The sequence below is a fragment of the Trichomycterus rosablanca genome, chromosome 10 (genome assembly GCF_030014385.1).
Source record: "Trichomycterus rosablanca isolate fTriRos1 chromosome 10, fTriRos1.hap1, whole genome shotgun sequence".
Lineage (NCBI taxonomy): Eukaryota > Metazoa > Chordata > Actinopteri > Siluriformes > Trichomycteridae > Trichomycterus > Trichomycterus rosablanca.
In genome coordinates, this window is record NC_085997.1 from 1805868 (window position 1) to 1877956 (window position 72089).

Genomic DNA, 72089 nt, shown 5'->3' on the forward strand with positions numbered 1-72089 from the left:
TGCACAGACAGATGAGTGTGAACGTACAGACAAGATAAGATATCTACCTAAATATATGCATATACACTATACAGCCAAAAGTATTTGGACACCTACGACCTAGGACCAATGGTGCTGTGTGGCACTACATTCAACACACAATCTATAAACAACACACAATATAACATCTATACTCTTCATATAAAATTATTTTATTTCTAGAAAAAATACATTCTTCAGGTGATTTCAAACCAAAATCATAAATAATATCAACATAAATATTAGAATTTAACTATTATTTACATCAAATATGTACAGAGTTTAAATGCATTTAGCAGTGCTAAAAGAAAACAAAAGTCCAAATAAAAGAGGTGTCCACTTGTATAATGACCACATTGTGTTTTCACGTTATTATCCACAGCCTGTGTAGTGGTATTGTGTAAATGACTTAAGTCCATTATAGTGACTTATGTAGGAAGATAAACATCCACTGTCCTGCACAGAGCTTTAAAGTCTTAAACTATGCTCAGACTGCAGAAAACAATCAGATTTCCTCACAAAATCGCAATTTTAGGTCAATTTAACACACTGCAAACAAATAAAGTAAACAAATTTAAACCGTCTCGTCAGACTCAAGTCAGTTTAGCGCGGTAACCGGCTTGGTTGCTACGGTAACCACGCAGGCGCAGAAGTGGTGTAAAAGGTTAAAGGACGGTTAGCTTCTAGTGTACCAAAAATTTGATATAAAACTCTTAATTTTAACTCAGTAAAACAAACCTTTTGGTATATATAAAGATACAAAGGCAAACATTTCGACATGTTGCGACTCTAGGAGGCGGTAACGGCCTTCCATAGAGCTGATAAAGCTCAAACTGGTCCATATTAAAGAAACAGTAAATTGTGCAGGATTGAGGCTCCATTGTTTCCCAAGTAGTATTAAGATAAAGCTGGAGTCCTAATGGATTACTGTAGGATGTTGTGAGCACACTGGCCAACCAACCATTAATATGTAGTGGAGTTAGAACCTGAATCCATTAGGACTGCCTTTTTTACATGAGACACAGTAGTACAATACCAAATAGCTTTCTATAGGACATGTAGTGCACTACATAGGGTACATGACCCAGTACTTTATACCCTGTGTAGTGGTCTATTAAAGGAAGAAGAAATCTGAAGATGTAGTGCACTACTTTAGATGTAGGAGTCATTACTTGTATGATAGTTCCAAATAAAATACATTTAAATGTGGTATAAGGTCCAGTGAAGGTCCGACATCTGTAGAATTCGATCTTTCACATTGTCACATTGCAAATCCATCAGTGGCATCCACACTCCTCCACCACCATTTCTTCATGGTGGCGCAGGATCATCTCTCCGTTCTCATAGTAGAGCATGCTGAGGGCGCTGGTTCGGGTCGGGGCGCAGCACGGCGAGGGCACTCTGCCCGGCTGAAAGTGTTTCAACAAACTCTAAAAACAAAAAGAAAGAAAAAAAAATCTTAATATTTTAGTTTGATTCTGTACCAGGCACTTTATATCAAAACATACAGCCCAGGAACCCTCAGAACCAGAGTGTGTTTTGGTAAAGGGCAGCACTTACCTGCATGTAGGCATGGTTTGTAGGGTGAAACTCTTCACCGAGTGGATTGGGACAGGACCCTTCACAGCGGTAGGCATTATACTTTTTAGGGAAAACGATCCAGGAGCCCCATCCGATCTGATTAAAGTCGACGTGCATGTCAACCCTCCTGCAGAGATTTTTCCTCTCGCTTTTATTCTCTCTCTCGTTCCTCTTATCAATCTTCTCGATCTTCTCGTTCCTCTTGTCGTTCTTGCGTCGCCCCCTCTGCCTCTTCACCCTCCTCAGAACCTGACTGTCAGAGCTCAGCAGGAATTTGGAGCGCTCCGCAGTCCGCAGCAGACTGGCTTTATCCTGCGCTCCCTCCTTCGACCGCTCGTACGAGAACACCACCAGCAGGGCTCGGTTGCTCCCCACGTTTCCCACTTTTCCTACCGGTAGGGTGCGACCTTTGACCTGCGGCTCTTTTTTTGCCCTCATGGTTCTCCTCCTTTTCTGTGAGGGTGCGTTGTTCTCCATCCAGCGCAGCAACCAAGAGGTGACGTTATAAACCCTCCAGTGATTAGACGAGCTGATCAGAGAAGATTCTGGGAGAAAACCGAGCGACTGGTTCTCCATACACGCACCCCGTTTGGGACACAGACGGTCCTGATGATGCCGTATTTCCACTGTAATGTTCAACTTATTGGTCGCCATGGGGACACGGATCCTCAGCTCGATGGCCTGGATGTGATGCTCTGAGAGTAAAGCTGAGAGGTCGAAGGTTGTGATCCAGTTTCTGTCCTGAAGGGTCAAACCTAAAATGTAAAGAATAGAAAAAAATTTATTAAAAATGTCATTTAAATATATACAATCCAAATTCTAAACATTTATTACAATATTTCTTTCTTTATTAACATGTTTTAATGATTAGTTTAGGAATCCAGGACCCCCGGCTTCTGCCTTTCTTGTTCATGTGATCAGCACCGAACTTCAAGGTGCCGGTTTTGCTAATAAAGCTTGCTTGACATGGACAGTGACCCCTGTGTTCCAGCAGCTTCTAATATAAATTCATTGCAGATTTGTTTTTGTTAGTTGTAATTACATCTGACCATCCTAACAAACTTCCTTTTCAACAAAGTTTTGTCAGACCTTTTTATATGGGCACAGAGAATTTACCAGCTGTAGCCAATTACTATTATCGCTAATTGGGAATTAGGAGGGCATGACACGAAGTGAGATTTTTTACTGTCATTCACCATTTATACAAAATTATGTTCATTCTAGATAATTTCTAATAAAAAAACATCAGTATCAACATAAATATTAGAATTTAACTATTTACATTAAATATATACATGTTAAATTAACCTACAATTTGTACAGTTACTTATTATTATTAATAGTAATATTATTATTATTGTTGTTGTTATAAATATTATTATAAATATTATTATTACTACTATGATTGTTGTTGTTATTTTTATTATTTTATTATTGTTTTTTATTATTATTATTATTATTATTATTATTATTATTATTATTATTATTATTATTGCTCTTGTTGTTATTACATAAAAGGTAAATCTGTGTTTCATCACTTTGCTGTAAATCAGATGTTCAGCTCAGGTTTCAGCTTTTCTTATTAGATGTAAAGTTTCTATGACATTTAAATCTTTATATAACTTAAAATACATAATAAAGTAGATAATGTTGAATAAAAAACCAGGCTGGATGTGATGTGGTTGGAATATTGAAGGTGTGGATGGTACAGGGCAGGTGGATGGATGAAGGTGGATGTATTTACAACAGAAACCAGAGCTGAGATGATTAATAGGCAGAAACTGAAGATTCAGAACAAAAATTATGAATTTTTCACTGATTTATCTTTAATCCCCTCAAACAGCCAAAACTCAAAAGCCTGAAACTCAGCCAGTGAAACCAGCTCAGATATGATCACAGTTTCACATTATGGAATTATAATCATATAAAAACATTTAGAAAAGACTATTAAATTTTAAAAAAATATGGTAATATTATTAGTAGTAATATTATTAAAATTATTGTTAATACTATTATTATTATAATTTATTTAGAGAGGTAACTATATGATTTTGCCCACTAAACTCTTGTCCTGAACATTTCCTCAATTTACAGCACCCCGATTTAACACACTCACACGCCCTGGTGCTGGTTCGGCTTGTGCATATCCTCCTGCTCAAACACACACACACAGGCTGGAGCTTTCTCACCCCCCGGGTTCCTAATCTAATCAGCTTGGTGTGTGAAGAGGCGACATGTTGATTTGGGTTTAACAAGTGATTTGTAGGAGGGATGTCTGGCAACCGGGACAATCAACATTCATGTGTTCAAACACACATACACACACACACACACACACACACACACTAAGAGGTAAGCAAAGCTGGTCTCTGATCCTCTCTCAGACTGTTATTTATTCCTCCTGATGTGTATTTCACTCTACACACACACCCACACCCACACACACGCACACACACTGTACACTTTACAACACGCACTTAACACAGTCAATTAGTAATTAATAACACAAGCTCTATTATTATCATTATCATTATCATTATCATTATCATCATTATTATTATTATTATTGTATAATTATTATTATTATTATTATTATTATTATTATTTTATTATCATTATTATTTTATCATTATTATTATTATTATTATCATTATTATTATTATTATTATTATTATCATTATTATTATTATTATCATTATTATTATTGTTCTTTTGCTTTATAATTTAGTAAAGAGGTGAAAGGTCAGTGTCATCACAAGTCATTTAAACCAAAGGTAAAAAATGTAAAATGAATACAACACTATTATAGAATTCCTACAATAAACCGTAAATAGAATTAAATAAACTAAAATGTGTTTGTTAGTAAATGAAGGATTTGTGAGTGGATCTTACTGCTGGGTGCGATGCTGCGGACGGTGTCGGCTCTCTTGGCTCGTTCCTGATCCATGTGAGCATGATGAAGGTGGTGAAGTGATGAGGATGAAGATGGTAATGATGGAGGCTGGATGGTGCTGAAGCTACGGTACAGGCGCATCATGTAGGAGGGAAAGTGTTGACTCTCGTTCCTGTGAGTCCCAAAACCAAACCCAGTTCCAAATAAAGATCCAAATCCAGATCCCAGTATCATGATGTGAAGCAAAAACACTCCGGCTGTCTTCATGGTTCTGCACTGACAGGTCTGAGGTTCAGACGCCGGGTATTTATACCCCCCCTCCATCCTCCCCTCTACCCCCAAACTTCCCACCCCTCTGAAAGCAGGGGGCATTAAAGGGCTTTTCATGTGACAGCTCATCTACTATTCAACTGGAAATTAACATGAACTAACACAAACTAATACACTAACACAGTAATACACACTAGCATGTACTGTAGTAATACACACTAACATATACTGTAGTAATACACACTAAAGTATAGTAATACACACTTACACACAGTAATACACACTTACACACAGTAATACACACTAAAGTATAGTAATACACACTTACACACAGTAATACACACTTACACACAGTAATACACACTAAAGTATAGTAATGCACACTTACACACAGTAATACACACTTACACACAGTAATACGCAGTAATACACACTAACACAGTAACACACACTTACACACAGTAATACACACAGTAATACACACAGTAATACACACTAAAGTATAGTAATACACACACACAGTAATACAGTAATACACACTAAAGTATAGTAATACACACTTACACACAGTAATACACACTAACACACAGTAATACACACTTACACACAGTAATACACACTAACACACAGTAATACACACTTACACACAGTAATACACACTAACACACAGTAATACACACTTACACACAGTAATACACACTAACACACAGTAATACACACTAACACACAGTTGTACACACTAACACACAGTAATACACTAACATATAGTAATACACACTAATGCACTGTAATAACAACAGTAGTTACACACTAATAATGTTAAAGTGTTAAAATGACATGACACAGTGGTCTCTCCTCAGGGTTGCAGTTTATTCACTCCTTCATTAATTCACTCATTCCTTCATTCATCCTGGTCATCGTCGCAGTGGGTCTGATACATGGGGTGAAAGGCAGGATACACTCTGGACAGGTTGCCAGTCCATCACTGGGCAGAAACACTCAGACAGACACACACACACACACGTTCAACTACACTTAGGGCAATTCTTAGTTGCTCCAGTTGTCCTGAGTTCATGTCCTTGGAGTTGTGGGAGGAAACTGGAGCACCTGGAGGAAACACACATGGATGCGCACACACAAAGGACCCTGGATGTACAGTTACACTAGCTTTATTTATATGGGCACCGGGAAGTCATTAGTAGTAATTAATCATAATTATAATCAGTATAATCTGCATTATAGCGTTTTTTACATCATGAAATGTATCTGTTGGTCTGTGTGGTTTTGAGGCAGCAGATTTTCAGAAAACCCACAAAAACTTGCAGTATAAACGAACCCAAACTAGTGAAAGATTCTTTTGTGGATGAAGATGTGATTCAGTCAGATTTAGTTACAGAAAACTGCTATAAAATGCATGTTTTACAAGTTTACGTAAACTTTTGACTTCAACGGTTCCTTTTGTTATCAGGCCGTTTTTATAAATGAATTAAATAAACATTATACAAAAATACTGTTACAGACTTTTCTTGTATTTCTAATTAAATCCTGATGATAATAATACATATTTTTTTTATAATATTCTGCTTTTATGGTTCTTTCAGATTTATTTTGTAATATTTTATTTGCAGCAATGCCACCAACTCATCATTGCTCTCTCTCATTTCTTTCCATTTCTTTTTCCTCCTTATTATTGTTTCTATTTTGAGTTTTATAGATTAAAACTTTGTGTGGATTAAAACTTTCCACTCACATTCATGCCTGTGGACTGTGGTGGTTGCGGGTTCGGCGCAGTGCGCATGCGCAGTGGCAGCCGCAGCATGCTTGTGCAGACACTGCTGGAGGAGCTGAAGTGAGCTTTAGAGAAACCGAATCTGGTTTTATGATCATTACAGCATTATAAATCTAATTCATCTCATTAATCCAGTACTGAACAACTCTGCACTCATTACACACCTCGACATTTACTGTGAGTGTGTGTGTGTGTGCGGGGGGTGAGGGAGAGAGGAAAGAAAAGATCCGGATTTGGTGAGATGGTGAGTCCTGAACTTTTACTACTGAATTTTCCAGACTTCTGTTTTCACACACCGTTTCAGAACGTGTGAGTCGGTTTTGTGTGTGTGTGGGTGCATACCGTTACTCCGTGTGTGTGTGTGTGTGTGTGTGTGTGTGTGTGTGAGTGTTTGTAAACGTGTGCACACTGTTACTCCGCGCGCGTGTGTGTGTAAAGTGTGCACGCTGTTAGTGTGTGTGTGAGTGTGTATGCTGTTACTTTGTGTGTGTATTTGTAAACGTGTGCATACACACTACACACTGGGTGTCTGGTGAAATGTGCATCATGCTGTTACTGTGTGTGTGTGTGTGTGTGTGTGGTGAATTGTGCTTGCTGTGTGTATGGTAAAGTGTGTGTGTGTGTGTGTATAGTGAAGTGTGGAAGTGCACATGCTGTGTGTATGGTGAAGTGTGTATATTGTGTGTGTGTGAAGTGTGTATACTGTGAGTATGCTGAATTATGCATGCTGTGTGTATGGTAAAGTGTTTATATATATATATATATATAGTGTGTGTGTGTGTGTGTAGTGAAGTGTGGAAGTGTGTATACTGTGTGTGTGTGAAGTGTGTATACTGTGAGTATGCTGAATTATGCATGCTGTGTGTGGTAAAGTGTTTATATATATATATATATATATATAGTGTGTGTGTGTGTAGTGAAGTGTGGAAGTGTGTATACTGTGAGTATGGTGAAGTGTGTATATTGTGTGTGTATAGTGAAGTGTGCATGCTGTGTGTATGGTAAATTGTACATGCTGTGTGCACGGTAAAGTGTGTATATTGTGTGTGTGTGTGTGTGTGTAGTGAAGTGTGCATGCTGTTACGTCGCTGATGGTGTTTGAGCAGGATGTTTACATGTAAACACACACAGCGGGGTAACAAACACCCCTACTGTCATGTGTTTTGTAGCACCATTGGTTCATTTAGAAAGAACTGAAGAGAGAACACAGCTACACTGGTGTGCACTGGTACACAGTGCGGCTTGGGCTTTGGGAATGGACGTCATTGCTGTGGTGCATTGTGGGATAAACTGGTTTGCAGGAATAGTCTGGACACCCGACGCTGGCTAATTTCCTGCAAAGCTCAGTACAGCGTTTCTATTGATTTGATGTATTAAACATATTGGAAGGAGCTTGTCCCAGATCATGCTGATTTTTGGACAGTTTAGGAACAGTAGTGTGGAAATCCCGGCTGCTTGGCGGCATTGCTTCGTGGTGTTGCTGGTGCTGCTGGTGGTGTTGAATGCGCCGGTGCTGGTGCTGCTGTTGGTGGTGGAGTTGGGGGTGAACGTGGGTTGGCGGGGGTGCTAAACGTGTCGTGTGTTCTGCAGCTACTTAAGTGGCAGAATTGTCGCACCTCGCTGTATTTACATTACATCTGGAACATCAAAGAGGCGGCACAGCTATTCACACCGCGGTAATGACAGGGCCGGTCGTCAGCAGTATCTACAGCCCGCGCTTTATTAGCTCCTTCACTCACTTTTATGCTAATTAATTACAGGAACACAACGAGCCCTTTGAAGCAGGCAAATCACATCCTACACCGAAAAATATAAACCAGCACCAGACCAAAACTTCTGGGGTCCGGAGGGACGGGGCGACACGCCGCAGGGCGAAACCGCCGGCCGGAGATCTTGTCAGGAGGTCCGACATGCTAACGCTGGGTATCGGCAGTGAGGAGTTCTGAAGATTAACGATGATTAATACAAATCGATACCGAGCTGTGGAATAAATTTTGATCAGGGATTCTACCAGACCAAGTGTGGCTGAAAAAGGAGAACATCAGACCCCAAAAAGGAGAACATGAGACCCTGAAAAGGAGGGCATCAGACCCCAAAAAGGAGAACATCAGACCCCTATAAAGAAGAACATCAGACCCCATGAAGGAGGACATGAGACCCCAAAAAGAGCATCAGACCCCATAAAGGAGGGCATCAGACCCCAAATGGGAGAACATTAGACCTGAAAAAAGGAGGACATCAGACTCCATAAAGGAGAACATAAGACCCCATAAAGAAGGAAATGAGACCCCATAAAGGAGGACATCAGATCCCGAAAAGAGGACATCAGACCCCAAACTGGAGAACATCAGACCCCCAAAAGGAGGGCATCGGACCTCAAAAAGAAGGACATCAGACCCCATAAAGGAAAACATCAGACCCCAAAAAGAAGGGCATCAGACCTGAAAAAAGGAGGACATCAGACCCCAAACAGGAGAACATCAGACCCCAGAAAAGAGAACATCAGACCCCAAAAAGGAGGACATCAGACCCCAAAAGGAGAACATCAGACTCCAAAAAAGAGAACATCAGACCCCAAAAAGGAGGACATCAGACCCCAAAAGGAGAACATCAGACCCCATAAAGGAGGACACCAGACCCCCAAAAGAGGGCATTAGACCTGATAAAATGAGGACATCAGACCTCAAAAAGGAGAACATCAGACCCTGAAAAGAAGAACATCAGATCCCCTACAAGGAGGGTATGACGGTGTAGTCAGGATTGTGTCTACAGCTCCCAAAATTAAAACCTTAATTGCTATAATTGTGATGCAACCAAACTGAAGTGACTGATTTTATTCACAGCAAATCCACCTGCTGCAGTGATCATGCTACTCTCACTGTGTTTCATCTACAGGTAGATTTTAGTGTGGCGTTTTGTTTATCATGTGTGGATAAATAATTTTGAAGTGGTGAAATGAAAAGCATTTCCTAAGAAACCTAAACAACTTCAACTGGAATCCACCTTGTGGAAAGCCTTTCCAGAGGAGCGGAGACTGTTATGGCTGTAAAGAGTAAAAAGCAACTCGGTGTTAAAGCCCATGATTTTGGAACTGAATGTCCAACAAGCTAATGGTCAGGTGTTTACATATTATTACCCTATGACATTAATATTCATCTGTACACACAGATGTTTCCAGGTGTGTATTAGTGTGTGCTGGAGTGGAGGGTCTCTCTGCAGGTGCTGTGTGTCGAACTGATTGTGGGTGTGTTTTAATCTGTCGGCGTTAGAGTAGCGCACTCGGGGGTTTGGATTAGGGATTAGCGAGCGGGTTTCCATTAGGTCCTGCAGAGAGGAAGCGCTGACTTCATTAGAGCGACTCTCCCCCGGCTGTTAGCATGTCAAGATAAGACGGAGTGGTGCTAATGATCTGAAGTGCCGCGTGGATCTCAGATTAACTGACGTCCTAATATATATGATCTTCTTCATCCACATAAATCTGAGCGCTTTTTAATTAGAAAAAAATCATACAGAACCAAGCAGTTACACCCGACATTATACCCGACACTGCTTACATACTGGTGCTAAGTGCACCCATCAGGTCTGCCAGTCTGACCAGCATTTAAATCACTCTAAACCCATCAAACCAGACCAACCTCACCAGCTCAACCTCTGACCAGCATCCAAAACCCAGACCAACCAGATCAGCCACAACCATCAAACCAGACCAACATAACCAGCTGGAACCAGCCTGACCAGCATCCAAAATGACTAATAATCAACAACCCTCTAAAACCATCAAACTGGACCAAATAACCAGCTGGACCTGGCCTGACCAGCATCCAAATATTCTCTTAAGCCCAGGCCAACCTGACCAGTTAAAAGCAACCTGATCAGCATCCAAACCCCCTCTAAAACCATTAGACTAGACCAACATGACCAGCTCAAAACAGCCTGACTAGCATCAAAAATCCAGACTAACCTGACCAGCATCCAAATCTTCTCTTAAGCCCAGGCCAGCATGACCAGCTGCATCCAGCCTGACCAGCATCCAAAACCCATTTAAATCCATCAAACTAGACCAGAATGACCAGTTGGAAGCATTCAAAGCCCAGACCAAAATGACCAGTTAAAAGCAACCTGACCAGCATCCAAACCCCCTCTAAATCCATCAAACCAGACCCAATGACCAGCTGGACCCAGCCTGACCATCATCCAAACCCCTTCTAAAACCATAAAATCAGAACAATCTGACCAACTGGAAGCATTCGAAGCCCAGACCAACCTGACCAGTTAAAAGCAAAATAACCTGTTGGAACCAGCCTGACCTGCTGAGACTGGTTACCAGTCAAAACCAGCTTGTTGTCCTAGTCTGTTTGTTTTCTAATAATGGTTCTCAAAATCCATAACAAAGTGTTTTAGTCCTTATGATTCTCTACTACTGATATACAAACTATATACAATATATAACCAAAAGTATCTGGACACTTGACCATGAGTTTGTTGGGCATCTTATTCCAGTTCCAGTGAGCATTAAGATGATCAATAGAAAGTAGATCTGCTACAGCGCCCCCTTGCTGCAGTGCTCAGAATGCAGCTTGTGTTGTAGCTGCCTAGTGTTATGTTCGTTCAACACAGTGTGTGTGTGAGTGTGTGTGTGTGTGTGTGTGTGTGTGTGTGTGTGTGTGTATGTGTGTGATTTTAAATCGGAAGAGGATGTTTAACAAACTTTCATCCAAGTAGAACAGCTCACAGGAAACTGTGTGTGTGTGTGTGTGTGTGTGTGTGTTGCTCAAATTTTGCTGGTACTTGCACAATAAAAATGCCCCCCCCACACACACACTCACTGCACTGTGTAAAAGTGCAGAATGCTTGCACACATTACAAGTGCAAAATGCTTGCACACTGTAAACACACACACACACACACACTGTCAGTGCATTATGTAAGTTTTCACACCCCTGATTATATTCAGTGATTTGTTGATTTTCTAAGCAGTGATTCTACACAAGAAATAAATCCAGATAAACACATTAGTTTTACAGACAAAAACGCCACATTTTGTGTTTTTATGTAATAAATGAAGAGTAAATGTGCAGTAAAATCTACAGAAGTTTGTTTTCTGATTCACATTTTAGTCTATCAGATAACAGAAGAGTTATTTTGACCATACCTGTTTCACTTTAGATAACAGTAACTGTAACGGTAACAGTTAAAATAACAGTAAAAGTAACAGTAACAGCAATGGTTACAGTAAACGTAACACTAACAATAGTGGTAACAGTGGTAAAAATAACAGTAAAGGTAACTGTAACAGTAAAAATAACAGTGAAGGTAACTGTAACAGTAACAATAGTGGTAACAGTGGTAAAAATAACAGTAAAAGTAACTATAACAGTGAAAATAACAGTAAAACTAACTAACAGTAAAAATAACAGTAACTGTAACAGTAAAATAACAGTAACAGCAATGGTTACAGTAAACGTAACAGTAACAATAGTGGTAACAGTGGTAACAATAACAGTAAAAGTAACTATAACAGTTAAAGTAACAGTAAAACTAGCTGTAACAGTAACAATAACTAACTGTAATAGTGAAAATAACAGTAAAAGTAACTGTAACAGCAATGATAACAGTAAAAATAGTAATAACAATAACAAGAATGGTAACAGTGGTAAAAATTAAAAAGTAATATAACAGTAAAAGTAACTGTAAAAGTAATATAACAGTAAAATAACAGTAAAAGTAATATAACAGTAAAATAACAGTAAGACTTTTAGATTAAATCAGGACTGGACTGGTACAGTTGGACTGGTACAGTTGGACTGGTACAGTTGGGTTGGTGTTCAGTTTGTGTTAATCAGACATTAGTGGGTAAAATGTCATCGTTGCTCTTCATCATTGTACTGACTGACCTGCAGCCGGTGATGCCAGAGTCCTGCAGCTCCTACAAGCTTCATTCTCTTTAGCGCCACCTGGGATTCGAGCTCAAGAGCTTCAGATTTCAGGTGAATGAAGAGTTTATAGGAGAGGATTTTATTAATGAAGGTATTAAAGCAGCGCTGCTGTGGACGAAGCCACTGAGATTAATATTAAACATCATGTGACCCGCCGTGAGTCTGATAGAGATCTGATGATGATTATTGATGCTCTGTAACCTGATCATGATGCTGCGGTTTGTTGGAACAGCTGAATAATGAGATTATTGCAGAAATCTGATGTGTGTGTGTGTGTGTGTGTGTGTGTGTGTGTGTGTGTAGAGGGTGGTGCTTAATTAATTGATGTGTGCGCGCGCCCTTGTGTGTATTAACGTGTGTGTGTGAATTGCGTATCGTAATCGTACATCCCATTAGCTTGTGTGTGTTATTGACGCTCCTGTGCGTGGGTAGAGCTTTACACACTCACACCTTTTAATTCATGTGGTAATCCCTCTCTGTGTGTGTGTGTGTGTGTGTGTGTGTGTGTGCAGGAAGCTGCTGTTGCTCCCAGAGCCAAAAGTATGTGGACGCCTGACCATGAGCTTGTTGGATGATGCTATGGGCCAGCCTCCATAGAACAGCCTCCACTTTTCTGGGATGGCTGTCTGTGGGAATTTGTGCCCATTTAATCAAAAGAGCATTTGAGAAAGCAGGCACTGATGTTCCAGTGTACAGTTCCAATTCATCTTCGTCAGGTAAAGTGATATCTCAGTGGTTCCAGTACTGGACTAGTAATCAGAAGGTTGCTGCTTCAAGTCCCACCACCGCCAAGCAGCTACCTTAATTTGTGTGCATGGGTACAGTCATGCCGAGACAGGACCGGACCTTCCTCAGACTGTTGGCACAAAGCTGGTGGCATATAATTTATTTCATATAATAATCAGGTATTCAAAAGAAATTGTGTCAACAGTTTAGGGATGGCCCTTTTTTGTTTTAGTATAAAAGAATGGGCACAAATTCCCACAGACATACTCTTGTGGAAAACCTTCACAGGAAGAGCAAAGGATATTATGGCAACAAACTATAATAATAAGGTGCATCTGTGTGTGTGTGTGTGTGTGTGTGTATGTATTGGGTGTGTCACTGTGTGTGTCTGTGTGCTGGGCTAGATGGCAAAACAGAGGTTCCGCCTACACATCCTCCACACACACACACACACACACACACACACACACACACACACACACATAGATTTACCATGCTTCCTTTGCTGACATAGACACGTGTGTCTTCCTTTTCTAACCACACACACACACACACACACACACTTAAGCTGTATGATGTGTGAGGACTGTGCTGCCGTTCTTCAGAACTGGAGAGTGGACGCTGAAAACGGAGACAGGTACCGACTGTGTGTGTGTGTTGGGTTCAGACTAACAGTCTTTATATGATTGTTACCATGAATCCTGGTTCCTGATTGGCTGGCAGGCGAGGTAAGTAGATGGTGGAATCTCAGTGGTGTTTTGGGTGGTACTTTGAAGTTTTGGGTGGTACACTGGTGTTTTGGGTGGTACGTTGGTGTCTCAGGTGGTGTTTTGTCTGGTACACTGATGTTACAGGTGGTACAGTGGTGTTTTGGGTGGTACGTTGGTGTCTCAGGTGGTGTTTCGTCTGGTACACTGATGTTACAGGTGGTACACTGGTGTTTTGGGTGGTACGTTGGTGTTTTGGGTGGTACGTTGGTGTTTTGGGTGGTAAATTAGTGTTACAGGTGGTACACTGGTGTTTAGGGTGGTACACCGGTGTTTTAGGTGGTACTTTGGAGTTTTTGGTGGTACACTGGTGTTTTGGGTGGTACACTGGTGTTTTGATTGGTACATTGGTGTCTCAGGTAGTGTTTTGTATGGTATTTTGGAGTTTTGGGTGGCACGTTGGAGTTTTGGCTGGTATGTTGGTGTTTTGGGTGGTACAAAGGAGATCTGGGTGGTACAGTGGATCTCTGGGTGGTACATTGGTGTCTCAGGCTGGTGTTTCGTCTGGTATGTTGGAGTTTTGGGTGGTACACTGGAGTTTTGGGTGGTAAGTTGGAGTTTTGGGTAGTACACTGGAGTTTTGGGTGGTAAGTTGGAGTTTTGGATGGTACATTGGTGTCTCAGGCTGGTGTTTCGTCTGGTATGTTGGAGTTTTGGGTGGTACACTGGAGTTTTGGGTGGTAAGTTGGAGTTTTGGGTAGTACACTGGAGTTTTGGGTGGTAAGTTGGAGTTTTGGGTAGTACACTGGAGTTTTGGGTGGTAAGTTGGAGTTTTGGATGGTACATTGGTGTCTCAGGCTGGTGTTTCGTCTGGTATGTTGGAGTTTTGGGTGGTACACTTGTTACAGGTGGCATACTGGAGTTACGGGTGGTACACTGGTGTTTTGGGTGGGACATTGGTGTCTCAGGTGGTGTTTTGTCTGGTATGTTGGAGTTTTGGGTGGTACACTGAAGATCTGGTTGGTACACTGGTGTCTCAGGTTTATGTTTCGTCTGGTATGTTGGTGTCTCAGGCTGGTGTTTTGGCTGGTACACTGGTGTCTCAGGCTGGTGTTTCGTCTGGTATGTTGGAGTGTTGGGTGGTACACTGGTATTTTGAGTAGTACATTGGAGTTGTGGTTGGTAGACTGGTGTTTTGGCTGGTACACTGGTGTCTCAGGCTGATGTTTTGGATGGTAATGGAGAGTTTAAAGCTGGTTGCCGGTCTTGGCCGGTTGGTGCCTGCTGTTGCTCCCAGCATGACCAGCGTGAGAACTTAACCAGTGACAGATCAGGCACCTGCAGCAGAAACCAGCTTCTACTGGTCTGGTCTGTCTTGTTTCAGCAGGGCATTCTGGGAGATCAGCATCTGAAAAACACTCGTTTGGCTTGTTTACATTTACCTGCTGGTTACACTGGAGTCGCACCGGCATCAGAAATGAAAACATGCCTGACTCCCTGACTGAAGTGCCAGCGTCTGTCTTGTGGTTGTGCCCGTTAACCATGGAGTGTGGCGCCGTCTGCCATTTCCTGCTCCTCTGATGGTTTGAATGGTGATGGTGCAACACAGGAAGTGAGAGAGGAAGTGGTGTATGTGAGGGAGGATGCAGTCACTGCTGTAACACACGTTCTGCTCTGTGATTGATGACCACACCCACACGCCTGAAAAACTGATACAGGAAATGACATACGCACACATCTTGACCAAGCCACCTTCTGCATGTGTTACATGACCACTAAAACCCCCACTGAAGGACCCGGACCGCTCCACCTGGGAATCGAACCCAGGACCTTCTTGCTGTGAGGTGACAGAGCCACCGTGCCGCCCCATCAATTATCTAAGTAACTATATGTTCACGTATCACCAAAACTATGTGGACGCCTGACCAAGATCTGGATGTTCCATTCCAAATCATTAATACAGAGAAGAAAGCCTTGCTCATGAGAGCGTCTATATATTTTTGGTCTGGTGTATGCTTATGCATTTTTCCCATGATGCATTACTGGTAAACATGAGTCTTCTTCCTTTTGAATGTGTTGGTGCTGCAGCTGCATCCTGCCTTGGATGGTTTCTTTTCTTCCTGTGTGTGTGCGCGCGTGTGTGTGTGCGCGTGTGTGTGTGTGTGTGATAATTCCAGTCTGTGCTCAGATTCATCTGAGATGGACTGACATGAAGTGGAAAGTCAGGGGGGTGAAGGAGGGTAACCTGGGCATCGCGAGGGCATCGTTACTGCGACACATTTTGAGCAACTTCTTTGTTTATAATCAGAGAGTGCTGGTGCTGGACTGACCTGCCTGCAGTACTGATTTGTATTCCATCAAAAGCACGTGGTAAATTATAGTCATATGATCAATTTAGAGCATCAAATCCACCTTCGGCATGTGTTTGGAAGGTGGTGAGGAAACTAGAATACCTAAAGAACACCTATGCGTGTATGGAGAACATGCCAAACACCTCACAGCTCTAACTCGCACCTCGTACAACCTGAATGTCTGGGTTGGTTTGTACTTGTGATTGTAACTCTGTGTGTGTGTGTTTGCCCGACAGCCGCTAGTGGAACATGGGTACAACTGCCAGCGCTGCCCCCCCACCAACGGCTGAGGGTCTCCACGGCGACGAGATGACGGACAGCAGGCAGCCGCTAAGCCCCGCCCCTTTCATCCACAACTACAGGACCAAGTCCATCATCACCAACAAAGTAGCTCCAGTTGTTATCACGTATGTACACACACATGCATACACACACACACACACACACACACACACACACACACAAGAACACACATGCATACAAACGCATACACACACATGCACACACACACTCATGCATACACACACTCACATGCATAAAAACGCATACACTCACACAGGAACACACACACACACTCTCACACACACACACGCATACACACATGCATCCAAATACACACATACACACAAGCATACATACATACAAACGCATACACACACACATTCATATATAGACACTCGCACACACACACACACAGGAACACACATGCATACAAACGCGCACACACTGTCTCACACACAAACACACACACACACGTTCATATATAGACACTCACACACACATACTTACACACACACACACACTTACACCTGCCTAACAGCTTGTCTGTGTGATCCACAGTTATAACTGCAGACAGGAGTTCCAGATCCACGATGACGTCCACAGGACTCATTATAAAGTCGGACGCATTTCTGACACCATGCCTGAACACTTCCTGGTGCAGGTACACACATACACACGAGCATAAACATCATCTGATTATGGCTAGAACACTCACTATTGAGTTCCAAACTGCCTCTAGAAGCAAAAGCAGTACACCAGACAGGAGCTAAAGTGGTTTTAATCCAGGGTTCCTGAACAGAACAAACCTTGAAGGATCAGGCATGCTGACAGGGAAGCTCTGGATATCAGGAGTCCTGGTTTAAAGCACACACTCACTGGACTCTGAAGCATGTATCTCCAGCGTGAAGATTTCCTTATCCTGGATGAACCTGGGTTTGCTGGATGTTGGATGTTAGAAGACACCTCCAGTCCATCATCAGCGTGCAAACGTACTACCTCTCGGTGCTAATTGGAAGTGAATCCCTGCAGTCGTGTTCGTTATGTTTGTTAGCTGACGAATGAGCTCCGGTCGTGACTTGTTTGCGTAAACGCCGAGACGCCCGTTAGCACCTCAGTGTCGAATCTCTGAACTCGTTTCCTCTGGGTGTTTCTCCTCCTGGTGATTTGTTCCTTGACAGTTAGCCGAGCGTTAACGTGTGTAGCGACGCGCTGTACCTCGGGTCCGGATGAGTGTCGGTCTTCAGTTTTCTGTGATCGGACGGGTCAAAAATATAAGGAGAGCAACTTAGATGATTAATTTTGTGGCATTGGCTTCTAATTTTTTCATCAGGTGGCTTCTCTGTGCCCATGTAAATAGGGCTAAAATCATTTCAGGTGTAATTGCTTTTACTGTGGTTCAGTGGAGCCCCAATTGTGGTTTAGTGAACTTCGAATTAGTTCATACGATTTGTATAAGGCTGTAATGTTCTGATGTTGGGCGGCGTGTCTCTCTCCACAGGGCGCGTACTTCATGGTTCAGGACGTGTTCAGTAAAGCAGACGTTCTCAACACCACGTCCTCGTGCGGCGCTCCCAACTTCCGTCAGGTCAGAGGTGGCCACCCCGTGTTTGGCATGGGCCAGCCCAGCCTGAACGGGTTCAAACAGGTCCTGCACAAGCTGCAGAGCCAAGGCCACAAGGTGAGTGTTGTGTATATCAGGATGAAAATGTCTTTAATGCAGACACGGGGGTAATCATCGTTCCTCCGCCTGCCTGCAGGAGGTGCTGATGTTCTGTGTGAGGGAGGAACCCGTGCTGTTCCTGCGTTCGGGAGACGACTTTGTTCCCTACACTCCGAGGAGGAAGGAGAACCTGCACGAGAACCTGCAGGGACTGAGCAAGAACGTTCCAGTGGAGAGCCTGGAGCTCAGCATCAGGAAGGAGGTGAGAACACTGATCCAGGTTCAGCTTGCAGTTTGAGAAATCTAAACAAACAAGCTGCTCCAGCAACTGTAAGTGCTGAATTATTATTTTTATTTTTGCATATCTGACCACACTGCTTTATCCTGGTCAGTGTTGCGGTGGGTCCGGTTTCCCCAGAATTACTATGCAAATCGCAGTAACACACCTGAGCAATCTACTGCAGGGCATATAATCTTATTATTCTATATACTTATATTTAATATCATTATTATAACATCTATGACCATTACTATAATTATAATGTTACAAATCGTTATTATTATTATTACTACTATTACTAGATTTATTATATATAAAAATAATTTACAGTATTTGTTATTATATTTATAATTATTATTATATGTATAATTATATTTAGTATTAATATATTTATTATTGCAATAACTATAATTAATACTATGTTTTATTATAGTATCTTATTATTATATTTTTACTATAATATTTATTATTATTATATTATTATAATACGTATTATTTGATTTATAGATATATGTTTTATTAGATAGATATAATAATATTTATTTCCCAATGTTTATTATTATTATTAATTATTATTATTATTATCTGCTTTATTTGATTCATTGATATTATAATATTTATTTTGCAATATTTATTATTATTATTATTATTAATATTATTATTATTATTATTATTGTTTGGAACCTGTAACAGATGACAGTGATATTCACCTCTATTACACTTTCTCTTATTTTCTACTCATTATTGCACCACTAATTATGATATCAGTCTGATATAATAGAAATAAACATGATGAAAATAAAAAATAATTATTTAATGAAACCTCTGGTGGGACCTCCGCCTGGTTTCTTTCCAGCTGCACGACTTCGCCAGACTGAACGAGAACTTCTTCTACGTCTACAACGATATTGAGAACCTGAAGGAGCAGCCGCAGAGGATCTCCATCAGCTGTGAGGAGGACGTTCACGTGAGTGAGGAGGTGTACGGGAGGCCGGTCTTCACCATGCCATCGTACAGGTATTGACCACGCCCTCGTGAATATATCACACTCATTATGCACCGGTTCAGCCTGTAGTTATTTATCAGGATGAAAGCTGTCGGGTCTGAGTTGAACCTTGGATCTATTTGGTTTGGTTTGGTTTGGTGGTTGATGATGGTGGTCGTTTCCTCCGCAGGTATCTCCGGCTGCCTTTGCCAATAGAGGGCGCTCCGCTGGAGGTGCAGTTTGACGCCTTTGTGCAGGTGTTACGGGTAAAGAGCTTACGATAAGATACCAAACACAACCATGTTAGCTTCCGCTGATTTAGATACCTACTACAGACAGAGAGTCATGCTATACCTTATGTATTCCTCCACCACTCGTACCAGCGCCTCCACCAGACAGCAGGAGCCGCTGTTGCTGCGACCCTCCATCATACATGAACAATAGGGCTGTAGTAGCTCAGTTATCAAGGTATTGGACTGGTGGTCAGATGGTCGCTGGTTCAAGCCCCACCACTGCCATGCTGGCACAGTTGGGCCCTTGAGCAAGACCCACAATTCACATACAGTTACAGATGTGAGCTTTGAAGCATGACCCTCCCCAAAAAAGAATGATGCAGCGTCTGATTTCCACTATGTTTGTAGGAGACGCCCTCTCTGAGTGTGAATCGGGACGCGACCCACCCTCTACCCGCTCTGCTCTTCAGCTGCCAGGTCGGTGTGGGACGCACCAACGTGGCCATGATACTGGCAGCTCTTCTGATGCAGCGACTGACTGGAGCTTCACCTCCTCCAGACCCGCTGTAAGATCCAATCCCATCACGCACTATTGCCGTTTGTTTTATTTGTACTACAGTCCCAGTAGTAGTGTTGGTGATAGTGTTGTACTGAAGCATCACTAATAGTTATATATACTGTTTATTACAGAAGTGAAGATGTGAGGACGACGGAGGAGAAAGTTCAGTTCCACATCATTCAAACCCTCATCAGCAAACTTCCTGAGGGTCAGCAGGTGGTCAAAGAGGTGAGAGGTCACGAGTCACTACCCACTACATCTCTAAACGCTGTACTACCTCACTAACGTTGTAATACCCCTCTGGAACAAGGAGGGAACCAAAGAGGAACATACTTTCTCACACCACTGTTTTTCTTTTTAATTGTGTGTGTTTGTGTGTGTGTATGTTGTGTGTGTGTGTGTGTGTGTGTGTGATCAGGTGGATGAAGCCATTGAACTGTGTTCTGAAATGCACAACGTCACAGACGCTATTTATGAGAACAAGAAGAAACTGGAGGCTTTAGGAGAGGACTACCAACCTCAGGTCTGAGAATCCAACACCATCCACAAAACTCCAAAATAATAATAATAAAAAATAATAATAATACAAACACACAGTAGAGCAGGGTGGCTTTTCTAGATCTCAGCACTGGTGGGATAGCTTGTTTTACCACTGTGCCACCCAAGTGCCTGTGACCTTTTCAAGCTCAACAAAGGAGGTCATTTGGCTGGGGGTGCCCAAAATTACTCATATATAAATCTACATAGGACGTGTGTGTGTGTGTGTGTGTGTGTGTAGGTGAACAGTACTAAGCTGTACTTCCTGCAGGGACTGGTTCAGAGTTTGGAGCTCTACGTCTACCTGATCCTCTTCAACACCTACCTGCGTGAACAGGTACACAAGCTCCGTCTCTGTTTACCTTTTCCAGGTTTCATCCATGTTCCACTTTGAGTGGGGCAGCAGGAGGAGTGGGTGGTACACAGCACCAGGCCACTCTGAACCTGGGTTTTAAACTCACCTGATTTCCTTGTACTCTCTCTCTCTCTGTCTCGGCTCTGCAGTTCCCTCTCGCCTTCTTCCAGACCTTCAGTCAGTGGATGTGTTCTGACGCCTGGGTGTATCGCCTCTTGTCCTGCATTAATCAGTCAGAGCTCAGAGCACCGGCCGACCTCATCACTAAAGGAGCCCGAATCCTGGTAAGAGGCTCACCTATGAGATTTGTATTTTGGAAGCACAGGAAGCTAAGAGCACAGGACTCTAAGAGAGTAAGACTTTATTTGTTTAGGACTCTGGGAAAATAATATTTGGGTAGGAGTAGGAGTGGGGATTCTTGAGACATAGGACTCATAGGATTATGGGACCTTGGGGAAAGCAGGAATGGGGGAACGTAGGACTTTTGGAAATGTAGGGTCTGGAAACATCAGTATTGCAATATAGGACTCGTATAATAGTCCTGTGTGTGTGTGTGTATGTGTGTGTGTGTGTGTGTGTGTGTGTGTGTGTGTGTGTTCTTCAGGTAGCGGACGAGTTCTTAGCTCCAGATGTTCTCAGGACCGTGAAGGAGATGAAGGTGGCGAATTTCAGACGAGTGCCCAAAATGCCCATCTATGGCATGGCACAGCCCACATCAGAGGTGTGTTATCTACTCTGTTACCCAGTTCCAGGATGGCGTAGGTGTTTGATGTTTTAAGAGATATGTTTGTACCCCCTCTCTTCTGTAGGCGGTGGGCGCGGTTTTGGAGTACCTGGCGGATGAGAGGAGGCAGTACTCGGCGGTACTGTGGGTGAACGTTCAGGATGAGCTGGTGTTGGAGTGTAACGGGCAGATCTTCTCGCCCAGGGAGCCGACGTGTCCCGAACGGCACGTCTCGCTGCACTCTGCGCCGGCTCAGCAGATCGAGGTAACACACACACACCAACAGAGAGGTGGAGAACTGGTCAGTATGGGTCGGGTGAAGGCGGTCAGAAAGGGGGCGATAACTCTTTCCCCATTTCAGAAGCTGGAGCTTGCTCTGAAGGACGAGCTGTTGGCGTCTCAGAAGTGGTTGGAGGTGATGCTGGAGCAGGAGAAGCAGATGAAGATGCTGAAGAGCTGCAGGACGTTACAGGAGATCTTCAGCGGCCACGGCCAGACTCACCAGCACCTGCAGTACGCCCGCATCCCTCTACCCGAATGTTCAGCACCTACAGAGGAGGTACAGTTACACCCACACTCTCCAACACCTGCTCTACACCCACACCCAACTCAACCACACCTGAACTACACCCACACCCAACTCACCCACACCTGAACTACACCCACACCCAACTTACCCACACCTGCACTGCACTACACCCACACCCAACTCACCCACACCTGAACTACACCCACACCCAACTTACCCACACCTGCACTGCACTACACCCACACCCAACTCACCCACACCTGAATTGCACCCACACCTGCACTACACCCACACCCAACTTACCCACACCTGCACTGCACTACACCCAACTTACCCACACCTGCACAACAGCCACACCTAACTCACCCACAACCAACTCATCCACACCTAAATGTGCAGTACCTACAGAGGAGGTACAGCCACACCCGCGCATATACAGTCAGCTCCAAAACTGTTGGCACCCCTAGAATTTTATATGGCCAAAAGTATCTGGACACCTGGTCACTTGGACATTTAATCCCAAAACCATGTGCATTGATACAGAATCGCTCTCACATCCTCCTGTGCAGCTAAATGTAAATATACACGCTCCTGATATCAGTGTGAATAAGTGGTGAAGCAGGTGTGTGTGTGTGTGTGTGTGTGTGTGTGTGTGTGTGTGTGTGTGTGTGTGTGCGCGTGTGTCAGCACTTTGACAGGTTACTGGACGTGATGAAGAGTGTGTTAGCCGAAGACTCTCGTGCTGCGTTTGTATTTAACTGCTCTAACGGGAAGAGCAGGAGCACCACGGCCATGACCGTCGCCACCCTCACGCTCTGGCACTTCAACGTACGTTTAATAACACACTTTCCCTTATTATTATTATTATTTTATGAATGATTTAAATGTTCTTAAACGCCACCACGTTCTCTGGACTCAAGCTTCTGTGGTGTTGTGTTCTACAGGGGTTCCCGGATTTCGGAGAGGAGGAGATTGTGAGCGTTCCTGATGCCAAATACACCAAAGGAGAATTTGAGGTGAGCAGCGCTTTCACTTTTTCCTATTGATCATCCGTCTGGATCAGATATCTTGATTAAAATGTGTGTGTGTGTGTGTGTGTGTAGGTGGTAATGCGTTTGATCAGGCTCCTCCCTGATGGCTATCGGATGAAGAGGGAGGTGGACATCGCTCTGGATTCAGTGAGCGAGACCATGACGCCCATGCATCACCACCTCCGCGAGATCATCATCTGCATGCACAGACAGGTAGGAGGCGCTGTGCACAACACAAGCCACCAGAACAGCTTCAGTGCTCCTCGGCATCGATCCTGTAGATTCTGGAGACCTTGAATACCATTGTTAGGTCATGGTGTAGAAGTCTAGAAGTCTCAGTCAAAAATCTCCTCCTGAACTTCTGTAGATGTTTAGCATCTGTCGTACATCTGGGAGATATCAAGAACTGAACTGCAGAACCAGAAATCTCTACCATATATATCTAAATAAAAAACTGGCTTTAGGAGAACAAAAGAACTATGGGCATTGAGAACTAGTTATCTAAGTGTATCAGAAAATTATACATGAACGATTCCAGTTTATTTGATGCTGCAGAGCTGAAGTTCTCCAGCAGGGGGCGACACTGTCTCGTCTCTCAGCTGAGGTTAACGGTCAGTATTACTGTTACTGACCAGATATTTGTATACAGAGATCAATACGTGATACTCAGCTCCACTGCTGCACTTTATTATATTTATTACATTTAAGATAGATGTGTTTTCCCATATTTAACCGGACAGCTGAGGATGACCGGAACTCCTTGAATATTACATGGAAGGAACCTGGAGAGGAACCAGACTCAACAGGAACCTCCACCTTGCTTGTGTGACCCACTGATTGTGTGAGATTAAATAAAATGAGAATAAATAGATATTAAAGGTATAATAAAAGTTCTTAAAGAGATAATAAAATCTTCCAAATAATCTCTAAAAGCATAATAAAAATAATTTTAAGTACTTTATCTTTCACTTCAGTCTGTTGGTGGCATGGTGGAGTCGAATCTGTGGGCTTCATCCTCAGGTGGTTGAAAAAGGTTCCTTTAGAACTACCTCAGGTAAATAAAATAGGTGTATATGATATTGATATGATATGAACAATATCATTAATGCTCCTGCTCCCTGAACTGTTATAGAATAATTAAAAGTGAGAACCAGAAAGAACCAGGTTCCACAGCTCAGGGCTATCTCAAGACATCAGCAACCACCTCCACTATTAACAAACCTGAGTAATTGTATGTGAGAGGCAGAATGACAGCAACCCAACATGCCAGATCACCACAGTACTATGAACCCTGAGTGGACAGTCCTGATCCTAAAGGGCTGATAGTTTGCACAGTCAAATGACCCTACATATCATATTGACCAAAGTCGTGCGCTCCTGTTATAAGGACTTTTAAAAGCCTGAAACCTGAACAGAGGTGAGGAGAACAATCCCAAGAGATCCTACACCTCCTCATCCAACTACTCAGCTCATTTTCATTTCATTTTTACTTCTTTTGGATCTCTTGTGCTCCCACAAACCTTCCTGGTTTTCCTGGTTTCCCAGTTCCAAAACGTTAGAGAATGATCACATCCTGTCATGTTTGGAACGAAGCTTTAATAACGTGCTCTCGCTGTGGTCGAGAAGATGGTTCTGGAAGTCTGGAAGAGAAAAATCTGGACTGAAAACCGTGCAGAAAAGGTGGATCATCAGCAGGAGAGACGGAGAGGAAAACCGCACGACTGAGTCTGCCAGAACTGTGTGTGTGTGTGTGTGTGTGTGTGTCGAGGAGGGGGCGGCTGATCGCCAGACTCAAGGACTCCACAAACTAGCCAAACGCTGAAGGGGGATGGGGGGGCCGCCAGATAGATATTCCTTCTATTGCTGGAAAAACTCTTCTGAGAAGCTTTTCACCAGGATTTGGAACATGACTGCAGGGATTTGTTCAATGTAGACACAAGAGCATTAGTGAGCTTTTGCATTTTACTGAAGCTGTGAGGCGTGAACTATCAGAAGCAGCACTAGATGATTATACCTCCACCATACTTTACATGGACTTCCAAAACATGACGATAGGTGGATTTCCTTCAAGGTATGAAGTATGTAAGTCTTTGATTTGGCTCATGGTTTATAGTTGGCATTCCAATTCATCTCAAATGTGTTAGATGGGGTCAGTCAGGTTGCAGCCAATCAAGATTCTCCATATCAAACTTATCAAACCATTTCTTAATGGTAGGAACTGTCTCAGAAGGTGGTGTTGGTAATGCACAGCACCCATGGCCCAGGGTTTGATCCTCATCTCTGGTTAACATCTCTCCTCTCTGCTCAAGCCTAAAAACACAATGTAGCTGGAATGCGGGCTGTGGAATATGCTCTGCATCCACCACAACTCTGACCAGGCTGAAACGGTCACTAGTAGACTAGTAGACCTTTGTCACGTGTTAATCTGGAAGAAGAACAGAAAGGTGCACATCTGATATTTTCCTAGACCTGGCTTGTGTTAGATGAAGCCGGTCTGAACATCTCCAACCTCTGGATTACTGGACCATCTCAGAAATGAAGATAATGCAGCAAGTGCTTTCAAATCCCTTAATAGGACTGAAATGAAGGCCAACCTGGTGGCGTCAGGTGTTTGTGGTGAAGAAACCACGATAATTACCTCGTTTGAGGAGAGCGCGCGCGTTACCGGAATGCCGCTGGCTTTGATTAGCTCAGATCTGGTTTGTTATTAGGCGGGACTCGGCGTCTGTAGACCATCACCTCCCGGACGCGCTTGCGGAGCCGGAGTCGGCGATCTCTGATTGAAACCTTCGGTCGGAACCCCTCGATCAGATAAACGTACACATTGTTTAGAACGTGTTCTTCATTAGAACTTAGTGTTTATGTGATCCAGATTAAGCAGGAATGTTTTATTCCGTTCATATAAACGGATCTATTGTTCTGCAGGTACATAAGAACCAGACACGGATAAAACCGGGAGGGTAGAGCACCCGTCCCAAAAGTTTAGGCTACACCTCAGACGCTAATGCTGAGGCGAGGAGTTCCTAATGAACTAGGGAACAGTGGAACGTTCGAACTTTCAAATACATTTAAAGCATGATGGTTCAGACTGCATCATCAGGGTGCTGAATTGGAACACCCACAGTGCTATCTTTACCATTACACTATATGTGGATGAGGTATTTCCATTATGGAAAATATATGAGTATGTTCCATCGTGACTGTTCTTCTCTACACAATGCGAGGTTCATAAAGACCTGCTTTGGTGTGAAGGAACTCCAGTCGCCCTAATAAACACCTTTGGGATGAATTGGAATTCCACTTGTGAATACAGTGGCATTCACACCCCTTGACTTGTGAATATAACAGGCACAGATGTTGGCTCCTTCATCAGCACACGTTTCGACTGTCGTTCGGTCCATCTGAGATGAGCTCTGGCTTCAGTTCTGAGAGAACTCTGCTTCAGTTCTGTGTATAACTGATGTACAGCTTTCTCTTTGTGTGTGCCCCTAACCAACACCTTTGGGATGAATTGGAATGCCACATGGGAGCCAACCAGCATAGAGCCTGACCTTGCAACTCACCTTTGGCCCAAAGAATTCTGCTTCATGTCTGTGTGGAACTGATGTAGGGCTTTCTCTTTGTGTAATAGACCTTCGGTTTGCATTTCGATGCGGTGGCGGACTGTGTTAAGTAACAATGTTTTTTTGAAGTACTCCCGACCCCATGTGGCAATATTTATCATAGCAGCAATGCAATACCATCTGAGGGCACCGAGGTCCCACATAGTCAGCTGTGTTTTCCCAGTCTTGTCTCACACACACTCACATTGAGATTTCTGATGATTTCCTGAATCTTTTCACAATATCATGCATGGTAGAAGGTGAAAGACCTAAAATACTTGCTACCGTGCGTTGAGAAATGCTCTTGTTAAACTGCAATTTTCACATAAGGTTTGGTACACAATAGTGAGCCTTCAAAATCCTGTAACTTGAATATTCTGTGAACGTTTCACTTTCATTTCGCCTCGTCCAGACTTTAAAGGCATCAAATTCTAAATGTTTCTATTTACAAACTAGAATAAGGTTGATCACACATACTCATACATACGAGGGATCTTCAGTAAGTTTCTGCACTTTTATATTTCGGTTATAAGCAGTGAGGGTAGGAGGGAGGAGTAATCGGGCGTGTCTGAGAGACTGAGAGACGCTTATAGTCCGGATTTATAGAGCTCCGTCTGATTTCCACCTTTTTGGACACTCAAAGAAGCTTTAAGGGGACGAAGATTTCTATGTGATGATGTGAAAGCAGCGCTGCATCAGTGGCTACAGTTAAAAAGTCGGCACGACGCTGGAGAAATGCATCGGAAGGCGACTGTGTAGAAAAGTGATCTTATTCTTAATAAATAGGGTTTAAAAAAGTGCGGAAACTTTTTGAAGAACCCTCGTACATATATACATATACATTTGCACACACACATGCACATTCGCAGACTCTCTCGCACGGCGGCCCCTCGTGTGCGTCACGCTTGTGTCTGTGGCTGGAAACTACAGCGCCGAGGAGGAGGAGGTCTGAGGAGGTCTGCTAAAGTCATTAAGAAGTGTCTTCATTTTCCCATTCTCCTCCCTCTCACACACACACACACACACACACACACTGCTCTTACACACCCACGTCATGCTCTTACGGGAAGCAAAAAGGGCCAATATGCGCCCACTGGCATCAAACCAGATGATACATGGACTGCTGCACATCTGGACATGAAGTGAAGGCAGCGGTTCTTACTGACGTGACCCGTGACCCAAATGTCTCGTTCAGTTGATCGATCAATAATAGTCAAATAGTTCATAATAAACCAGTGCAAAGAGTTTCAGGCACCAGTGGCAACCTTGGTGTTCCACACAAGTCCTTGAGGGCTTCCTTCCGTTCTTTTGGAAGCTACATTGCTTTAAATTGTGCTTAAATGTGTGTGTGTGTGATGCCCTGTGATGGATGGGTGCCCTGTGCGCAGTGTGGCACCACAGCCAGGATGAAGCATTAGTGACTCCATCTGCGCATGCAATCATAAAAATGTGTGAATGGGATTTTTGCGCTTTGCTCTCATGGCTAATGCGTGTGACGCTGGCGAATGGGCGTGATGACCTTTAACTCTGTGCCTTCACCTGAACAGATGTAGCAGATGTGAAATAGATTGAGTGAAGTCTTGTCCGTTATTCGTTCGTCCAGGTCTCAGTCAGTCCGTCCTACATCTTTTGCTTCTTCTGCTTCTGCTGTCAGGCACCAGTGGAATTCAAAGCTCTGTGTGTGTGTGTGTGTGTGTGTGTGTGTGTGTGTGTGTGTGTCCACACACTTTTGCATGGCTGGTCAGTTGGTGATTCTGTGGCCTCCTAAACGTTTGGTTGCAGTTGTTGCTCCTCGTGAACGTTCTTGGCTTAGCCATTAGGGTTCTGGACTGTTGATTAATAGATCGAGGGTTCAGGCCTTGCCATGGCCAAGCTGCCACTGTGGGGCCCTTGAGCGAGGCCCTTCAACCAACCTTCAGCTGCTTGGATTGTGTCCAAAAATGTAAATGATCCAGGGGTTCCACATCATTACTTTAATATTAGTTCTTGTATATTTTCATCATATCTTCTTTCTATATATCTTCCACATATCTATTAATCACTGCTTTATCCTGGTCAGGGTCGCAGTGGGTGCAATTCACTGGGGGAAAGATGGGAAACACACACACACACACACACACACACACACAGAGTCACATATAGGGCAATTTTGTATCTCCAGTTAACCTGCCCTCACGTCTTTGGACTGTGGGAGGGAACCGATTCACCTGGAGGAAACCAGACACGGGGAGAACATACAAACTCCACACAGAAAAGACCCAGACGGCTCCACCTGGGAATCGAACCCAGGACCTTCATATATTCTCAGCTTCATTACATCTCCTTGATTAAAATAAACCCGGACCGTCCGGCTGCTGTACCGTGTGAGCTGGTCTCCATGGTTCCTGTGGGTGAAGAACCGCTGAAGGTTTTAATGGATGTATCTCATGAGCCCGAAGTATTAACGCTAATCCTCAGCAGCTTGCGATGGTTATTTTAATGTTCTTTTCCGAGTTTCGTTCTCAGCTCTGATGTCTTCAGTTACAGTGTTGAGTCACTGAGAGCTGCGAGAACCTCGGACTAATAACCACATGAAGCGTAAAGCTGAGTGGAGATACGTCTGCCAGTCTGGTGTTATTCATCTAGGCTGAGATTCAACTTCATTGGAATTTCGTAAAGCTCAATGCTAGCGTTAGCTTTCCTGTTTGGTGGTGTTTGTTGGAGTTTGGTGGTTGATGGTGAAGTCCAGTAGAAACCTGTGTAGTCTTCAGAACGTGGATGGGATATTATTCCTGTATTAATAATAAAATGTGAGGTATGTTCTTGTTTTAGTGGAGAACACTGGTGTTTGGAGCTGTTTTGTTGGTGAGCGGTGGTGTTTAGTGCTGTTTTGATGGTGATCAGTAGTGTTTGCTATGGTTTTGATGGTGATCAGTTGTGTTTGCTATGGTTTTGATGGTGAGCATTGGTGTTTGATGCTGTTTTGATGAAGACTTGTGGTGTTTGATGCTGTTTTGATGAAGACTTGTGGTGTTTGATGCTGTTTTGATGGTGAGCATTGGTGTTTGATGCTGTTTTGATGAAGACTTGTGGTGTTTGATGCTGTTTTGATGAAGACTTGTGGTGTTTGATGCTGTTTTGATGGTGAGCATTGGTGTTTGATGCTGTTTTGATGAAGACTTGTGGTGTTTGGTGCTGTTTTGATGAAGACTTGTGGTGTTTGATGTCGTTGTGATGATGAACGGTGGTATTTAATGCTGTTTTAATAGTGAAGGTTGGTGTTTAGTGATGTTTTGATGGTGAACGGTGGTGTTTGATGCTGTTTTGACAAAGACTTGTAGTGTTTGATGCTGTTTTGATTGTGAACTGTAGAGTAGGATGCTGTTATAATGACGAAATCTGGTGTTTGGTGCTGTTTTGATGGAGACTTGTGGTGTTTGGTGCTGTTTTCTCACACAGTGGCTGCATTAGGCAGGATTTAGCAGCTGTGGTGTTCTCAGTGTTGTGCTGGTGTGCACGTAAGTGGTGATTTATGTTTCGTCCTGGTGTTTGCTGGGTAAATGTCTCAGGTGTGTTTGAGCTGAATCAGCGATACGCCTCTTGCTGCTGATTTTTGCAGCAGGGGGGCGTTTCATGTCTGCATGTTAACCTTTGATCCTCAGGTCCAGATCCAGAGGTGGAGGTTCAAGAAGTGGCAACAGTGGTAACTCGGTGATGTTTGGGCTTGAACTAGCAACCTTTGGATTACTAGACTAGTATCTTAATCGCTGAGCTGCCACTGTGTGTTAGCTTGTTTATTATCAACTTGTGTGTATGTGTGTGTGCGTATGTACAGTGTATCACAAAAGTGAGTACACCCCTCACATTTCTGCAAATATCTTATTATATCTTTTCATGGGACAACACTATAGACATGAAACTTGGATATAACTTAGAGTAGTCAGTGTACAACTTGTATAGCAGTGTAGATTTACTGTCTTCTGAAAATAACTCAACACACAGCCATTAATGTCTAAATGGCTGGCAACATAAGTGAGTACACCCCACAGTGAACATGTCCAAATTGTGCCCAAATGTGTCGTTGTCCCTCCCTGGTGTCATGTGTCAAGGTCCCAGGTGTAAATGGGGAGCAGGGCTGTTAAATTTGGTGTTTTGGGTACAATTCTCTCATACTGGCCACTGGATATTCAACATGGCACCTCATGGCAAAGAACTCTCTGAGGATGTGAGAAATAGAATTGTTGCTCTCCACAAAGATGGCCTGGGCTATAAGAAGATTGCTAACACCCTGAAACTGAGCTACAGCATGGTGGCCAAGGTCATACAGCGGTTTTCCAGGACAGGTTCCACTTGGAACAGGCTTCGCCAGGGTCGACCAAAGAAGTTGAGTCCACGTGTTCGGCGTCATATCCAGAGGTTGGCTTTAAAAAATATACACATGAGTGCTGCCAGCATTGCTGCAAAGGTTGAAGACGTGGGAGGTCAGCCTGTCAGTGCTCAGACCATACGCCGCACACTGCATCAACTCGGTCTGCATGGTCGTCATCCCAGAAGGAAGCTGACGCACAAGAAAGCCCGCAAACAGTTTGCTGAAGACAAGCAGTCCAAGAACATGGATTACTGGAACGCCCTGTGGTCTGACGAGACCAAGATAAACTTGTTTGGCTCAGATGGTGTCCAGCATGCGTGGCGGCGCCCTGGTGAGAAGTACCAAGACAACTGTATCTTGCCTACAGTCAAGCATGGTGGTGGTAGCATCATGGTCTTGGGCTGCATGAGTGTTGCTGGCACTGGGGAGCTGCAGTTCATTGAGGGAAACATGAATTCCAACATTTACTGTGACATTCTGAAACAGAGCATGATCCCCTCCCTTCGAAAACTGGGCCTCATGGCAGTTTTCCAACAGGATAACGACCCCAAACACAACCTCCAAGATGACAACTGCCTTGCTGAGGAAGCTGAAGGTAAAGGTGATGGACTAAACCCAATTGAGCACCTGTGGCGCATCCTCAAGCGGAAGGTGGAGGAGTTCAAGGTGTCTAACATCCACCAGCTCCGTGATGTCATCATGGAGGAGTGGAAGAGGATTCCAGTAGCAACCTGTGCAGCTCTGGTGAATTCCATGCCCAGGAGGGTTAAGGCAGTGCTGGATAATAATGGTGGTCACACAAAATATTGAGACTTTGGGCACAATTTGGACATGTTCACTGTGGGGTGTACTCACTTATGTTGCCAGCCATTTAGACATTAATGGCTGTGTGTTGAGTTATTTTCAGAAGACAGTAAATCTACACTGCTATACAAGCTGTACACTGACTACTCTAAGTTATATCCAAGTTTCATGTCTATAGTGTTGTCCCATGAAAAGATATAATAAAATATTTGCAGAAATGTGAGGGGTGTACTCACTTTTGTGATACACTGTATATGTGTGTGTGTGTTTATGTGTGTTTACACTCATTGTAATTCTAATGGCTACAACATGTTCCAAAAAAAGTTGGGACGTGGAATGTTTACCATGTGTTCTGTAATTCTGTAATGGTTTGGGAACTGTGGACACCCACGGTTGTAGTAGAAAGTGGAATTTTCCCATTCTTTCATTGTGTGTGTGTGTGTGTGTGTGTGTAGATGAAGAACAGTAAGAGCGAGGAGGAGCGTGATTGGTTGATGTTGAAGTGTGTGCAGTATCTGGAGCGCTACATCTACCTGATCCTCTTCAACACCTACCTGCACCTAGAGAAGAGGGCGTCGCTACAGCGCTCCTTCAACGCCTGGATGCACCAGGTACGCTTACACACACACACACACACACACACTTACACACACACATCTAACAATACACACACACACACACTTAAACTCCGAATCTCCCGCTCATAAATAATAGTGAAATACGGGAAGCGGTCGTGTCCTAATCCGCTCTCTCTAACACACACATGCTTTCAGTTAGAGTTCAGACAGGAGTGATCTAGTGACTGTTAGCTTCCCACTGTACATCTCTGTGTGTGTGTGTGTGTGTGTGTGTGTGTGTAGGTTGCAGCGCGGGCCGGAGTGTACGATCTCCTCAACCAGCTGAGCTTTACAGAGTTTGAGAACCAGAAAGACTCAACGTTTGCTCGGCTTCGGTCTCGCTGGAGAGAACCGACCAATCAGAAGCTTCCGTACAGAGGAGAGTTCATCTGAGAGAGAGTGTGTGAGGAAGAGAGAGAGTAAATATGTGTATGTATGAATGAGTGAGTGAATACGTAAGTAAATGAGTGAGTAAATAAGTAAATGAGTGAGTAAATGAGTCAGTGAGTAAATGAGTGAATAAGTGAATGAGTGAGTGAATAAGTAAATGAGTGAGTAAATGAGTCAGTGAGTAAATGAGTGAATAAGTGAATGAGTGAGTAAATGAGTGAGTGAGTAAATAAGTGAATGAGTGAGTGAATAAGTAAATGAGTGAGTAAATGAGTGAGTGAGTAAATAAGTGAATGAGTGAGTGAATAAGTAAATGAGTGAGTAAATGAGTCAGTGAGTAAATGAGTGAATAAGTGAATGAGTGAGTAAATGAGTGAGTGAGTAAATAAGTGAATGAGTGAGTGAATAAGTAAATGAGTGAGTAAATGAGTCAGTGAGTAAATGAGTGAATAAGTGAATGAGTGAGTAAATGAGTGAGTGAGTAAATAAGTGAATGAGTGAGTGAATAAGTAAATGAGTGAGTAAATGAGTGAGTGAGTAAATAAGTGAATGAGTGAGTGAATAAGTAAATGAGTGAGTAAATGAGTGAGTGAGTAAATAAGTGAATGAGTGAGTGAATAAGTAAATGAGTGAGTAAATGAGTCAGTGAGTAAATGAGTGAATAAGTGAATGTGAGTAAATGAGTGAGTGAGTAAATAAGTGAATGAGTGAGTGAATAAGTAAATGAGTGAGTAAATGAGTCAGTGAGTAAATGAGTGAATAAGTGAATGAGTGAGTAAATGAGTGAGTAAATGAGTGAATGAATGAGTGAGTGAGTGAATGAGTGAGTGAATAAGTTAATGAGTGAGTAAATGAGTGAGTGAATAAGTTAATGAGTGAGTAAATGAGTGAGTAAATGAGTGAGTAAATAAGGGAGTGAGTGAATGAGTGAGTGAATAAGTTAATGAGTGAGAAAATGAGTGAGTAAATGAGTGAATAAATGAGTGAGTAAATGAGTGAGTAAATAAGGGAGTGAGTGAATGAGTGAGTGAATAAGTTAATGAGTGAGTAAATGAGTGAGTAAATAAGGGAATGAGTGAGTAAATGAGTCAGTGAATGAGTGAGTGAATAAGTTAATGAATGAACTCTGGAGTGTTGATGATCACTGTTCATCATGAAATCGTTAAATTATTCATGTGTTCATAATGAAGTGCCTTAAAGCAACAGTGCCCCAAAAACACCCCATTTTACTCTCCAGTACAAACAGCTGATAATTCCAGTAACCACCAAGCATCAGAAAAGCTTCAGGACTCCTCAGAGATCTTCAGTACTTCTCAGTGCTCCATAGGGCTTCTCAGTGATTCTCAGTGGTCTTCAGAGCTTCTCAGTGCTTCTCAGTGCTCCTCAGGGTTCCTCAGTGATCCTCGGAGCTCCTCTGAACACTTCTGTACTCCTCAGCATTGATTCTACAGTCTGTAACGTGTACTGCAGATGTGGAACACTGGTGCTTTGATGATGATCCTGAAGACACGTCACTCCAGAATCTGGTGTAGGTTCTGAACTGGGTTGAGATCAGCGGACTGTAGACCACAGCTTAAATGATCCATCCAGTGATGCTTATTGTAGGGGTTCTGTTCTCTTGGTGTACTCTGTAAAGTACTTCCACAGTTAAATGTCAGTGTTTTCATTTATACAAACAGTTTCATTCAACTTTTATTCATGTTTAGCTGTTATATAAGAACCAGGTGGTTTTTATTGTTTTTTTCATATTTTTTATTAATTTTCTGAAGGTGCTACATCAACGTTGTAGTTTTTGTTTTTATACTCTGCATTAAATGTGTTTTGACTCTTAACGAGGTTCTGATTCATTTGTAACATGCAATTAAACATCACTCATGTACAATGTACACTATATGGCCAAAAGTATGTGGACACCCATCCTACAGAGCCCTGACCTCAACCCTACTGAACACCTTTGGGATGAATTGGAACATCAATGCCTGCGATGATCTTCTGACTTTTTTTTTTACTTTCTTTCTTGCTGATCTCATAAATTCTCTTGTGACCGAATTAAAGCAATCCCTGCAGTCAAGTTCCAATATGTACTAGAAAGCCTCATTGTGACGACTATAGATTTAGGATCTGACGTAATGATGGACGTGATATTTGAGTGTCCAGAAACTTTTGGCCGTACTTTGAGCTGAAGGTGATTTACAGCTGTGATGGAGCTGAGATCAGAATGTTGTCTAATGCAGATGTTCTGCAGATGTTCGGCTGAACGTGTCTCGGAGGAGAATGTGGGATCCCTGGGAGAGTGGTTGGTATTAATTGGCTGCGGCGCTCACACTTTTCACCTTGTTGATGTTTTTCCGAGGTTCCCTGGCTGCGGGTGAGGGATCGTGTTAACTATCGAGCTGGACGGTATGAGAGGAACTACAGAAGTTCTGATCTAACCAGGTTGAGTAGATTCAGTAATGGAACGTCTCCGGGAGGTTCAGTCATGAGAGTCATGAACCCTGATGTCAGGATGATGATTTATTAATTCGGCTCATGGCTGGGTGGTGGTGTGTAGGTGGTGCAGATGATTTCACTCTCCGAACACGTACACTTACAACCTCGGCTGAGTCAGCAGGAAAGTTCATCCAAAACATCTAAACACTCATTATCTACACTGAGGGGGGCAAGAACAGGGGTTTAACCCTCACAGGGACAATGGAACTCCGTGGGATGTGTTTAGTCATGCTAACTGCTAGTCTAGTGTTCTCCTTACATTTCTTCAGGATTGTTGGGTACTAAGCATCATAATAAACTCTATAAACACTGGCAGTAGAATTGAATGAATATCTAAGAATATTGTTGCTAAACTCTTGCACCACCCCCATGCTGGCCGAAGACTAGCAAACTAGAGTTGTAGACTAGCATCCGCCCCCTCCAACATGTGTAAAGTTGACAGCTGATTCACTTCTTTACACCAGCCAGAGTCACGCTATGCTCTGTTTTCCTTCACCACTCGCGGCGATTCCTCGTCCGGACAGCAGGGAGTCACTGTTGCAGCAGCAATGAGAAGAAACCCTATTCGACCTCCCCTCCATCAGACACGCCTTATTGCTTCAATGTTTCAAACCCAGGCTAAGATTCAGTGTATTTGTAATATCATCATCTTGTTTTTGGATTACATGTTCCAGGAGCTCTATTAAAAACGAGAACTATAGAGGCCCTAGAACAGAACCTTGTGGTACACCATATTGCTCTTCTTTGGGCTTCTTAGGTCTTTTAGATCCATAAGTAAACCAGTACATTGCTTATATGTACATTTCTTGAGGTATAGGAGCTGATGGCCGTGCTCAAGGGTGGCCAGGTTGTGATTTTATAATCATATACATTTATATTCTCAGCATTTAGCAGACGCTTTTATCCAAAGCGACTTACAGTACTGTGACAGTATATTATCTAAGCAGTTGAGGGTTAAGGGCCTTGCTCAAGGGCCCAACAGTGGCAACCTGGCAGTGGTGGGGCTTAAACCAGCGACCTTTGGTTACTGCCCACCACATGCATGTCCACAAAAGAAAAACATTATTTATTTATTAGAATTTTTGATAATATTAGACTAAAGTAAGCTAATTTCATAATGCGAAAAAGGACAAATAAATAAAGAGGTACTGCTGTAAAAAAGTTTCAGGAGCTCTAATGAACCATAGAGGCCCTAGAACAGAACCTTGTGGTACACCATTCTGCTCTCCTTTAGGCTTCTTAGGGCTTTTTGGTCTTTTAGATCCATAAGTAAACTAAGAAAATTCATTGGTAAGTCCTGACCTCAGACTTATTTCAGATCTTTGGAATGAATTGGAGCATCGACTGTAACACAGGCCCAACATCTACAGCTCAACTTCAGTAATGCTCCTGTGGCTGAACGGAAGTAAATCCCTGCAGCCATGTTACACAGTGTAATGAAAGGCTTTCCAGAAAATTGGGGGGGAAAGGTATCGTAATCCATATCTATGGTTTTGAAATGAGATGTTTTGGTCTCAGCCGTCCAGAAACCTTTGGCTTCTAGCAGGAATGAATTGTTCGGTCTCTCCAGGTTGGATGGAGCTCTGGTATTTTTAGAGTTTGTGTTTCCACTCGCTGAATGGTTCATTCATGTACAGTCGTTTCCACCACAGCTTTAATATAACGAGTTATTAATTTCGTTTCATTTTAAGTGTTTGTTCGTGGATTTCTCTGTAAAATAAATGGTGCACACTCGTGCCAGAACAGTGTGTCCATATATTTAAGCACTTCTCCTGCTGGAATCCTCAGCAGCAGTAGCGGCTGGAGCAGTAGTGCAATAACAGGTCCCGCTCATGATTAGATCCACATTTCTGGAGGTATAGAAGCTGAAGGCCATGCACAGGTTGCCAGGTTGGAATATTATACACGCAAAACACGCAAAAAGAAAAACATTATTCATTCATTAGATGCGAAAAGGGACAAATAAATACAGAGATACTGATGTGACATCGTTATTGCCCCTGTGTCAACTTAATATGCAACGTAAAATTTAGTAAATTAAGTATTTAGTAAATGTTAAAATGTTATTTATTATTTTTTACACAATCCCTTCCCCATTTTCTCCAAATCTGATCTCTTGCTCCTTGTACCAGTTGTAACCTAGTGGTTAAGATACTGGACTAGTATGAGAAGGTCACCGGTTCAAGCCCCACCACTGGCAGGTTGTCACTGTTCGACCCTTGAGCAAGGCCCCTAACCAGCCCCGGTTCTGGACTGCTTTGCTTGGGGGGGCAGTAAAACCTAATGAGGGGGCATGTTGATAGTCATGTTTTTGAAGCCAGAAATATATTCAAGGCTTGATTTGTGCATGAATGATGACAGCCAAGCTATTGATACTGGCTTAAAGTGATGTATGAGGTAAAGAAATAAAAATGCATGTTTTCGAACCCAATGATTAAAAAATAAATGTTGATTATGTAAATGGAGAAAAAAGATTATCTAATTGTATTTCATTTTAATACGCCCCCTTAAATTAAATTAAATTAAATTGCCATTACTAATAGAACAACTCTATTTCTTGAAAGGCTTTAATACAAATTTAAGTCAAAGCTGACAAATGTACCTACACACAGACTGAGAATATTCAAACGTGGAAATAGGAATGAGTGAGAATATTTATATTATTGGGAAATTAAAATATAAAGAAAACAAAAGAATACTAATTCTGTAAAAAAAAAGTGTTTACCAGTATACCTGCCTCTCGCTCACACTAACAGAACATATACTGCCGAACTGAACTGTTTGGGGCAGTCTGCCGATTTTTATATGACTCAAAGAGCCAATCAGGAATAAGCAAGGAAATATCTTCACACTGTAAAACAAAATGCATTTTTGTGATTGGTTCAGAGATAATTTTAAAAATAGCCGTTGCTTGCATTGTGCTTGGGGGGGCAAAGACACAATTTGGGGGGGCAATGCCCCCCTCAGCCCCCCCCTAGCGCCGGCCCTGCCCCTAACACTTAATTGCTTAGACAGTGTACTGTCACAGTACTTGTGTCCTTAAATACTTTTGCTTTAATGTATCTTGAGCTGTCAATCTATCTATCTATCTATCTATCTATCTATCTATCTATCTATCTATCTATCTATCTATCTATCTATCTATCTATCTATCTATCTATCTATCTATCTATCTATCTATCTATCTATCTATCTATATGTATGTATATATGTATATTTAGGGACAGTGGTGGCCTGTGGGTAGAGCTTTGGGCTATGAACCGGAAGATTGGTGGTTCAAATGCAGGCTCTGCTATGCAGCCACTGTTGGGCCCTTGAGCAAGGCCCTTAACCCTGTCTGCTCCAGGGGCGCCGTATAATGGCTGACCCTGCGCTCTGACCCCAACTTCCAAACAAGCTGGGATATGCGAAGAAAGAATTTCATTGTACTGTATATCTGTGTATATATGTATATATGACAAATAAAGGATATCTTATCTATATGTGTGTGTGTGTGTGTGTGTGTGTGTGTGTGTGTGTGTGTTGCGATCATTCTGTCATAGAAAAATAACAGAGATAGAAATCCATGACAATCCATCTGTATATTACAGCCAGATGCTCCATCCTCACCTTCCTTTTCAGTGGGGTTAAACCTGCAAACTCTTGGAACGGGACACATTGCTTGTATATGTTCTATCTGGCAACCCAGATGTTGCTTGTCTGGCCGGAGCAGAGCAGTGTGTGAGGGAGAACTCAGTCCTGAACTTCTCAGCGCTCCACACACTCAGTACTGCTGCTGATCGGAGTGCAGCAGCTTCAGTAGGGAGTGTGTGCTGAGTGTGTGCTGAGTGTGTGTTGAGTGTGTGTTGTGTGATTAACACCGATATGGATTATGTTTATTACCTGTATCTGTTCACACACTGCGCTCTCACACTGCTCTCACCGAACTCTGCGGAGAGCACCGGTGAGTACCGAGTCTGCTTCTAACTTCAGTTACTGCATACACACTCACTGCAGATACACACTCACTGCAACTACACACTCACTGCAGCTACACACTCTCATCTACACACTCACTGCAACTACACACTCTCATCTACACACTCACTGCAGATACACACTCACTGCAACTACACACTCACTGCAGCTACACACTCTCATCTACACACTCACTGCAGCTACACACTCTCATCTACACACTCACTGCAACTACACTCACTGCAGATACACACTCTCATCTACACACTCGCTGCAACTACACACTCACTGCAGCTACACACTCTCATCTACACACTCACTGCAACTACACACTCACTGCAGATACACACTCACTGCAGCTACACTCATCTACACACTCACTGCAGCTACACACTCTCATCTACACACTCACTGCAACTACACTCACTGCAGATACACACTCTCATCTACACACTCGCTGCAACTACACACTCACTGCAGCTACACACTCTCATCTACACACTCACTGCAACTACACACTCACTGCAGATACACACTCACTGCAACTACACACTCACTGCAGATACACACTCACTGCAGCTACACTCATCTACACACTCACTTCAACTATACACTCACTGCTGCTACACACTCACTGCAACTACACACTCACTGCAGATACACACTCACTGCTGCTACACACTCACTGCAACTACACACTCACTGCAGCAACACACTCACAGCTACACACTTACCGCATACACACTGATAACATACACACTGACAGACCGCATACACACTCACTGCACACACACACTGATTGCAGACCCTGTGATTGCACTGGCATGCAGACACTGCTAACTGTAACTGTCAATGCTGTAACTACACACTAACTACACACTGCACATACTGTAATCCAACTCTGCAACTATACACTGTACAGAAGAATGTGTATAGGTGTTCGATGATGATGAAGTCACGCAGTGTTGTGAGTTAACACATCAGCATCTGGAGAAAGTACAGCTTTCAGTGTGAAGTTCAGTGTCGAGTTGAAGGTTGAGTTTAACGTGGAGTTCTGGATGCAGTTCAGTGTCAAGTACAATGTTTAGAGAAGGAACGAGTTCACTGATGAGTTCAGTTTGGATTTAAGTGATGCGTTCAGTTTTGCGTTGTGTTTAATGTGGAGTTCTGGATGCAGGTCAGTGTCAAGTTTAAAATTGTAAGGGATGAGTTCACTGATGAGTTCAGTTTGGATTTAAGTGATGAGTTCAGTGTTGTGTTCAGTATCATGTTCAGTGACGTTTTGAGTTCAGTGCTCAGTGTCCAGCTTATTGATGAGTTCAGTTTGGATTTGAAAGATGAGTTCATTGTTGTGTTCAGTGTCAAGTTAAGTGACGTGTTGAGTTCAGTTTTTAGTGTCAATATTAGTTATACGTTTATTAATGAGGTTGGTTTGGATTTCAGTGTTGAGTTCAGTGTCGAGCTCAGTGTTGAGTTTATTGTGGAGTTCCGGGTGCAGTTCAGTGTCAAGTTCAATATTCAGTGATGGGTTGAGTTTACCAATGAGTTCAGTTTGGATTTAAGTGATGAGTTCAGTGCTGTGTTCAGTATCATGTTCAGTGATGTTTTTGATCCTAGTTTTGAGTTCACTTATGAGTTCAGTTCAGTGTTGAGTTTATTGTGGAATTCAGAATGGAGCTCACTGTTAGGTTCAGCGTTTATTGAAGGGATGAGTTTAGTGTCGTCCCCAGTGTTAAATTCAGTGTTAACTTTAATGTTGAGTTTAGCCTTGGAGACCAGGGTCTGATGGAATGGGTCAGAGACCGAGCCCGGGGTCAGAGAGGACAGTACTGTGTTGTGTAACTTTGATCTCATTGTGTTTGTTGTTAGAGAATCTGTCGGGGAAGCTGAGTGATTTCGGTCTCGTCGTCCCCTTCAGCACGGACTCTCTTGGACGCTACGTCTCTCACCGTCTCTCCTCCGGACCAGGACCTTCATCACCTTCATCACCCTCAGGAAGGCGCCGGATCGCTCGCAGTGCGCACTTCACGCCCCACGCGTCCTCCAGGTACCTCTTCTTTAACGTCACCGTCTTTGGGAAGGAGCTGCATCTGAGGCTCAGGGCCAACCGGAGACTGGTGGCGCCCGGGGCGTTCGCCGAATGGCACGAGGACTTTGAGGAGAAGGAGAAAGAGCGGATCCACGGCGACTGTGTTTTCACCGGGGACGTGAGTGACATGCCGGACGCTTCCGTAGCCATCAGTAACTGTGATGGACTGGTGAGTTACTTCTCTTTATTACTGTATATTATTGTGTTGTGGCAGAGATACTTAAGATCTTTATCAGCTCAGCTGCTACAATAGCCAAAATTATGTGGACACCCCTCCAAACTACTGACACACAATGCTAAAGTAAATGATGTGCTTTCAGTTTTGTAGCAGCAGTTTGCTGAAGACACTTTATTGTTCCAGTGTGTCTGACTGTGTGAGACAGGCCATCTTGTCCAAACTTATTAATGCTTTTTTGAATAAATGGGCACAAATTACCACAGACACACTCCAAAATCCATGTGGGAATGCCCATAGTTTTGTAACAGGAAGTCCAACGGTATAGTGTACACTATGTGCTTTCCATATACTGTATAGTGTGTGTGTGTGTGTGTGTGTGTTGGAACTTGCTGCTTGAGGAATGACTTCATCATGGAATGCTTTTACATGGCATTAGGTCAGAGGCTCTAATAATGTCAGTCCTTTTCCTGTTTATCTCAACAACCATTAACGAGCACCGGCTACACCTGATCTACATCTGATCAGACCTACCACATCTGATCTACACCTGATCTACATCTGATCAGACCTACCACATCTGATCTACACCTGATCTACATCTGATCAGACCTACCACATCTGATCTACACCTGATCTAAACCTCATCTATACCTGGTCACACCTGTTTTACACCTGTTCACACCTGCTCTACCCCGATCTACTGATTACTAAGTACTATTGACTACTGTAGTACTGACTGTAGTACTGATTGTAGTAGTGACTGTACTGCTAACTGTAGTACTGATTGTAGTACTAATTGTAGTGCTGACTGTAGTACTGTAGTACTGACTGCAGTAGATTGTAGTATTAATAGTAGTACTGAATGTAGTACTGATTGTAGTACTGACTGAAGTACTAAATGCAGTACTGACTGTAGCGCTGACTGTAGTACTGATTGTAGTATGGACTATAATACTGACAGTAGTACTGATTATAGTACTGACTGTAGTATTGAATGTGGTACTGATTGTAGTACTGACTATAGTACTGAATGTAGTACTAAATGCAGTACTGACTGTAGTACTGACCGTACTGCAGAGTTCAGTAGTTAGAACTGTGATCACAGAAATGTGCTGAACTATTTTTGCTCTTCCAGCGTTTGAGTAACAGAGCAGTTAAAGCAATACTGTTGACTGAACACACACAGACACACTCACACACATACACACACACACACACTCTCTCTCTCACACACACACAAACCCACACACACACACACTCAAAACACTCAAACACACAAAGGCAACATTCATTAAAGAGTTATCGATTACTCTCCTGAGCCATCGCAGGACAATGGAGCACTCATAGCAACACACGGCTTCTGTGTGTGTGTGTATGTGTGTGTGTGTGTGTGTGTGTGTGTGTTGTTCAGCCACAATGGTTTGCCTGGAACCGCTGGGTGCTTTTACATCACTTTCTCTTTGTACCCCAGGCTGAGCAGGAGCAGAAAGTCTGGACTATATGACTGTAAGTGCCAGGAACCCAAAGCCCCCCACACTGCTTCAAAGTGACCTGGAAATAAATTTGGTATTTGATTGATCTTTAAATAGAATAATCAGAGATCTGAGATTTTGCGTAGACGATCCAGGGTTTAGAAGGTCCGTCTGTGTGAACACGACTCTACAGTGATGATGTCCATCCTTAAACCAGCTCAGATTCAATCCTGGAAACACTATGAGTGGAACCCAGTGAAGGATTAAGGTTAGCTCCTGACCACAACCACAAGTGTGGATCAATTCCACAAGGAAATGCTTAGAGTTGGTGTGAGACCAGAACTGGCATGTGTGGAGATCCGGACAGGTCCAAGTTTGTGTCAGACCAAACCTTCCAAAGACCAAAGTTCCTGTCTAAACAAAATCTACAGGTGGAACTGTTAAAGCCAACAAGTGTGAACATTTGGAAAAGATCCATGGAAGTATCTGACCAGAACCTGCAAGTGTAGATTGTAGATAAGATCTAACCAATCCAACAACTCTGGACCTCCTAAAAAAGTCCACAGTTTAATATTCATATCTGTAGTCATTCCTCTTGGTGGCTGGAGGACCGTTTGGTATTTCTGAAGAATTTTTATGAACCATTTGGGTTCCAGACTTTGTTGGTGGACCTGAATCAAAGCAGATTTGTGAGAAAAACAAAATGGGATCAAAAATAAAAGCTGTTGTGAAACGTGTTCTGGTTTGGAGGGCAGGACGTCTGTTTTCATGTATTGTGTCCTCACAGTCACTGTGCTGAAATCGATCGTTTCCCATCTGCCTCGTCCAAAATATGTCGGAGCGGCCCAGAGGAAAATCAGAACTGTTGATCCACAAACTGCAGTGTTAGAGAGAAAGACCTGAACTGTCCTGCTGTGCTGGTAGGAGTGCAACTTAAAGAAATACACCATATGACCTGTGAGTCTGTAACAGCCTTATATTCTCTGAGCATTATCTTTGCAGTGTGCAGAGGGACACGATATGCTATAGCAGAGAAGGGCATTCCCCAAACTGTTGCCTTAAAGTTAAAAGCAGATCGTTTATAAAACTGATATCAATAGGGTTGGTGATGACTGAGAACTAATACTCAGTACTTATTATTCAGTAGTCTGTATTATGTAGTCCACAGTCAGTATTTAGTAGTCCTGTGTTCAGTGATCAGTATTCAGTATTTTGTATAAAATTGCCAGTATTCAGGTGTCTGTATTCGGGACTCAGCAGGCAGTATTCAGTATTCAGAAGTATTCAGTATTTTGTAGTGAGTAATCTGTATTCAGTGACGTGTGTTCATTATTTAGTTGTCTGTATTCAAGACTCAGTATTCAGCAGTTAGTATTCAGTAGTCTGTAGTCAGTATTAAGTATTCAATAGTCTGTATTAAGTTATCTGTATTTTGCAGGCAGTATTAAATAGTAGTTAGTATTTAGTACTCAGTAGCCCATATTCAGTAGTCAGTATGCACTAATTCACTGCGCAGCACCCTTGATGAGCGTGAGACTCCTGTCACATGATGAGTTCTGACATGATGAGTTCTGACTGAGTGAATCTCATAACCGAAGCAGACTGTGAAAATGCGCGAGTGTTTTTGGAGAGGAAGTGAAGCTCATACACGCTGCAGATGGAGAAACTGGAGGAGCATGTGTCTCGCTGTACAGGAGCCAACATCAACACCAGCTCGAGTCCCTCCACGTCCTCTTATTACCTTCCACACTTACAGCTGCGCTCCTGCAGAGCTTTTACAACACCGACTCGAGTCCCTCCACGTCCTCTTATTACCTTCCACACTAACAGCTGCGCTTCTGCAGAGTGTCCGTGTGTATGTAAACTGTTGTTGTGTATGTTTGGGGTTGATGTGAGGACGTCCCACACACACACACACACACACACACACACACACACACACAGTGGCCGTGAGGAGGAGGAGGATCTCACAGTGCTGATGGAGTAAAAACAGTTCCTGTACAGTCCAGTCTGATGATGATGTTGATGGTGATGATGTCATAGAGGAGGATCGTAAATCATTCCGGGGATTCGGGGTTGAGTGACTGTACCTCCAACAGCTGCTCAGATCGGAAACAGATGTTCGTCTGGTACCTATCCAAATAGAAACCGTCGTGAGTTTATGACCAGGATTCTTGGCGAGTGGCTCTGTGATCGTAATGCTGTCGGACAGGCCGGATTAGTTTGCGTTATGTGGATGTTGGTGGTCCTTTACTACCAGCCGGTGATCTTCTGTTGGATTTGGAATATGACTGCAGGGATTTACACATTTGCAAATAAATTACAACATCTACATTTCATTTCCAGCTGTAAACATTTATATCCCAAACAACATAGGGTTAATCACCTTACTCCAGGCTCCAACAGTGGCAGATTGGAGGTGGTGGGGCTCAAACCAGCAGCCTTCTGATTGGTAGTCGGTTACCCACTTAACCACAGAGCTCCCGCTGCCCTCTGAAAAAGCACTTTAAAGTATCTACAGGAACACTGCATTAATACCTCAAGTGTGGAAACTCCTACAGAGCAATTTCTAAGACTTTAGGACTGCACCGAACCACAGTGAAAGCCATTATCTCCAAAGAAAAACGTTCTCAAGACAGTGTGTAGTGTAGACGTCTCTATCCTCGGCTAATATCAGTGAATGTCAGCCAGAATATTTACAGGGGGGAACTTTTTCCAACCATGCACTCGGCAGTGTGTGTGTGTGCGTGTGAGCGAACAATAGATGGGCAGTGAATGTGTGTGTGAGAGTGTGTGAGTGTGTGTGTGTGTGTTGGAAGGCAGCAGCTATGTGGTTGTGTGGTTCCATCATCACATGCAGAGTGTTGAAAGTGTGCTATAAATTCTGTCTGTGTGTGAGTGTGTGTGAGTGTGTGTGTGTGTGTGTGTGTGTGATGTAATATCACATTTCATGTGGGGGAAAAGCTATTTGTATTTCCATCAGTAAGAACAAGACAGAGCGGTCCAGCAAAACACACACACACACACACACACTCACACACACACACACACACACACACACGCATACACACACAATTTAATTTCCTTTCGTATCAATAAAGTATCTGTCTGTCTGTCTGTTTGTCTGCTGTCTGTCTGTCTATTTATCTGTCTATCTACTGTATATGTCTGTTATCTTTCTATGTATATGTCTGTCTATCTGTCTATCTATCTATGTCTGTCCGCTTGCCTGTCTGTTTATCTATGTCTGTCTGTCTGTCTTTCTGTCTGTCTATCTGTTTATCTGTCTGTCTGTCTATTTATCTGTTGTTCTATCTATGTATCTATCTATCTGTCTGTCTGTCTGTCTGTCTGTCTATCAATCTAAATGTCTGTCTGTCTATTTATCTGTCATTCTATCTATCTGTATTTCTGTCTATCTATCTATCTATCTATCTATCTATCTATCTATCTATCTATCTATCTATCTATCTGTCTATCCGTCTGTCTCTCTTTATTTATCTGTCTATCTTTGTGTCTGTCTGTCTATCTGTCTGTCTTTCTTTCTTTCTTTGTCTGTCTGTCTAACTCTTTCAGATTTCCAGTGTCCTTGTGTGAGGACATCCTGTCGTCCCAAAGTACTTCCTGTTTGACAGTGTTGATTTGTTTCCATGATGAGTGTGTGTGAGTGTGGGCGGCCAGCGCACGCATCCAGCATCAGAGTTCAGTCCCCAGTGCTTGATAAATAATATAAATGAGGTTTAACGCTCAGTACTGATGAGGTATTTAGGTAAAATCGGTCATTAAAAGGACTGAAAGGGCACAGAACCCTCAGAACGGTGCTGAGGTGGAGGTGGTGCAGGGAAGCGGTGCAGGGCAGTGGTGCACCCACGCCGGCGTCTCTGACAAATTACACCCTGACTCCACTGAAATTACACCCTGCGCTCTGGAAACACACTCTCCTCCTGTACTCATCCTTCTGCAGAACCTTTTTTTTCCTGTTTGTTTACAGAATGCTTTAGAGAAAAGGTCAGATCCCCCACAATGCATCAGTCATCCCGTAATACATCCCGAAACCGTCTGATACGTCGTTAAACATAAATACACTCAAACGTAACGTTGTGCTTGAACTTTCTCCTGAACTGAACCCTCAGAAGAGCCGTTGGTCACTCACACACACACACACACACACACACACAGTACGTCCTTTGTTACTGCAGATCGATTTCACTACGTCGTTTCCGTAGATAAACACCGGCACAGAATCGCTCATACCGAAGAGCTGAGGAGCCGCCGCGAGCACCATCAGAGGTTACTGGGTAAACTGGTAATCCAGCCATGTCATAAATAATGGTAATGACATTAATATTAGAGGCACATGAGTACCATAAATATTTATTCTATTACATTATTATTCACTTTTTTACACTTTACAAATCAGACTGTGTTGATTAGTTGGTTTGGTTTGTTAGTTTAGTTGATTGGTTGGTTGGTATGATTGTTTGGCTGGTTGGTTTGGTTTAATTGTTTGGTTGGTTTGGTTATTTGGTTTGTTAGGATGATTTAATTGTGTGGTTGGTTGTTTGGTTTGTTAGGTTGGTTTGATTGGTTGGTTTGTTTGATTGGTTGGTTGTTTGGTTTGTTAGGTTGGCTGGTTTGATTTGTTAGAATGCTTTAATTGGTTGGTGGGTTTGTTTTGTTAGGTTGGTTTGATTGGTTGGTTGGTGCTGTGGTGATGCAGTTCTTTACTCGGTTGTTTGGTATCAATGCTGTAAAGAATTTTGCAGAGTAGGAAGTCTTAACCCTCCTAGTGGACGTCAGATCCGCTCTGTAATATACTCAGGGATGCTGGGTAATGGTGACGTAAGTGTTACTGAGCTTTAATTCCTGGATTGTTTCTCTGTATGGACCATGCAGAAGGTCAGTTGGGTCACTGTAAAAGTCATTATTAAATCTGCTGGAGTTTGTTCCAGGTGCTCTCAGTTTTGCACCAAGTTCCCAGTTTCAAACCTCAAACGTTCAGTTCAGACAGTGAGAGCTGCACCAGCCCGGCTCTGGTTTTTTTAGGATTTTGGTGACTTTAGTCGTGTTTAGCGACCGGGCAGCTGGAGGTAAAACCACGTCCACTCCAAATTGGTCTGGATTACGTGTTCTGCCAGAGGTCTGCGGGCACATTCTCTACATTTTTAACAATGTAATGATAGTTTTGGAGGAGGTTTGAACAGAAAAAGAGGCGTGTGGTGGCACCCCACTTGATGACAGAGGACAAAAAAACAGATGTGTTTATATTAAAACGTTTGGTGACGTTTTATTCGGAAAATGGGTGAAGCTACAAACAGGTAACATCAAGAAAAGAAAAAAAACAATGCATGATGGGTTCTGAACATTTAAAGTGTGTTCAAAACACAACACATGCTGACCAGGGACCAGCGATCATAAGTGAATTCTAATTATGATGTGACTCATGCAGGGGTGTGTTTGTTATTTTAGGCTGGACTGATCCGTACAGACAACGGAGAGTTCTTCATCGAGCCGCTGGAGAAAGGGCAGCAGGAGTCGGAGGTGAAGGGTCGAGTTCATGTGGTGTATCGCAGATCTGATATCAAGAGAAAGCCAGGAGAACATCAGGAGGATCTTCATAATGAAGGTGAGGGGATCAGGAGCAGCGTTAGAGCTGTAATGTAATGAGCACGGCACTCAGATTATATCAATCTGTCAATATTCTTCCCCAACATCAACATATTCAGTTTGCCGGGAGGCTCGCTTTGTTCTCGGCTTCTTTTCGGTGGTTATGCTTCATTTTTGCAAGTTCTGGTGCTTAGTTCTGCACCAGCGCTGCTCCAGTAGCCACCAGCAGAGCTTCAGACTCAGAATAATACAAACTCTGAGTTCCCACTATCACATTTTATGAACCAGTGCTCCATTTTAGTCTGTTAAATCAAGGTTCCACATATGTACTGTATGTATATACTGTATACACAGATGAAGCATAACATTATGACCTTCTATCTGAATGGTCTGTGGCTATGCAGCCCCATATCTTTCTATCAGAACCAGCATTAACTTCTTCAGCAGTTAATTTTTGCTGCTTCTAACATCAACTTTGAGGTTAAAATTTTCACGTGCTGCCTAATATACCCCCCCCCCCCCCCCCCCCCACTAACAGGTGCTGTGATTAAGAGATAATCAGTGTTATTCACTTCACCTGTCAGTGGTCGTAATGTTATGCCTGGTCGGCGTATATAGAATTCACTTAGAATTGTTCCCCTGCAGTGTCTGATTTTGGGATCACGGAGCTGCCGAACTCTTTGGATCTGATGAACCGAAAGCTTTCGGACTCGGAACGTAAACGACGACACGCTAAGAAGGACGACTACAGCATCGAGGTTCTCCTGGCCGTGGATGATTCGGTGGTGCGTTTCCATGGCAAAGAGCACGTCCAGAACTACGTCCTCACACTCATGAACATCGTGAGTTGGTTATTTATTATTTTAGGTGTTATTAAATATGAAGTAAAGCTGTAAATCAGACGTAAATCGTGATGCACTAATGAGCATCAAGTTTGAAGTGCAAAAATAGGAGAAATTAGAAGGGGGCGAATACTTTTTCATGGTAGACGTGCTTATTAGGTAGCATTCTGTTAATGGTGCTAAAGCTTTGCTGAGAGAGGTGCTCAGTTCCAGCAGCTCCTGCCACGTTAATCCTCTTACTGTATCAAATCCACTGTGTCACATTCAACTGGTTCCAGTCTGTAACAGGTACTGGTGTGAACAATACAGAGCCGGCTCTTCCGTGGTCAAAAGTTTACATACACGTATAAGAAATGTGGATTTCATGGCAGTCCTGGAATTAAAATGATTTCTGCCACTGTTAGAAATACAAATAATGCATTTATTGTAGGTTTTCTGAAATTACTCTGGGTTACAGAAATAGGGACAGCAACTTCATTTATTTATTTATTTATTGGGGTAGAAAGTTTGTCTGGTTGATCAGATGTAATTAGAGATTCAAAAATCTCACCTCAGATCAGAGAGAACTGATCACCTCTGGTCAGAGAGAACTGATCACCCCAGTGTGGAGAGAACTGATCACCTCGGGTTAAAAAAAGAGATCACTCCAGTGTAGAGAGAACTGATCACCTCAGGGCAGAAAGAAAGGATTACCTTAAGGCAAAAAGAACTGATCACCTCAGGTTAAAAAAGAGATCACCCCAGTGTAGAGAGAACTGATCACCCCAGTGTGGAGAGAACTGATCACCTCGGGTTAAAAAAAGAGATCACCCCAGTGTAGAGAGAACTGATCACCTCAGGGCAGAAAGAAAGGATTACCTTAAGGCAAAAAGAACTGATCACCTCAGAAAAATAAGAGAGAGGTAAATTCGGCAGATCTGGATTTGATGTAGTGACTCTTGTGTATCTACTGAAGTGGATTATACCCGGTATAAGACTCATGTAAGGACACTTGATCAGATCTTTCTCTTTCTCAGGTAGATGAGATCTACCATGACGAATCTCTGGGCACCAGCATCAACGTTGTGATCGTGCGGATGATCATGGTGGGCTACCGGCAGGTAAGATACACACACAGTAATGTCATATTAAACACTGCAGCCAGGAAGGATTGATTTCCGGCTATGCTTTGTGCCTTAACAAATAGCTTTAGTGTGTGTGGTGTGTGTATGGGTGCAGTCGGTGAGCCTGATCGAGAAGGGGAACCCGTCCCGCAGTCTGGAGCAGGTCTGTCGCTGGGCCAACACCCAGCAGAAGCTGGACCTCGACCACGCCGAGCACCACGACCACGCCGTCTTCCTCTCCAGGCAAGACTTTGGTCCCGCAGGTATGCAAGGTAGTGTATTCACTCGGTCGAGGCTTGTGCAGAGTGAGTGATCTTTCTCCTTCATCTACGTCACGGTTGGCTTCAACACTCACACGCCGCCAGGTAAGAGACCTGGTGAGAGACGCGAGGGGTGCGACGGGGCGTCACCCGCCTGTTTAACCCTGATGTTCTGTGTTTGGGACGTAAATCTAAATAAATGTAAGTAAAATCACACAGTAGTGATTTCTAAACCGTGCTGGGGTTCTGAACTCCCCGAGTTTGAAACTCAGCACTGCTGGACGCCCTCTAGCGGGCATAATTGGCAGTGCCAGCAGCAGACAACATTGGTCATTAAGTCTGCCGGGTGGGAAAAGACCTGAGCGAAAAGTGGGTGGGGTCTTCGACGCTGTATAAGGACCCTGGTTAGCACATGAAGTGGAGGAGCCCAGAGATCAGGGCGTGGCTCTCCATGAACGAATTCACTAAAAGTACGGGCGAATAGGAGGGGTTGTGGACCGTGCACGCAAATTATAATTCAAAATCACACATCAGTCATGATACGGGGGTGTTTTGGTACCATTGGCTAAAAGATGACGTCTTTTTCGGGGACGTCCCTGCTTGTTTTAGCAAGCCTCCTTTTGCAGGCGTTGTGTATGAACGGTGCAGGTGCTAGACTAGCCTGCCTGCAGTCCAGAACTGTCCTCCACTGAAGACATGTGAAACATTATGAAGCGAATTATACAACAACAGACACAGAGGTGTGAAATATTCCTCTTTCACACCTACATCTGGTGTCCTCAGTTCCCAAACCATTAGAGAAGCGTGTTGTTATAAAGAAGAGTGATGTAACACAGCGCTAAACACGTTTTATTTTTGGAAATTGATGCAGAATGAACGTTTGATATATACATAAAAAAAGAATGAGTGTTTGTAGATCGTTTTGATTTTTGGAACAGAAGATTAGGGGTTAAACGTGACCCTGTCGCACCACACACGTCACTCACCGGTTACTGGGTTTTGCTGCCAACCTGTTTAAAAGAGAGACGGATGTTCAATCTGATGTCGTCATGGGGAGTTTTTGGCATGTAGAGAGAAAAAGAAAATGTTTTTGTAGAAATTCTGACCTAAAATATATAGAATCCATACTGTATCTGAGGTCAGAAGTAAGAGACGTGTTTGTTAATGGCAGTGTTTGGGCTTTAATGATTCCTGTATTTGTACACCGTTGACGTTCAGGAAAAATCCTAGCGTGGGAGATACTTGGTGGGATGATGGAAATTTAAAGCCTGTAAAATGTGGCCAGTGGGCAGAAAGGTTAAAAAGCTCTTCAGTACCACAGAGACGCCAAAAGCGTTTGTATATTGTTTGTATATTTGACTTGATTCACAGTTTTCTACCCACTCTCGGGTTTTTGCAGCTGACTGAAAGTGTTTTTGACTCCGGCCGTCTGTTTGCTCAGCGCTGATGACGGATGACAAGTTTTATTTTCTGTTCTTGAAAGCAATAGCTGTTTTACACCTTGTTTTTTTCTCTCACTTCAAACGTTCCCATGGCGTCCGGGTGTGTTGTGCCCAAAACACGATGGTATCCGCGGGCCAGCAGGCAAACATCGCGCTGGAGTGCGAGAGCTTCTCTACAAGACATGATTTTCTGCTGTCAAATACAGACGCTCGGGGGCAAACCACCGCCGTCGCTGGCGAATCTGACGTGTTCCAACCGAAGCTCAGACTTCAGCACCATCGGTCGATCATCCAACACTTTACATTAATAGTGTCAGAGATCATAAATATACCAGGGTTCTTCAAAAAGCTTAAAAAGGCGGACTATACACGACCGATTACTCCTCCTACTACACCCTCACCGCTTATAACCCAAAATATAAAAGTGTGGAAACTTTTTGAAGATCCCTTGTATCAAGGGTTTATTCATACCTGTCTGTTTGACATGGCCAGACGTATCTGGACACATTTATATTCCTTGAAAACAGCGGCAAATGGGTCATTTCCATATTAATGTCCACGGTTTGAAATAGGATAAACATTCACATGGTCAGGAGTCCAATTACTTTTGGATATATAGAGTATTTACCCTTTTGAGAATACCCAAGACAGTTTACATTTTTTGTATGAGTAGAATAAACCATCAGAGGATTAATGTTGAAGTCGGGTTGCCAGATATTCAGACATTTATTGCAGGGTGATAGATGGGCGGCACTGTCGCCTCACAGCAAGAAGGTCCTGGGTGTGATCCCCAGGCAGGGCGGTCCGGGTCCTTTCTGTGCATGGTCTCCCCGTGTCTGCGTGGGTTTCCTCCGGGTGCTCTGGTTTCCTCCCACAGTCCAAAAACATGCAGTCAGGTTAATTAGAGACACTGAATTGTCCTATAAGTACCCGGCCGCTAGGATGCATAAACCAGTGCATTGTAGTGCAGGTCCCAAGCCCGGATAAATAGGGAGGGTCGTGTCAGGAAGGGCATCCGGCGTAAAAACTGTACCAGATCAATAACGCGGATCACGGTCCGCCGGCGACCCCTAACGGGAGCAGCCGAGGAAATAGATTGCAGGGAGAAAGATGAAGATGAAAGGAATTCAGTGACTAATGATCCTATTTTTCTCAGCTGAAATCTGGAAGTTGGAAGTCGATCTAGTAAAGTTCTCACCCGACCATGAGCTTGTTTGACGTCCCATTCTGAACCCAGACTGGACAGGGTGACAGCAATGCTGAAATGGAAAAGGACCTTCTCCAAACTATTGGCATAGCTGGCATTTTATAGAACTGATTTAATACACTTAATAGCAATACGTATGGTTTGTAGTTTACTACAAAGTTAGTTTGAATGAGTAAGAGGCATTGATGGTGACATCACTTACAATGCATTATGGGATCTGTAGTTTTATATATATATATGCTATCTTAAGTCTTGCTAGCTGTTTGTCTGTCCGGTCTGTTGTATGTGACGCCTCGCGGCTCTGCACTTTTCTGCTTTTCGCCTGCATGCCAAAAACTGTCCGGTGGTTCATTAGCATGGCTAATCGTCTAAAATCCAACCTGGGATGATACAGACTGAAACAGAAAGCTAGCTGAGCTCTGTCGCTGCACATTTCTTGATCGAGTGTTGTTTACCGTGTGTTGTGCTTTGCTCTGTAAGGACCGTGTATAACGTGCCGTGTGTGTTATCGAGCTGAATTTAGCTCTAGCGCTAAGGCTGAGCGGCTGATGAAGGCTGGCGGCTTCTGCTAAAGCTATATGTGCGTATGTGATCACATTCTGTGCTATTAGAGATGAAATGCAGGGAGGGAAGTTGGTAGAAACTGCTTTAATAAATAAGATAAAAACATAGTATGTTAACATTTGGGTCCAAAATCTGATGCTTTGATGATTAGCAACGGGTTAGCAATTATTTTATTTACTAACGTTACATAGCCAAGATCAGAAGGCAGCTAGCTAATATTAGCATAATTTTGTTTGATTAAAACTATGAGTCAAGTTTAGCTAAAGCCACATTAGCTACTACATTAGCATCATTAGCTATGCTGCAATAAAAGCAAGTGGCGAACATGTGGATTACTAATCTGGTGATGCTAATACATGCTAATAGTGGATTTGACACCAATCTTTGGTTTCATCTTATCTAGAAAATTCTCTTTTATAAAAGCTAATTCATTATCTTTGATCTTTACCTTCTGTTGCCTAGGATACGCCCCCGTGACGGGCATGTGCCACCCTCTGAGGAGCTGCACCCTCAATCACGAGGACGGATTTTCGTCTGCGTTCGTGGTGGCGCATGAAACCGGCCATGTGTGAGTGAGAACTGTGATCTGAGCTTAATTCTGCTGTAATGAATCTCTGTACAAATACTGTGATCTGTGTAAAATAATGTGTGTGTGTGTGTGTGTGTGTGTGTGTGTGTGTGTGTGTGTGTGTGTGTGTGTGTGTGTGTGTGTTAGGTTGGGCATGGAACATGATGGACAGGGGAACCGGTGTGGTGATGAAACCAGTATGGGCAGTATTATGGCTCCACTGGTTCAGGCAGCATTTCACCGCTATCACTGGTCTCGCTGCAGCAAACAAGAACTCAACCGCTACATCCAGTAAGAATCTAATCTCTATTCTGTCTGATCTCATGTATACACCAGTCTGATCTAAACTCCAGTCTGATCTCATGTATACACCAGTCTGATCTGAATTCCTGTCTCATCTCATGTATACACCAGTCTGATCTCATGTATACACCAGTCTGATCTAAACTCCAATCTGATCTCAGTATACACCAGTCTGATCTAAACTCCAGTCTGATCTCATGTATACACCAGTCTGATCTGAATTCCTGTCTCATCTCATGTATACACCAGTCTGATCTCACGTATACACCAGTCTGATCTAAACTCCAATCTGATCTCAGTATACACCAGTCTGATCTAAACTCCAGTCTGATCTAAACTCCAGTCTGATCTCATGTATACACCAGTCTGATCTCATGTATACACCAGTCTGATCTATACTTCAGTCTGATCTAAAGTCCAGTCTGATCTCATGTATACACCAGTCTGATCTCATGTATACACCAGTCTGATCTAAACTCCAGTCTGATCTAAACTCCAGTCTGATCTCATGTATACACCAGTCTGATCTCATGTATACACCAGTCTGATCTAAACTCCAGTCTGATCTAAACTCCAGTCTGATCTCATGTATACACCAGTCTGATCTCATGTATACACCAGTCTGATCTAAACTTCAGTCTGATCTCATGCATACACCAGTCTGATCTAAACTTCAGTCTGATCTCATGCATACACCAGTCTGATCTAAACTTCAGTCTGATCTCATGCATACACCAGTATGATATATATGTATGTATATTATATGTCTATTATAGTATGTCTATATATGAGTCTATTATAAAATTAATTTGTTTGATGTTTTGGTGAACCAAGTACCGAGTGTTTAATTGTTTGTTTTGCAGTTCATACGATTGTTTGCTGGACGATCCGTTCAAGCACAAGTGGCCAAAACTTACCGAACTGCCAGGAATCAACTACTCCATGGATGAACAATGTCGGTTTGATTTCGGAGTTGGATACACCATGTGCTCAGCTGTACGTCTTTAATCCTCTTTTAAATATTTACAAAAAAGATGAGATAAAACAACATGCATGTTTCCTTCATGTCTATAAACTTTTGACCCCGTCTGTACTCCGTCTCTCTCTGTAGTTCAGGACTTATGATCCATGTAAACAGTTGTGGTGCAGCCACCCTGATAATCAGTACTTCTGTAAAACCAAGAAAGGACCTCCGGTGGACGGAACCGAGTGTGCGCCCGGCAAAGTGAGTAACGCAACACTACACACTCATACACTACACACTATTACACTTCACTACGTAATACTACGTTACACACTATTACACTACACGATAATACACTACACATTACTACAATACACACTACTACACTACACACTACTACACTACACACTACTACACTACGCAATACTACGTTACACACTATTACACTACACAATATTACACTACACGATAATACACTACACATTACTACACTATTAAATTACACAATACAAGACCACACTATTACACTACACACTACTACACAATACACTTTACACACTATTACAATAAACACCTCTATACTGCACACTACTACACTACACACTACTACACTGCACATTACTGCACTACACACTATTACACTACACAATACAAGACTACACAATGCTACAAAACACACTATTACACTATACACCTCTATACTGCACAATACTGCACTACACACTACTACACTACACACTATTACAGTAAACACCACTATTCTACACAATACTATACTACTACACTACACACTATTACATTACACAATAGAAGACTACACAATAGAAGACTACACACTACCACACTATTACATTACACACTATTACAATACACACTATTACAATACACAATACTACACTACACAATACTACACTACATACTTTTACAATACACGCTACTATTCTACACAATACTTCATTATACAATACTTGACTACACAATACTACACTACAAAGAACAACACTATAATTTCATTTTTTTATTTTCTTTCCACATGCAGCATGTTTGTATGTAAATGATCTGAATTGATGAACGTAAATAACGTAAATAATCTAAATCTGATCTGTTTTGATGCTTCATGTTTTGTAGTTCTAACAAACCGTGTAATAATGGAGAAGATGCCATTTTACTGCTTGACCACCAGGAGGCGCCAAATATTCACGTTACCTTTGTTCGCATTTTTTGCTACGTGGTTTATACGTTTAAAAATTACAATATATGAATATACATAAAACATTTAGTACATAGGCAAAGAGAGAAACCATTTAAAATAGATTCTTTTCAGTCTGAGCATAAAACCAGCACCTTGTATTATCAGTCATTTAAAGGTGGATTTTTTAAAAAGTGAATTCAAAAGCTACAGTTCACAAGGGATCTGATCAGTTGGCAGTCATATATATATATATATATATATAAAAAACATTTCCTGTATAGAAATACTCACACTGTCAGATTAAAAATAGGACTGCGCTCCACTGTGCTCTTTTATTATCCCAGACACCTCAGTCGGACACTAGTCATGGCAGCACAAAGGAGCTGAATCTTTATTCACCCTTCACTCTCTCAGACAGGGCGGTTGTGTAGCTCACCCAGACAGGCACCGCTGAGATTTGAACCCAGATCGCCACAGTCGTGGATTAGCACATTAGAAGCGACTTGAAAATAGAACAGATATACAGGTGATTGCATCACTGGTGCAGAAGCTTTAAACCGAGCTTCTCTTCATGTGTTTATAGAGCTTGCTTTGTGTGCAGGACAGGGCCTTCCCTAAACTCACTCACTCACTCACACACTTTCTTAACCGCTTATCCAATCAGGGTCGTGGGGAGGTGCTGGAGCCTATCCCAGCTTTCCAATGGGTGCAAGGCACACAGTAACACCCCGGACGGGGCGCCAGTCCATCACATTCACACACACTCACACACACACACATTCACCTATAGGGCAATTCAGTGTCTCCAATTAACCTGACTGCATGTTTTTGGACTGTGGGAGGAAACCGGAGCTCCCGGAGGAAACCCATGCAGACACGGGGAGAACATGCAGACTCTACACAGAAAGGACCCGGACTGTTGCTGCAAAGCTGGAAGCTGAAATACAGGCATTTAAAATTGTGTCCCAATACTTTTGTCCATCTAATGAAGTAGCCAGGGGTGTGAATACTTCTGAAAACTTACAGTACTGTGACAGTATACTGTCTAAGCAATGGAGGGTTAAGGGCCTTGCTCAAGAGTCCAACTGTGGCAACCTGTGTGTGTGTGTGTGTGTGTGTGTGTGTGTGTGTGTAGTGGTGTTTTAAGGGTCACTGTATCTGGAGAACCTCTGATCAGCTGTACGGACATGATGGAGGATGGAGCTCGTGGGGCAAATTCGGCTCATGTTCCAGGACCTGTGGTGGAGGGATTCGCTCCCGCAGCCGGCGGTGTAACAACCCAGTGTGAGTTTCTCACCTCACACTCCTGAACACACCTGAACACACCTGTGGAATCGTCACTCGGGTGCTGATGTTGATGTCCGTGTGTTCAGGCCGGCGTACGGTGGGCGGGAGTGTCCGGGATCTGAGTTCGATTATCAGATGTGTAACACCGACGACTGTCCCGGTCCGTTTGAGGACTTCAGAGCTCAGCAGTGTGTGCAGCGCAGCAACAAATACCACAACAACATCAAACACACCTGGCTACCCTACGAGCACCCGGCCGGTACCCATACATCTGCATACACACACATCTGCATACACACATCTGCATATCTAAACATCTCACCTGAACTCACCAGAAATAGAAGAAGTTGTGAAGCGGGCAGATGCTTTTCACAGCACTGTGAACCGAGTGTGTGTGTGTGTGTGTACTGACTGTGTGTGTTTGTGTGTGTGTGCTGACTGTGTGTGTGTGTGTGTGTGTGTGTGTGTGTGTGTGTGTTTCAGAGGGGAATAAGTGTGAGCTGAGTTGTCGTTCTAAGGAAACAGGTGAGGTGGTGTTTATGAATCAGGTGATGCATGATGGGACATGCTGCAGTTACACCGATCCATTCAGTGTTTGTGCTCGAGGAGAGTGTCTGGTGAGAACATACCTGTCTGTCTGTCTGTTTGTCCTCTTTGTCTCTCCCTCTGTCTGTCTGTCCTCCTGTCTATCTGTCTCTCCCTCTGTCTGTCTCTCTGCCAGTCTGTCTGTCTCTCCCTCTGTCTGTTTGTCTCTCCCTCTCACTGTCTGTCCTCCTGTCTATCTGTCTCTCCCTCTGTCTGTCTGCCCTTGTGTCTGTCTGTCTGTCTCTCTGTCTGTCTCTCCCTCTGTCTGTCTGTCCTGTTGTCTGTCTGTCTGTCTCGTTCCCTCTGTCTATCGGTCTCTGTCTGTCTCTCCCTCTGTCTGTCTCTTCTTCTGTCTGTCTGTCCTCTTTGGGTCTCCCCCAAGTATTGTGTCCCCTGTCTGTCCTCCTGTATGTCTCTCTTCAGCCTATCTGTCTCCCCCTGTCTGTCTATTTCTCCCTTTGACTGTCTGTCCTCCTCTTTGTCTCTCCCTCCCTCTGTCTGTCTGTCCTCCTGTCTATCTGTCATCCCTCTGTCTGTCTTTCCCTCTGTCTGTCTGTCTGTCTCTCCTTTTGTCTGTCTGTCCTCTTTGTCTCTCCCTCCCTATGTCTATCTGTCTTTCTGTCTGTCTCTCCCTCTGTCCGTCTGTCCTGCTGTCTATCTTTTTATCTGTCTCTGTCTTGCTCCCTCCCTCTGTCTGTCTCTATTTATCTCTCCCTTTGTATATCTGTCTCTGTCTGTCTCTCCCTCTGTCTGTCTGTTGCTCTGTCTGTCTCTCTCTCTGACGTTTTTACAGCACTGGATCACTTTTCTCCTTTAAAAGTGACAGTAATCAAGTGATCCAGTGATAAACAGTGTGAGGGATCCTCATATCAACCAGAAATCTGAATCATGTGCTAGTGAGAGCGCTGTTGCTAGTCGTGCTGTGTGTCTCTGTGTATTTTAGAATGTGGGCTGTGATAAAGAGGTGGGTTCCTACAAACGGGAGGATAAATGTGGAGTTTGTGAAGGAGATAATTCTAACTGTCGAACCGTCAAACTCACCCTCACCAAGTCGCCCAAGAACACAGGTAATAATGAATTAAAATATCAGTTTACATTGAGGGTGCAGTATTTGATTATGTAAAAATGGAGGATCTCACCTTATCTCTGAATGTGTGCAGGTTTGTTAAAGATGTTTGACATCCCGGCTGGAGCGAGACACATCGTGATTGAGGAAAACGAAACGTCTTCACACCTGATTGGTGAGTTCAGAAAACTTTATTGAATAAGAAATCTAAAGTACAGACAGAATCTTCCAAAGGTTTTGCCACTCTTTAATGACCAAGATCAAAACAGCTAATTATTCACAAAGAGACTTGATTATTTATTATTATTATTTGTTATTACCATACATTTTCCATCTGCCAGATCTGGACTGCAGGCATGGAATTGTATAGAATTGGTGTACAGCTTTTTCTCTATTTGTGTAATAGATGCACAGGCGGACTGTGTTAAGTTAAAACAGTTTTCTGAAGTTCTCCCGAGCCCATGTGGCTATATTTAAAACAGCATCATGAGCTTATTTAACAGGGACTGAGATTTCTCTGGATTCCCTAAATCTTCCCACAATATTTTGTACAGTAGATGGTAAAACATCTAAATTATTTTTGATGATTTTGCATTAAGAAATGTTCTTCTCAGATGTCTGATCATTACTTTTGGTTCTGTGAGGACTTTGATGTTGTGCCTTTATGTTGGTGCTCCTCAGCGGTGAAGAACCAGGTCACCGGAAGCTTCATCCTCAACTCTAAAGGAGAAGATCTGAAATCTAAGACCTTCATCGAGGGTGGATTGGAGTGGGAGTACTCAGTCGAGAGCGATAAAGAAACCTTAAAAACAGCCGGACCTCTGCATGAAGCCATCGTAGTGCTGGTGAGAAGTCATACAGTACAGCAGCATCAATGCTGAGCTGTGAAAAAGTAATCACCCCCCTTTCTGATTACCCCTGTTAATGATATGTGTCACACTGAGTTATGCAAAGCCTAAACTACCAGTCAAAAGTTTAAACATCTAGTTAAAGTAGCATAGTGTAGAATCAGCATGAATAAGCTGCTTTTTAGCGACTGATTGATGCTGCTAGACAGAATTGAGGTCATGCTGTACAGCGTTTAGGTGAATATTCATGACGCTGTGAGCTCACATGGCTTTAGTGTCTAAAATCTGCCGTGGAAGCACTTGGTGATCATTTGACACTTTTTGCTCCCTCTCAAGCACATGCAAACACAAGTGGTTTTCTTTACTGATTTATTTGAAGTCTTCTTCTCACTCCCATCAAACCGTAAAAACTATTAAAATACAATTTTACACATACAAACCACATTACCATATTTATACAGTTCATCAATATTCATACATAGTTATACATAATTAATTCAAAAAATATAAACAAAAAAGTACCTCGTTGGCTGCATGCTACGAAAGGAAATCAATCATCTTTAAGACTTGTCCATATAATGTACAAAGCGTAGTGTCCATGCCCCTTCGCATAGAAACAAACAAACGTGCCGCTTCCGGTACGCGCTGCTCTATTTAGCGCATTTCACACAACAGCCCAACATAGGATTCAAAATAAAGGTTTCAAATGTAACCACACAAAAACGCGAAATAATAACAAAAACTTACAAATATACCTACTATAATGGCGGCAGCTACACTCCCACCAAATCACATATGTGAGATTTCTCTAAATACTGCTGCAGGTAAACATTTTGATTTTTCTCTATTGTGAACCATTCAGCATGAAACAAAATTAAACAAACATCATATCTCATTCTGCTTCAAGTAAGGTCACAAGCTTATGTACAGGTCTTTCCAAAAACACAGTTTTGATTATAGATTTACCCTTTTCATCATATACGACATTGCTTACCAATAATCTAACCTTTCTTACCCTCTTGTCTAATCCTGGAAAAACTTCCACTACTCTGGCCAACTTCCATTCATTCCGTTCCTTTGAAGCCGTGATACCGGGTGATGCTCGGTGGGGTTCCGTTCTTTTATTCTGTTTCTGTTTCTTTGAGCCATTCAGCTGCTGAACTTGCTTTTGTATTTTGGATCTCTGTCCTGCTGCAGAACCCAGTCACACCTCAGCTTCAGCTCACAGACAGATGACCTTAAATTCTCATGAAAATCGTTTCCATAATAATACCAACTCATTTGGGTCCTGAAGGAGCAAAGCATCTCCTTATACTTTCAGTTCCAAGATCAGTACGTACATCATTAAGCTAAAGAGATCTTCAATGCATCTTTAATGTAACCACTGAATATCAAATTTCATTTAGAGCATGATGGGTAAAATGTTGTCTTCCTTTAATCTGATTTACCATTTTATAGATTCAGATTAACTGAAGACTGACTGATCAGTTCAGTAATAAACAATTAAAGTTACAGTAAAGAACTTCTGGAGATTTGGAGACCTCTCTGGTAGGAATATGTAACTACACCACTGTGTAAAAAACATCCTATAATATCAATTGAGCTTAGCATGAAAGTTTTTAATTAATCACTCCAGATGCTTCTTCATCTTGTTGCTAACTAGTGTTTTAATTATGCAGGTAATTAAAGTAAGTCCTGATTAATTAGTTGTGTATTTGTGTGCAGGTGGTTCCTAGAGAAGCGGACGCTAAGATCAGTCTGAGTTATAAATACATCATCCATGAAGATCTGGTTCCCATCATCACCAACAATAATGTGCTGTTATCAGAGCTGGACACGTACGAGTGGGCGCTGAAGAGCTGGACCCAGTGTACCAAACCCTGTGGTGGAGGTGTGTACCCGGTGATCAGGACTGACACCCCCCCTTTTGCAGCTATAGCAGTCTCTAATCATCTGGGAAGGGTTAAATTTCATGAGAATTTGTTGTTTGTGTCCATTCAGTCAAAAGTGAATTCGTGACATTAAGCAATTGACGTTCCAATCCATCCCAAAGGTGTTCAGGCCGCTGGTCAAACCATGTCTGTATATGGACTGCAGGTCAGTTCTAGATATATAGATTTAAAAAAAAAAGCACACTTTGCCACAAAGCAAAAATGCTTCAGGAACGGTTTGAGGAGCACAACAACCAGTTTGAGGTGTTGACTTGGCCTCCAAATTCCCCAGATCTCAATCCAATCGAGTGTCTGTGGGACGTGCTGGACAAACAAGTCCGATCCATGGAGGCCCCACCTCACAACTTACAGGAGTTAAAGGATCTGCTGCTGACATCTTGGTGCCAGATACCACAGCACTCCTTCAGGGGGACCAACACAATATTAGGAAGGTGGTCATAATGTTATGCCTGATTGGTATATATGTGTGTGTGTGTAGGTGTACAGTACGCTAAATACGGCTGCAGGAAGAAGAGCGACGGGCGTCTGGTTCAGAGGAACCTGTGTGACTTCGGGAAAAGGCCGAAACCGATCCGCAAACGCTGCAACACCAACGAGTGCATCCAGCCCACGTATGTCTGATCTCTTCTGTCTGTCTGATTATCTGTCTGTGGTTTAAGAACCAACCGTACGCAGTTCCCCATACGTCTCGTAATCTGCTCTGACACACGGTGATGTGAAAATCAGGAGGAACCAGGTTTGTTTGGTATTCAGCTTCTTTCTCCACACACGGGCAGCTGAGTGCAGGGATGGACGAATCCCCCCGATGTTGTAGAGGTCAGCAACCGGAGGCGAGATGGATCACCGGCTCTCCGCATCTACACCAAGGTTTTATAGATTTTTCGAGGTGTGATCCGAGTGTCATGAAGAGCGCAGGAAGCGCCACTCTAGAAATACTGATCAGCTCATTCTGGCTGGATGGAGACCAGTGCTGAATTACTTGGTGTGTAGTGGGTGTGGACGCTGCAGATTTCCACGATATCCAAAAGTCCGGTAGAGATGACCCACAGGATCCGGCGTCAGGAGGGTGGGAGCGTCCAGTGCAGTAGAACTTCTGCTTATGTCCATGATTTGGTCCCACTGTGGGTTACAAGATGTAACATAAAGCCTCCACAAGGGGGCGTCATGTACATGACCCTTTATTTAGCTTGTGACCAAACCCTGTAGTAACAGATGTGTGTATGTACTATACCTGTATGCTAATGTGTGTGTGTGTGTGTGTGTGTGTGTGTGTAGCTGGATGACGGAGGACTGGGGTCCCTGCAGTAAGTCCTGTGGTAAGCTGGGTATTCAGTCCCGGGTGGTACAGTGTGTACAGGCGTTACCGAACGGTACCCACCGAGTGATACCCACTAAATTCTGCACCACCGAGAAACCCCACACCCACCGAGCGTGTAACACCACCTCCTGCACCGCCCAGTGGAGGACCGGAGCCTGGTCCCAGGTGGGTGTACTGGTCTGATTGTTTGTTTATGTGTCTGGTACAGAAGGGGTCGAGCGCCGCTGTTTTAGCCTACAGCAGTTTAGTCTGTAACAGTTAATCCCGCTCAGTTATTAGCGTGTGTGTTTGGTTCCTCCGCAGTGTTCGGTGAGTTGCGGTGAGGGCGTTCAGCAGAGGCAGGTCGTGTGTAGATCTTCGGACAACAGCTCGGCACAGTGTGAAGGAGAAAAACCAGAGAGCGCGTCCGTCTGCAGCCTCCCAGCATGTCCTGGTGTGCCGTCATATGTTCAGTTCATAAATGATGTACAACTTATGAACAAAAGTATGTGGACACCACTTCTAATGATTCAATTGAGGTGTTTCATCCACACATATTGCTAACAGGTGTTTGGCTGAGGTGTTTCTCTGTTCTCCTGGTGTTCCTCTGGTGTTCCTCTGCTCCCCTGGTGTTCCTCTGGTGTTCCTCAGTTCCCCTGGTGTTCCTCTGGTGTTCCTCTACTCCCCTGGTGTTCCTCTTAAAAGTTACTCTGTTCTCCTGGTGTTCCTCAGTTCCCTTGGTGTTCCTCAGTTCCCCTGGTGTTTCCCTGGTGTTCCTCTGAGAAGTTCCTCTGTTCCTCTGGTGTTCCTCTCTTCCCCTGGTGTTCGCCCGAGGTGTTCCTATGTTCCCCTCCCCCTGTTCCAGAATGACTCTGGAAAAACTCAAGTGGTCTGCGAAGAGCCCTGACCTCAACCTCATCTAACACCATTGGCATGAATTGGAACCCTGATTGGAAGCCAGTTCTTCTCGTGTGACATCAGTGCCTGATTTTACAAAACGCTCTTTAGGCTTAATAGGCACAAATTCCCACACTCTCCAAAATCTTGTAGATAGCTGCTTTTTTTTAAAAATGGAAGAATTTAAGCTGCACAACACTGCAATGCCAAGTACTTTCATGCTGATGGTTTTGGAACTGGTTGTTCAACAAGCTAATAGTCAGGTGTCCACATACTTTTGAGCACATAGTGGATATAAAAATGTCTATTTTTAATGTTTCTACTGAATAATTGTGGATAATCGTGGTACTGGTTCTTTAAACTATTACAATTAAATCAAATGACAGCATGTTTTTCTCACATGTTCCTCTCACATGTTCCTCTCACATGTTGTCACCTCACAGGAGAGCCTCCTCTTCCCACACCCACTGTGGATTCAGCAGATAGGTCCAGTACTGATGGAGAGATGAACAGGATCTTCAGTGAGTAACTACATCAGAAATAAACGTCCTTCAGTAGCTGCGGGACGTATCGATGAGCTCCACACAGAGCTGTGAGGAACATCATCTCAGGGTTCAATCATCTAATCAATATCAGAGGCACAAACGCTGGAGCGATCACATGATCACAGAGTTTTAAAAGCTCCTGAATTCTGTGATGAGTTTATTTATTTATTTATTTATTATCAAGAGTTTTATTATTGTTGAGTGATGGATCATATACGTGTAGCAGGTGCAGCAGTGTTGGGATTTTTCTTGCCTCTTTATTAGGAACACGTATCCTGTTAGTGCTGGTTGTTTATCTTCCTGTAGTTTTCCATCAGTGGACGTGTCTGATCGCACCACATAGCTGGCTTTATATTTTTGGTTGGAGCGCTGTTCCTCTGCTGTTCCTCTGCTGTTCCTCTGAGGTGTTCCTCTGTTCCCTGTGTGTTCCTCTGAAGTGTTCCCCTGGTGTTCCTCTGCTGTTCCTCTGAGGTGTTCCTCTGTTCCCTGTGTGTTCCTCTGAAGTGTTCCCCTGGTGTTCCTCTGCTGTTCCTCTGAGGTGTTCCTCTGTACCCCTAGTGTTCTTCTAAGATGTTTTTCTGTTCCCCTGCTGTTCTCCTGAGGTGTTTCTCTGTTTCCCTGGTGTTCCTCTGAGGTGTTCATCTGTTCCCCTGGTGTTTCTCTGTTCCTCTTGTGTTCCTCTGTTCCTCTGGTGTTCATCTGTTCCCCTGGTGTTCCTCTAAGGTGTTTTTCTGTTTCCCTGAGGTGTTCCGCTGTTCCCCTGGTGTTCCCCTAGTGTTCCAATGTTCCCTTGGCGTTTCCCTAGTGTTCCTCTGTTCCCCTGGTGTTCCCCTGGTGTTCCCCTGGTGTTCCCGGTGGTGTTTCTTTGTTTCCCTGGTGTTTTCCTGGTGTTCCCCTGCTCCCCTGGTGTTTCCCTGAGGTGTTCCTCTGTTCCTCTAGTGTTCCCCTGGTGTTTCTCTGGTGTTCCTCTGTTCCCCTAGTGTTAATCTGAGATGTTCTTCTGTTCCCCTGGTGTTCCTCTGAGTTCCTCAGCGTTATTTCAAAATTCCACTAACACTGCTGTACCTGCTACACTCATGTTAGTATAGAAACAACTGCCAAGTGACTGATGCCCTCGAACCTTTAGTTTAAGTCCTGACTGATGTCAAAGCCCTCTTATTCCCGGAGCCCAACAAGCAGAAATAAGTGTTTTTTTGTGTCTGTCTCCCCCATCTATCATCTATCTGAGCTTCATTAAGTGGTCATTGGTGTCTGTGAGATCATGTTAATTAAGAATCTGCTTTTGTTAAAGCGTTGTGGATTTATGGGGTCAGCCCTCACCCTGCCAAACTGGTATTTGTGGACCGTGGCAGCTTCACGATCGAGGTACTGGTCTATTAATTGGAAGGTCACTGGTTTAAGGTGCCGCTGTTGATCTGCTGAGCAAATCCCTTAACCCTGGACTGCTTGACTTGGTCTCCGTAACAAATGTTAATGGCTTTAAATGGAAAGAATGGAAAGAATCACTGCTGTGTGATGGGAGAGACTGTTTGTTAATGGTTGGATACTGGGAGCAGCTACATTTGTAGTTGTACCGTGTGAATAAAATATCACTTTTGTTTGTTTGTTTTCCAGATGAGCCCTGCCTGAGGGATAAATCTATATTCTGTCAGATGGAGGTCTCGGCCCGGTACTGTTCCGTTCCCGGCTATAATAAACTCTGCTGTGAGTCCTGTAATAACAAGATTAGAATGACCACAGCAGCACCGGGTTCATCCTCCCCTCCCCCAGCGCTGCCTAATTTCACTACACCCGGTGTTACCAAACCTAATCCTACAAAATCTGCTCCTTGGAATGTCAACACACCCACACCTAGCCTCTTTAAACTTAATAAACCCAGTGCCACTAAATCTGCTCCCAGTTATCTCACTTCCACTAAAACCAGTCTTTCCTCCAGCGCTAGTTCATCCATCCTGCCCACTACACCAACTCCACCAACGGTTAAACCTGTATCCAGCGTTAAACCACATCTAACTACACCTGCTACCAGCTCTGAGCCTGAGGAGGCATCTCAGGCGTCTTCCATCTCTGGTTCAACTCTACCTCCAGAGCCGAGCGCTATGGCTGACGCAAGCTCTAGCACTAGCACTAGCACAGGCATTATCGTCGGCACCACCCGTCAACCTTCTCAGGGCTCGGACATGCAGACGGACACGGCAGAACCTCACAACAGCACTTTAGCCGCTCCGACCTCAGTCCAGACGAACAAGGACACACAAAAAGACTCAGTGGTCACATGATCAATGGTCAGTGTTGCTGACTAGCATAGCGTCTGATCACGTCACCTCTTGGATTGTTATTTTTTTTCCAGAAGACTCCATGCCAGTTATGAGTTACTTCAGACGTCTAACAGCATAGCAGGCAGGGTAAACGGTAAACCGCATTTCCCAGCATCCTCCAGCAGATGTAGGAAATGACAGTAAGATATAAAGGTGCTGTAATGTAAAACTACTATGAATGACATGGTGAAATGCAGCGACTGCATCACTCAACTGTTTTTGAACTACTAGATTAGTCCAGGATGATCACTGCAACACCTACAGTACCTACAGTCATGGTGCACTTGGTTCAGTTCAGTCCAAAAGTCTAAGTCCACTATCAGAAATGTGATATCTCAGCACTGCTATCTACCATCCGGGTGCCTACACAGACATGATTGGCTGTGTTTGTTGGAGATATTGCTGCTGCAACAGTGGCCTCTGCTGGCTGGTTAAGGCGCTGCACAGAGATGGTGAATAATGGAGAGCAGTGCCTGACTCTCCGTACACGATACTGATCTCTGTGTGAAGCCAGTACTCTCAAGCTAGGTGAAAAGAAGCGCCAGGCAAGGTACAGCCTTCCTTGGACTGGATTCGGCTACGTCATGATGATATCTATTGAGTCTTTCCACATATGATATCTTATATAATCAATTATGTACGTTAGACTTTATAATTGGCCATTCTTGGTTGTAGATGCAGACTTTTGGACCTGAACCTGTTGACACGTTACATGTATTTAGCACTTATAGAGCTACTCTTAATGTGAGTAGATGCAGCCGAGAGGTCAGAAGTTTACATACACGTGTAGGAACGTTTAAAGAACACGTGTAGGAACGTCTTTAATTGATTTAAGACTGAATAATTCCCTGGAGGGAATGAAGGAAGGTCCCTGCTCCAAAATCTGCACCTCTAAATTCGACTGAAGGGTGCTCGGGTAGCACCTTTAAGACTCTGACTCCAAATTTGCAGGAATAATCCGCTAGCACCCGAGTCCTGAGTTTCTGAGCTACTGGGTCCAAATCTCGGCTCTGCTATCGGTCGGCTGGGCGCCCTCCACAGACATAATTGGCCTCCAGTCTGCTGGGTGGGAAAGACTGGAATAAGTTGGGGTTATCAATGCTGTGTAAGGACCTTGGTGGCCCAGGGCGCCTGTACAGAAAGTGGGGGAGCGCAGAGATTAGGGCGTGGCAGATCCTTGAAAAATCCTCAGAAGTATGGGAGAATAAGAAAGGATTGGTGGGACAGTGTGTGTCAGGTGAATATACACCCTCCTTGGATGCTGTCGGGTTCCCCAGGAGCGGATTGGCTCCACTAAACTGGGAGGAAAGGGGGTAACAATGCATTTAAAGAAGAGTGGAAGTGTTGTATGTAAACGTTTGACCCCAACTGGTGCTTAAGAACTTGGTGCTTTCTCTCTAAACCTCATCGTTTTCTGAAGGACTTGAACTGGAGCTTCTGATGATGTCCTGTGAACTATTTCTTCAGTGCATGTTTCTCCTCTGAACTCAGTACGCCTTAAATGAAGTTAAATTTTAATGTTGTATATAACGTAAGTGTGATTAGCTGAGAGCTTTTTAGCGTAATAATGAGCTAGCAGGCGTGGTGGCGGTGGTGCTTCAGGTCAAACATTGTATAGTTCTTGTATATACCTGAGTGAGAGCTTTAAATGTTAATATTTATTACCGTTTTCAGATGTAGGAGGATAAATTACGTGTTAATAAACGTTTTACAAAGAGACACATCAGCTAACGTGTGGAACTTATTGATTTATATACAGTGCTCACAAAAAATCCTGGTTTCTGATTGGCTGACCGGTGTGCATTTAAGCCTTACAACAGAGATGGAAAGTAGATCCGGTCAGACTGATCACAGTTTAAATCAATACCCCGTATTCCTTATTTTTCTTGTTTTGATTGTTTGTTTCCATAATCTACAAGATGAAGATTCAAAGCCATCTGAAAGCATCGTTAACATCAGAAAAATAAACCGGCTTGTATGTTAGTTACCCTAGCAACCTTGTTCTGGCTAGCAGTGCTAAAATAGATATAGATAGATAAAACACTAATCGCTACAGACGCGGCACATGTGTTCCCATTTGGGCCGTTACGTGATCAGGTTCCTTATATTCACCAGCAACACTCCTACAGCACCAGTATCTTTGCTCCTGTTTGTTAGCCTCACGAGCTGCATCCTGATTGGTCGGATAGTAAAAAAAAAAAAGGGTTCTGAAAAGCTGTTGATGTGTAACCCGAGCATGAACTGTAAAATACACTGGAGGAGGTAAGAGGTAAAAATTGAACCAACTGAGAAGGTAAATAAATAAATCAGGTGTTTTAATGAAGCTTGTGAAGGAAGCAGGATTTAAAGCTTCACGTCTGTCCATCATGTGATGCAGACAGTGGAACTGGACATGAACAAAGGATGGATGGGTTTATCAAAATTCAGGAACGATTTTTGATAGAATCCAGGACAGGATGATTGTGCTTCTTTGTGCTCGCCGGTCGTTTCGGGACTTGCCTCGAGGTCACGTCACGCGGGACGAAGAGAGAGAATGGCTCCCCCTTTCTTACAAACTGGAGCGTGGCATTAAAGCCATTGTGGCGGTAATGGGGTTCGTGCCGGCGTTTAGATGGCACAAAGGTTGACGACATCACATCACAACTCATTTTTCTCCCCAATTAAACTTTCCGCAGCTTCTGTTTGTGTCTATTGTGTAAAAGTACAGTGAACGCTCACCGAAGAACGGTACAGCGCAAAAGAAAAGCGCTCTGGAAAAAGAATTGTACATAATATAATATACATCGATCAGCCATAACATTAAAGCCACACTGTCCATTTTATCAGCTTCACTTACCATATAAAAGCACTTTGTAGTTCTACAATTACTGACTGTAGTCCATCTGTTTCTCTACATGCTTTGTTAGCCCCCATTCATGCTGTTCTTCAATGGTCAGGACCACCACAGATCAGCTATTATTTAGGTGGTGGATCATTCTCAGCACTGCAGTGACACTGACATGCTGCTGGAGTTTTTAAACACCTCACTGTCACTGCTGGACTGAGAATAGTCCACCAACCAAATATATCCAGCCAACAGCACCCCACTGATGAAGGTCTAGAAGATGACCGACTCAAACAGCAGCAATAGATGAGCGATCGTCTCAAGGTGGACCGACTAGGTAGGAGTGTCTAATAGAGTGGACAGTGAGTGGACACTGTATTTAAAAACTCCAGCAGCGCTGCTGTGTCTGATCCACTAACGGTCCATCACTCGGCGCTCAGGTGGTGCGGTCAAATGAGTTCTCAAACTCTAGAGTTGGAATCTGAGCTGTGCTTTGTGTAGTGGAGTCTGAACTTGTATTTGTAGGTGCAGTGATGAACCGTGTTCACTGACGAGGGTTTTCTGAAGGATTCCAGAGTCCATGTGGTTCTGTTTATTAGAAGATCAGGTTAGTTAAGGTGGTGGTATCATCTGAGTTGGTGTCTGTATATTTTTAACCCTTGTGAAAGATTTTATTGAATTATTTAGTAACTCAGAAGAAGGTACGTTTCTGGATTATAATGTAGAATAAAATACAGAGTAAAATAAAAATAATAATCTTAATAATATAATAAAAAATTATAATTAATTCGGCCATGTGTTCATCCCACCACCTTTGAAATATACAGAGGAGACATGACTGGATATGTCTGAGATGAATTGATGCCCAGTCCAGGGTATTCCTGTCTTGAGTCCAGTTCTTCTCGGTGGAACCTGACCCGCCACAACCCTGACCAAGATAAAGTAGTTGGTGGAAATGAGATGACATTCTGGCAATCAAACAACACTATTAATGTTTATATAATCGTGCACAATTCAGTATTTTG

General features: G+C 43.2%; 3 protein-coding genes across 3 annotated transcripts; 2 read left to right on the forward strand and 1 right to left on the reverse strand.

Moving 5' to 3' along the window:
- Positions 1-1295: 1295 nt before the first annotated feature.
- Positions 1296-4816, reverse strand: ndr2 (nodal-related 2). The gene is made up of 3 exons (XM_063003373.1): positions 4492-4816; positions 1579-2354; positions 1296-1448 (listed from the first exon to the last, which is right to left on the reverse strand). The coding sequence occupies exons 1-3, from the start codon at positions 4814-4816 to the stop codon at positions 1296-1298; spliced, it is 1254 nt and encodes a 417-aa protein (XP_062859443.1).
- A 1852-nt stretch (positions 4817-6668) lies between these two features.
- On the forward strand, positions 6669-35012 carry pald1a (phosphatase domain containing paladin 1a). Its single transcript, XM_063003489.1, has 20 exons — positions 6669-6795; positions 16508-16678; positions 17112-17214; positions 18052-18231; positions 18311-18475; positions 19350-19510; positions 19669-19744; positions 20120-20277; positions 20402-20498; positions 20689-20793; positions 21049-21144; positions 21312-21446; positions 21767-21883; positions 21972-22151; positions 22248-22445; positions 23103-23243; positions 23360-23431; positions 23519-23659; positions 32656-32811; positions 33061-35012. The coding sequence occupies exons 2-20, from the start codon at positions 16521-16523 to the stop codon at positions 33208-33210; spliced, it is 2589 nt and encodes an 862-aa protein (XP_062859559.1). The 5' UTR covers positions 6669-6795; positions 16508-16520; the 3' UTR covers positions 33211-35012.
- Positions 35013-39561: 4549 nt separating this feature from the next.
- Positions 39562-69966, forward strand: LOC134321566 (A disintegrin and metalloproteinase with thrombospondin motifs 14). The gene is made up of 22 exons (XM_063003374.1): positions 39562-39640; positions 41524-41912; positions 48863-49019; positions 49646-49842; positions 50859-50942; positions 51061-51208; positions 54881-54986; positions 55134-55277; positions 56153-56285; positions 56401-56514; positions 58581-58729; positions 58819-58991; positions 59216-59349; positions 60261-60384; positions 60478-60558; positions 61065-61228; positions 62957-63122; positions 63662-63794; positions 64459-64666; positions 64805-64934; positions 65821-65898; positions 67537-69966. Exons 1-22 carry the CDS (start codon positions 39562-39564, stop codon positions 68199-68201), a joined length of 3756 nt encoding a protein of 1251 aa, XP_062859444.1. The 3' UTR covers positions 68202-69966.
- Positions 69967-72089: the final 2123 nt, after the last annotated feature.

Coding starts and splice junctions, on each gene's coding strand:
- ndr2 (XM_063003373.1), bottom strand. CDS start 4,816: ATGGAGGGGGGGTATAAATACCCGGCGTCTGAACCTCAGACCTGTCAG. Junction 2,355..4,491: donor CCGCAGCATCGCACCCAGCA/GTAAGATCCACT, acceptor TTTACATTTTAG/GTTTGACCCTTCAGGACAGA. Junction 1,449..1,578: donor CAAACCATGCCTACATGCAG/GTAAGTGCTGCC, acceptor TTTTGTTTTTAG/AGTTTGTTGAAACACTTTCA.
- pald1a (XM_063003489.1), top strand. CDS start 16,521: ATGGGTACAACTGCCAGCGCTGCCCCCCCACCAACGGCTGAGGGTCTC. Junction 18,232..18,310: donor TGCAGAGCCAAGGCCACAAG/GTGAGTGTTGTG, acceptor GCCTGCCTGCAG/GAGGTGCTGATGTTCTGTGT. Junction 18,476..19,349: donor AGCTCAGCATCAGGAAGGAG/GTGAGAACACTG, acceptor GTTTCTTTCCAG/CTGCACGACTTCGCCAGACT.
- LOC134321566 (XM_063003374.1), top strand. CDS start 39,562: ATGGATTATGTTTATTACCTGTATCTGTTCACACACTGCGCTCTCACA. Junction 56,286..56,400: donor GATACACCATGTGCTCAGCT/GTACGTCTTTAA, acceptor CTCTCTCTGTAG/TTCAGGACTTATGATCCATG. Junction 58,730..58,818: donor CGGCGGTGTAACAACCCAGT/GTGAGTTTCTCA, acceptor CCGTGTGTTCAG/GCCGGCGTACGGTGGGCGGG.